The following is a 71,843-nucleotide window of genomic DNA, read 5'->3' on the forward strand; positions in this document are numbered from 1 at the left end:
TTCCGCACAACGAGCTGGTGAAGCTCCAAGCGGGGGGATATCTCCCTCCGGCCTTTATGGTTCCGGTTCGAGCCGGGCTGGCCACCTACAAAGGTGGGAAGCAAGCGGAGGTTACCCCAAGTCCCAACAAAGGGGAGCGGGGATGCTTCGTCCCTTATCTGATAAGGGGGCTCGGATTTCCTGTACATCCATTCCTCCGCGGGCTCCTGGAGTTCTACGGACTCCAGCTTCATCACCTCACGCCTGCCTCAATCCTGCACATTGCGGGTTACGTAGCTCTTTGCGAGCTATTCCTGGGCGTCGAGCCCCATTTCATGCTGTGGAAGAGGTTTGTTCTGCCTTGTACCCCGCTCTCACGAGGGGTCCATATATCAAGTGGGCGGCGCCGAAATATGGCGTATTGCCGGGACCGGATATCCATCCGGAACCCCTAAGAAGGCGTCCGAAGACTGGCTTTCAGGATGGTTTTATATAGAAGACGCTCCGCTGCCGGATCCTGTTCAGATCGGCCTCCCGGAGTTCGGCAATGCTCCTATGAAGAAACGCCTTAGTTGGCGTCCACGGAGCCCCCAACTGGAGGAAGACAAGAGCGTCCATTATTTGATGGGCCGAATAAGGTTACTGGCCCATTCCGGGTTGACCATGATCGGAGTCATGGCAACATGCATTATGCGGGGGGTGCAGCCACTACAATACAGGGGCCACCCCATGTGGGATTTCAACGGGGAGGACGATGCCACCCGTCATGGCCGTAAAGGGCCGGATTCGATCGAAGACCTGGTGACGATCCTGTCCGGCTTGTATAAAGGGGAGAAGGAGGATTTCCTTCGGATGAACCCGTTAAATGGGTTCTCCATGAATAATCCCATGCCTTGGGTAAGCGAAGACTCTGCGTGCCCGACCCATGCTTTTTGAAACTTAAGTTTCTTATACTGTGTTCTTCTTTCGACACAGGAACTGCGCCGGATTGTGGAGGACATGCTAAGTCCAGCTCCGCAACCCGAGGATCCAGAGAGATCCCGGGATCCGGCCTCCGAAGAGGATCCGGACATAAAGGTGGAGCTAATCGACGGGGTGTTCCACCAGCTCAGCATGGACAATGCCTTAGTCGCCATCACGGCCGACTATCCCGGACTATATCCGGCTTCCCAGGTGATTGCGACCGAAGTCCTAACACCGTCATTCCTTCCTTGCTTATTTTTGACCACCGTATATAATGGCGCCGTGCAGGAGGCGCCCCTAGGGCGAGAGGCCGAGCCCGCGGTGGCTGACCAACAAAGGCCAGTCTAGACCAGTAGGCGGAAGAGGAGCGCGGCGCGGACTGAAACGTCGCCACAAAGGTGTAGCTCACAATTCATCATTTAGAGCAACGTTCCTAGGAAGCGTTTGAGTGCTCATGACTTTTGTAGGGAAAAAAGCGTCCGCCGAACTGCGGGCGTGGAGGTTGCCAATCCAACCTCTACCAGCCAGGCTCCAGCACCTGGTCTGGAGGGGAGGCGTGCGCAAGGCGCGAGCCGGACGTTCCTTCGACAGAGGATGCCGATAGATTGTCCGCCACCAAGTCTGAGGTGGAGAGTGCCATGAATCACAGGCGCCGCCGGACAGTATTTCATGACGCGTGCTTCTCCCCCGAGGCATTGAATGCCTTTAACGCGGGGGACACGCACCTTCGTGCTGCTCAAGATGGTTTTACCAGAGCCACGGAGCAGTATGTAAAAGACATATGGGTAAGAGAATTTAATAGTTGTATATGCCAGTAGCCCCCGAGACTTAAAGTAGTTATATTAACTGATTTAAGGATCATATGAAACGTAGGATCTTACCGAGAAGAATACCCAACTGTCTTAGGAGCTGCAGGAGTGCAAGGCCCAACTTGAGGCCGCACTCTCTAGCGCAGGAGGAAACACAGGGACCTCTCCTGGTAACGCATTATTTTAGAAAGATAAGTAGCGTTTGGCCTTTGCGCAAGTCTAAAAAATGACGTTGCAGGTGCTGCCGGACAAGATCCGGACAGGCAAGAACTTCTGCGCCAACTGAAGGCCGGCGAGAGGGTGCTGCATAAGGTGCAGCATGAAAGGAACAAGCTCCAGGATGCCCATGCCCAGCTTGGAGAAGAGCTGAAAGGCGTTCGGGCCGAGCTGTCGGGCTCCGTTAAGGAGAATCAGCGGCTTCGTCGCGGCATCTATAGTAAGTGCTTGAGCGAACTCCTTTGAAAAGAAGAGTTCGGCGAGGAAGTCGATTTGACAGAATATGTCTGCAGGTATGCTCACAGGTCGCCCTGCGGAGGAGATGCCCGTATCAACGGGTGATCAACTTCCCGAATTGTTGCAACTGATCGAACGAGTTCGGCAGGCAATGAGCGGCGTCATCCAGGCTTTATGGCCAGCCTTCTCCTTACCCGAGGGTCTTGGGGAGCTTGCGGAGAAGCTTCAGGGAGTGCGGCAGCGCTTCCATTTATGGAAGATTTCGGCCTGCCGCCAAGGTGCCAGGGAGGCCTGGGCCATGGTAAAGACGCGGTACAAGAAGGCGGATCCCAACCACATGGCCGAAGTCGGACCTGTGGGGCCCGATGGGAAGGAGATCCCTGTGAGTTTAGTATACGGCCAAGTGGAGTTGGCCGCTAAATTTTCCCAACAGGACTGTAAATTAGACAACCTGTTAGACGGGATTGAGGAGGAATACAATCAGTCGATTTGACAATGTATTATAAAATGACATATAAAATGCCTTCTAGCCGGATTGTAGATCGTTTGTCTTTGCCGACCTTTTCGCTTCGACCTCGGGACCCTAGAGTCCGGAGTGTGTCCGAATACCCTCTCGGTTATGAAACAACCGGGGTATGCATGGAGACCAGGCGTAGGGGTCATTAGTGCTTTATCAGACAAGTGCCCAACTAGTTATGTTATATTACATGGGTAGTAAGAAACATCTTGCAAGGAGAATAGTTCCGTTAAGGGTTCCTTTCCTCTGGGGGTGGCATGCCCTAAAGTGCATGCCCGGACTGCGAAAAAAAAGCAGAAAAACATCTGGGGGCAGATAAATAAGTGGATAAAAAAATATTTTAAGTCACCGACCGAATATTCCCTTAAGAACGCTAGCTTTCGGCTTCACCCAGTCTGAGGTACACATCTGGCTGACCCGGCAGTAACAATCGCAGAGGTGCTCCCTTTACCTCCTAGCCGAACAATCGGGAACGTAGGGGTAAGCACAGGAGCCAGGCAACCCAGCTTGGCCAAAACTTAAGTCATATCGATGCATATAATGGTGAATAAAAGGTACATGTGGAGGCTTGACACATGTGCTGGGCATGAAGCCCTTATAATTAAGCTTCTGGTAAAGAAGCCCCCAGGTATGATGAGTGCGGATAGCACATCAATTGCGAACGATGCGCAAGTAGGCCTTTAAAGGCTTTGATGAATAGGGTTGAGAAGAAAAATATAAACAAAAGGCAGTTGAAGTAAAAAAAATTAGGACGGGGGGAAAGGGACGAACTCTTAGTCCGGCACTAGGCATAGAATCTTCGGAGGCGGGCTGCGTTCCATGGGTTCGGCTCGAGTCGGTTATCCGACGCATTTCATAGACGGTACGCTCCGCCGGTCAAGACTTTATCGATGATGAAGGGGCCTTCCCATTTGGGCTTGAGCTTGTCCTTTTTCTTGTCCGGCAGGCGTAGAACCAGTTCACCAACGTTGTAAGTCTTGGCCCGTACTTCTCTGCTTTGGTATCTTCGAGCCTGCTGCTGATAAAATGCGGAACGAGCCTTGGTGATGTCGCGTTCTTCCTCCAATGCGTCCAAGCTGTCCTGCCGATCCAGCTCGGCTTCTCTTTCTTCGTACATGCGCACTCGAGGTGAGTCATGAATTATGTCGCAGGGCAAAACTGCTTCTGCGCCTTATACCATAAAAATGGTGTGAATCCGGTAGTACGGTTAGGCATTGTCCACAGCCCCCAGAGTATGGAGTCGAGCTCCTCTACCCAGTGCGTGTCAGATTTCGTAAGGGACCGCAGTAGTCTGGGTTTGATGCCGCTCATTATTAGACCATTTGCTCGTTCCACTTGACCGTTGGTTTGAGGATGATAGACTGAAGTGTAATCGAGCTTGATGCCCCTATTTTTGCACCATGATTTAACCTCATCGGCCATGAAGTTCGTGCCGTTATCGGTGATGATGCTGTGGGGGACACCATAACGGTGTACTACCCTAGATATAAAGTCTATCACTGGTCCGGACTCTACCGTTTTAACTTGCTTGGCCTCTATCCATTTGGTGAATTTATCCACCATGACCAATAGGTACCTTTGCTTGTGGGTTCCCCCTTTAAGTGGTCCAACCATGTCAAGCCCCCAGACCGCAAACGGCCAGGTAATGGGTATAGTTTTGAGGGCGGTGGGTGGCATGTGGCTCTGATTAGCAAAGAGCTGACAACCGACGCATCTTCGGACTAAGTCCTGAGCATCTGCCTGGGCCGTCGGCCAATAAAATCCTGTACGGAATGCCTTTCCTACAAGGGCCCGGGCTGCGGCGTGGTGTCCGCCTAGTCCAGCGTGAATTTCAGCTAGAAGGTCTCACCCTTCCTCTTCGGATATACACCTTTGAAGGACTCTGGTTGTTCTTTTCTTATAGAGTTCTCCCTCATGGACCTTGTAGGCTTTAGATCGCCGGACTACGCAGTGGGCCTCATTATGGTCTTCGGGGAGTTCCTGTCTAAGCAAGTAGGCTAGGAACAGCTCTGTCCATGGGGCGATTACTGCCATTATGTCGTGAGCTGAGGGTGTTGTTTCGTCGGCTGGATCGCCGGTTATGTCAGATTGTTCTGCGGCTGCCTCTGGTTTGTTATTTCCGGACTCCTCTTCCCATAGTACGGATGGCTTGAACAACCGTTCCAGGAAGATATTTGGAGGGACAGCATCACGTTTTGCGCCGATGCGTGCCAATACGTCGGCCGCTTGGTTATTATATCTGGCTACGTGGTGGAATTCAAGTCCTTCGAACCGAGCTGACATTTTAAGGACGGCACTGCGATAGGCTGCCATTTTTGGATGCTTGGCGTCAAAATCTCCATTTACTTGGGATATTGCGAGGTTTGAGTCCCCGCGCACCTCTAGGCGTTGGATGCCCATGGAGATTGCCATCCGGAGGCCATGTAAGAGGGCCTCGTATTCAGCTGCGTTGTTGGAGTCCGTGTACATGATCTTGAGTACGTATTGGACTCTGTCCCCGGTTGGGGACGTTAGTACGATGCCAGCCCCCAATCCGGCCAACATTTTGGAGCCGTCGAAATGCATAATCCAATTGGAGTATGCGCCATACTCTTTAGGGAGTTCGGCTTTAGTCCACTCAGCGACAAAGTCAGCCAAAACTTGCGACTTTATAGCTCGCCGGGGTTTGTAAGTTATGTCGAATGGTAAGAGCTCAATGGCCCATTTTGCAATCCTGCCCATTGCATCGCGGTTATTTATAATGTCATTTAGGGGTACTTCGGAGGCCACTGTTATCGAACTCTCTTGAAAGTAGTGTCGGAGCTTCCGGGATGCCATGAACACCGCATACGCTATCTTTTGATAGTGCGGGTAACGGGACTTGCAGGGGGTTAAAACAGTGGATACGTAGTACACTGGTTTTTGAAGAGCGAATTTATGCCCTTCTGTCTCTCGTTCTATGACGAGCACCGCGCTTACTACTTGATGTGTTGCCACGATGTATAACAACATAGGTTCGCCCAGGTTGGGCGCAGCCAGGACCGGATTCGTTGCCAATATGGCCTTTATTTCCTCGAGTCCGGCGGTGGCAGCATCCGTCCACTCGAAGTGTTCGGTGTGCCTGAGGAGGCGATAGAGGGGCAATGCCTTTTCTCCTAGGCGGGAGATAAAGCGGCTGAGAGCCGCCATGCATCCAGTCAATTTATGGATCTGTTTGAGGTTTTTTGGAATATCCAACTGCGATAGGGCTCAGATCTTGGCCGGATTTGCTTCAATTCCTCTACCGGATACAATGAAGCCCAAGAGCTTTCCGGCTGGTACGCTGAAAACGCATTTTTCCGGATTCAGCTTGATGTCATATGCTCGGAGGTTGTCGAATGTGACCCTCAAGTTGTCTACTAGAGTTTCTACGTGTTTGGTTTTGACGACTACGTCGTCTACGTATGCCTCTACTGTTTTGCCGATCTGGGTAGCCAGACATGTCTGAATCATGCGCTGATATGTCGCGTCGGCATTTTTAAGTCCGAAGGGCATCGTGTTGAAGCAGAATGGTCCATATGGAGTAATGAACGCCGTTGCGGCTTGATCCGCTTCTGCCATCTTAATTTGATGATAGCCGGAGTATGCGTCCAGGAAGCACAATGAATCGTGCCCTGCAGTGGCATCGATGATTTGGTCGATGCAGGGGAGGGGGAAGGGGTCCTTTGGGCAGGATTTATTTAGGTCTTTGAAATCGACACATAGGCGCCAGGATCTGTCCTTCTTTGGTACCATTACCAGGTTTGCTAGCCAATCCGGATGTTTGATATCTCTGATGAATCCGGCTTCCAATAGTTTGGCTAGTTCTTCTCCCATTGCCTGTCTTTTGGGTTCGGAAAATCATCGCAGAGCCTGTTTGACTGGCTTGAACCCTTTTAGGATGTTTAGGCTATGCTCTGCCAGCCTGCGAGGGATTCCTGGCATATCTGAAGGATGCCAGGCGAAAATGTCCCAATTTTCCCGAAGGAATTCTCGCAGCGCGGCGTCTACATCAGGGTTCAACTGTGCCCCGATGGAGGCCGTCTTTGTCGGGTCCGTTGGGTGGACCTAGAATTTTATAATTTCGTCCGCTGGTTTAAAGGAGGTGGACTTGGATCTCTTATCGAGTATCACATCGTCTCTGTGCACCATAGCGCGCAGCGCGGTGAGTTCCTCTGCCGCTAGGGCTTCGGATAGTGCCTCCAGGGCTAATGCGGCTGTTTTGTTTTCGGCGCGGAGTGCTATGTCCGGATCACTAACGAGAGTGATTATCCCGCCGGGCCCAGGCATTTTGAGCTTCATGTACCCGTAATGGGGTACGGCTTGGAAAATCGTGAACGCCCCTCGTCCTAATATAGTGTGGTATCCGCTGCTGAGCGGGGCCACTTGGAACGTGATTTCTTCGGACATGTAATTGTCCGTGAGCCGAACACCACATCGAATGTGATTTTTCCGATGCAGCGTGCTTCCCGGCTAGGGATTATTCCTCTGAAGGTTGTGCTGCTTCGCTTAATGCGGCTCCAGTCTATTTCCATTTTTTGAAGAGTTTCCTCGTAAATGAGGTTCAATCCGCTGCCGCCATCCATGAGTACCTTCGTAAGTCGAAAGTCGTCCACTATTGGACTGAGGACCAATGCGGCTGGTGCTCGGGCTGTTCGGAATTTAGGTTCGTCGCTGGCGTTGAAGGTGATGGCCGCGTCGCTCCAAGGATTTGTTGTTGCTACTTAGTAGACTTCGGCAAGGCTATGGATCGTTCGTTTCCGCATATTGTTTGATGCGAGAGTCTCGAAGACGGTTGATACCGTACCGGTATTGTTGGTGTGGTTTCGCGGGGCTAGAAGCTCCTCGCCACTTTTGGCCACCTGCCGTAATATCCAACATGCACGAAGGCTATGTGTTGGGGTGGTGCCCTTGGTACTGTGAGTTGTACAGGGTTTGCTGAGCCATCCCTCCAGTACGGTTCCATTCCCTTTAAGGGGCTTCTGTTTTTTGGTTCTTGTACTTGGTGCCTGAGTGTAATGCACCCTTTTGTTGCGGACTGGGGCTATGTTCGGGGCCGGATTATCCTTAAACCTATCTTCGATTTTCCGGAAACTTTCCATGGCACGGTACTTCCGCACTATGGATGCCAAGTCGGCGAAACGCGTGATTTCACGATGGCTGACAGTGTTCCAGATTCCCCTGTCCGTGCAATTGTTGCAAAAGATCGAGATTGCGTTTTCCTCTCGGTAGTCCTTTATCCGGTCCATGACCAGGAGGAATCTAGCCCAGTAATGATGTACCGTTTTGGCTGGCTCTTGCTAGATTAGAGATAGATCGCATATATCTGGACGGGCGGGCCTAATTGAGCCCGGGACCTTGCCCATCTTGAGGCTCAAGGGCCGAGAAGTTTCTGAATTTGGAAGCTTGGAAAGTGGAACGTTGTCCAACGAGTCCGGTCCGATGCCTGACTTTATGTTCAGTGCTTGATCGGAATCCGCTCCTCCGCGGGAATCCAGCATGGAGGGTTCGGTAGCCCGGACACGACTAGTTTTCAATATGGGAGAAGGATCGTCGCGATGTTCCTCTACCACCGTGACGTGGTGGGTAACCTGGGGAGAGTTAATCTCTCTCAGATCGGTTTTAAGCCCGATCCGATTGTAGTCTGTAGCGACTCCCAGGGCGGCGATCCGATCCAAGAGTTCATTTACAGACGAGAACTCTGCTGGATCTAACTGCTCGGCGAATTCCGAGTTGACGTGAAGATTGCTCTCGATGACACGAGAGGTCATCGTTGAAGCGGTGGCCGGACAGGCGGTCATAAGAAAACCTCCTAGACGGATAGTTTGGCCGGCGGCCAAGGCTCCATCGGCGAAGATGTCGTCCTTGAAGACGGGAAGAGGCATCCTTCCTATCGGTGACGGCACAGAGGAACTCTCAATGAAAGCACCAATGTCGGTGTCAAAACCGGCGGATCTCGGGTAGGGGGTCCCGAACTGTGCGTCTAGGCGGATGGTAACAGGAGACAAGGGACACGACATTTTACCCAGGTTCGGGCCCTCTTGATGGACGTAAAACCCTACGTCCTGCTTGATTGATATTGATATTGTGGGTGTTTACAAGAGTGGATCTACCACGAGATCAAGGAGGCTAAACCCTAGAAGCTAGCCTATGGTATGATTGTAATGGTTGTTGTTGTTGTGTCCTACGGACTAGAGCCATCCGGTTTATATAGACACCGGAGAGGGCTAGGGTGACATAGAGTCGGTTACAATAGTAGGAGATCTACGTATCCGTATCGCCAAGCTTGCCTTCCACGCTAAGGAAAGTCCCATCCGGACACGGGACGAAGTCTTCAATCTTGTATCTTCATAGTCTTGAAGTCCGGTCGATGATGATGATAGTCCGGCCGATGATGATAGTTCGGCCGATGATGGTAGTCCGGCTATCCGGACACCCCCTAATCCGGGACTCCCTCATGCGGCAAGAGATCCAGGCTCTCGTGGAGAAACACGAGAGTTTGGAGCATGACTCAAAGGCTCGAGAGTCCGAGATCGCCTTGGCTCTTGAAAGTGCCAAAACCGCTAAGGCCGAAGCCTAGAAGGCCCTCCAGGAGATCGAGGCGATGAAGAAGATAGCGGCGGGTAAGGCATTCTTAATGCAAAGCAAGAATATAAAAGTAAATTATCTGTTACTTACCCGAATCTGGAGCTCTCCAGGAGTGTTCGCCGATCTGCCCTGTAGTGTGTCTGATGCCGCCGCATTCTACCGAGCCAAAGAGGGAAGCTCGACGGAAAAGGTGTTCTGGTCTCAGTATGCTGAGGCCGAACATCCGGTGCCCCTGAGCGACTAGCTGAAGCAGCTGGTCGAGCTCCACAAGGTGGCCGAACAGGCCATGAAGGGCCTCATAGTTCTGCTGTGGCCTAGAGAAGCCATGCCTGGGAGCTACTTCGGTCTGGTGCGGCGGCTGGTGGACGCATGTCCGTGGATTGAGGTCATCAAGTGCTCCGTCTATATCGAAGGTGCCCGTCGGGCCCTTGCCCGTGCTAAAGTGCATTGGGGCAAGCTGGACGCTGGTAAGCTTTTGACAGACGCGCCACCGCCGAGCAAGGAGTATCGCACGCCCGAGATGTATTATAAGGGCGTCCTGAAGGGTGCCCGCCTTATAGCAGACGAATGCTCCAAATATGTAATTTTTGAGTAGACTCGCATCTGTTATCCTGTACGCTGAAAACTTTGTTCATATGCGTTAAGCAACGCTTGTTAATTTAAAATATTACCTTCTGTGCGGCCGTTTATCAAATCTGAGAGATGCAAGTCGTCGGCTTCGACCCCCATGCCACGAGTGCTGGGGTGTTCGGGATAAACCTGAGCGCTCTTGTTCCCATTCTTGGGTCCATCTAGGGAGGCGCTCAGCACAATGAACCAGGCCGTCGGACTTATAATGCTTTATCACTCTCACTTAGCCATAGAATTCTATAATTTTAAATTTCGGCGAAGCCCCTAGTATTTGGAAGACTGAGTTCGGGGCGCTATCCACGCCTAGGCCGAATAAGTCCGGTTCCTCGCTCTAAGCGACATAAGTCTTTAAGGACTCGGAAAACCTCGCGAACAGCGATCGGTCTCTCGCACTATCATGATGGTCAGTTTTATGTTTCTCTACTGAGGTGTTAACCCAGCTCAACTAGGGCACAATCGCAGTAGTTCTCCCAGCGCTACCTTAGCCAACATTGTGGAACGTAAGGTACCAAAACATGGGAGCCGGGCAAACCCAACTATTGACCCAAGACATGATTCAGAGCCGATGCATATAGTGCTATAAGTTCGGGGTGCCTCACTTGTGAGAGTGTTCGGTCTTCTCACACCATGTTATGGGGTGCTTAAGCCCCTGGTGTATTGGCCGTACCAAAGTGTACGGTTGCATAATGTCATGACTGAGCATATTTGTATAAAAAATAGATGAGTACAATAATAGATAAGAGCTATGTATTGTTTATTAAAAAAGGGCTGCTATGAAAGCAGAACGATACAAATAGTGTGATAAGCAAGAGATGGGATTATTTGACATGTCCCCTTCCAGGGGCAAGCTGCGGGACTTTAAGTAAAACAGGTATTAAGCTCGTTATAGGGACCACCTGGACATTTGGCACGGCTTGTTCCCTCCCTGGCTGTTGCATCGTGTGTTCGGCGAGTGTATTGCCGGACAGGCCTTCTGAATAGTTGGGTCCTGAAAGTATATAAGAAAGGAACGGCAGAATAGGGAGCCCCTCAGTGCGGTTGAGCCGCATTCTGGGCGTGCCGTAGTTGTGCCCCTCCCCTTATGCCCATGGTATTTCTAAAGCGTAATTATGTACGTGTGGTACCGATATCGCCATCTGGCGAGGGCTGGGGTTGGGGCCGCACTGCTATGCTTGCTCGGAACGTGCCAGCCGGCTTTGTTGTAGGTTACTTTGGGCTCGCTTGACGTTGTCCGGACGTTTGACACCTGGATTGGAGAATTGCCTTGAGAGGCTACTCTGTACTTCCGCCGCCAGGGCCGCCGTGTGCTCCTCCATTCGGAGAGAGCGTTCGGTGTTTCCATTTACTGTGATGACTCCGCGAGGGCCTGGCATCTTGAGCTTGAGATATGCATAGTGCGGCACCTTATTGAATTTTGCAAATGCGATTCGTTCGAGCAGGGCATGATAGCCACTGCGGAATGGGACTATGTCGAAGATTAACTCTTTGCTTCGGAAATTATCCGGGGATCCGAAGACCACTTCGAGTGTGACCAAGCCTATACAGCTGGCTTCCACACCTGGTATGACGCCTTTAAAGGTTGTCTTTGTGGGTTTAATCCTCGAGGGATCTATGCCCATTTTTCGCATTGTATCCTGATAAAGCAGGTTCAGGCTGCTGCTGCCGTCCATTAGGACTCTAGTGAGGTGAAATCCGTCGATGATTGGGTCTAGGACCAATGCGGCGAATCCATCATGACAGATGCTAGTGGGGTGGTCCCTTCGATCAAAAGTGATCGTGCAGGAGGACCATGGGTTGAACTTTGGGGCGACTGGCTCCAACACATAGACGTCCTTGAGAGCACACTTCCGCTCCCTTTTGGGGATGTGGGTTGCATATATCATGTTCACCGTCCGCACTTGCGGGGGGAATCCCTTCTGTCCTTTGTTGTTCGGTGACCGGGGCTCCTCCTCGTCATCACTATGCAGCCCCTTGTCGCTGGTTTTGGCACTTAACTTGCCTGCCTGCTTGAACACCCAACAGTTCCTATTGGTGTGGTTGGCTGGTTGTTCGGGGGTGCCGTGTATCTGGCACGAGCGATCGAGTATCTGGTCTAGACTGGATGGGCCCGGAGGGTTTCTTTTGAATGGCTTCTTCCGCTGACCGAGTTTAGAGCCTCTGAATTCGGCATTGACTGTCGTATCCTCAGTATTGTCGCCATTAATGCGGCACTTATGCTTGTTGCGACGTGACCTGCCGTTGTTGTCCTTGGTATCCGAATTGCCAGGGCTCTTGGTTATGTTATTGCTACGAGCTAGCTAGCTGTCTTCGCCCGCGCAAAAGCGGGTCATGAGTGTCGTGAGGGCTGCCATAGATTTCGGCTTTTCCTGTCCAGGTGCCGGGCAAGCCATTCGTCTCGGATGTTGTGCCTGAAGGCTGCAAGGGCCTCGGCGTCCGGACAGTCGACTATTTGATTTTTCTTGGTTAGGAACCGTGTCCAGAATTGTCTGGCCGATTCTTCTGGCTGCTGGATTATGTGGCTTAGGTCATCGGCGTCTGGTGGTCGCACATAAGTGCCCTGGAAGTTGTCAAGGAATGTGGATTCCAGGTCTTCCTAGCAACTAATTGACTCTGCTGGCAGGCTGTTGAGCCAATGCTGGGCTGCTCCTTTAAGCTTAAGCGGGAGGTATTTGATGGCGTGTAGATCATCACCACGGGCCATGTGAATGTGAAGGAGATAGTCCTCTATCCATACCGCGGGATCTGTTGTGCCATCGTATGATTCGATGTTGACGGGTTTAAAACCCTCGGGGATTTGATGATCCATTACTTCATCTGTGAAGCATAGTGGGTGTGCGGCGCCCCTGTACTGGGCTATATCGCGACGCAGCTCGGATGAGCTTGGTCTGTTGTATTCGGCCTGGCCATATTTATCATATCCGGCGTGACGGTTATCATCACGTGAAGTGGGGTGCCCACGCGATCCGTAGATCGATGTTGTTTGCCTTGCCTTGTTCTCCAATATGTCTCGCAGGTCTGTTGCGTCTCCCCGCACTCTGGTATTTTTTGAGCGGTGCCGGGGTGCGGCTTGGATCGAGGGCCTGAAGGCCTCTCTATCGCGGCCACGGGGTGGCCGATCGGGCGCATCGTACGCTGGTGATGTAGGTTTAGTTGCTTCCTCCTCAAGTTGGAGTAGCAGCCTGCGCTTTGGGTAGCTCTTGGAGGGGCGTTCGAGTTTATACTCTTCGGCCGCCAGGACTTCGGTCCATCTGTCGTCTAGCAAATCTTGGTCAGCTCTAAGCTGCTGTTGTTTTTTCTTGAGGCTGCTTGCCGTGGCCATAAGCCTGCGTTTGAAACGCTCTTGTGCGACGGGATCCTCTGGCACGACGAATTCGTCGTCGTCGAGGCTTGCCTCGTCTTCGGAGGGAGGCATATAATTGTCGTCCTCGACCTCTCTGTCGGCCGCTCTCTCATGAGGGTTGGCTCCTTCGTCCTCCTGCACTAAGTCCTGCTGGAGGGGGATGTCTTCGGCACTGTCCGGCGTGTTGTTATCTCCAGTGCCGGACTCGCCGTTTTTACTTTGGCGGGGTTTAGAGCGGCGCCGTTGACGTCGGCGCTTGGGTTGCTTTTTGGAGGGGTCGTCCTCCATTTTTTCATCGCCATCCCCTGCTTTGGGGGTGTCCACCATGTATATGTCATATGACGAGGTGGCTTTCCAGTTCCCTATAGGTGCTGGTTCTTGGTCGTCTCCTTCATCGGCGTCCATACCGTCGATGTCTTCGGAGTCGAAGTCGAGCATGTCGGTTAAATCGTCGACAGTGGCTACGAAGTGGGTGGTGGGTGGGTTTTGAATTTCTTCATCGTCCGTATCCCAACCATTCTGACAGTAATCCGGCCAGGACTCTCCTGACAAAGAGAGATACTTTAGTGAATTCAGGATATCGCCAAAGGGCGAGTGCTGAAAGACGTCCGTGGCGGTGAACTCCATGATCAGAGCCCAATCGGGTTCGATCGGAAGGGGTGCGGGATATACGGAGTCCGGAGCAGAGTCCGGCACCTTGGAGTCACGGGCCTTGCAAAGGACTAGGCTGGTATTTGGCTCTATCGCCGTAGAGATTGCGGCACCCGGGGCGGCGTCCAACCGTCCATCCTCGACTATCACAGTCGGCTCTGAGCTCATGATCGGAGCGGACACCAGAGCGGCACTCTGGGCACTGTCCAGCGGCAGAGTTAGATCATGCCCATCGAGACAGTGTGGCACGCTCGGCCGTGGCTTGAATCCGTCGAAGATCAAGTCCCCGCGGATATCAGCCGTGTAATTCATGCTTACAAACCTGACCTGATGGCCAGGGGCGTAGCTTTTGATCTGCTCTAGATGGCCAAGCGAGTTGGCCTGCAATGCGAAGCCGCCGAATACGAAGATCTGTCCGGGGAGAAAGGTCTCACCCTGGACCGCGTCGTGGTTGATGATCGAAGAAGCCATCGGGCCTGAAGGTGACGACACAGAGGAACTCTCAATGAAAGCACCAATGTCGGTGTCAAAACCGGCGAATCTCGGGTAGGGGGTCCCAAACTGTGCGTCTAGGCGGATGGTTACAGGAGACAAGGGACACGATGTTTTTACCCAGGTTCGGGCCCTCTCGATGGAGGTAAAACCCTACTCATGCTTGATTAATATTGATGATATGGGTAGTACAAGAGTGGATCTACCACGAGATCAGAGAGGCTAAATCCTAGAAGCTAGCCTATGGTATGATTGTTGTTCGTCCTACGGACTAAAACTCTCCGGTTTATATAGACATCGAAGAGGGCTAGGGTTACACAGAGTCGGTTACAATGGGAGGAGATCTTCATATCGTATCGCCAAGCTTGCCTTCCACGCCAAGGAAAGTCTCATCCGAACACGGGACGGAGTCTTCAATCTTGTGTCTTCATAGTTCAGGAGTCCGGCCCTCCGGACACCCCCTAATCCAGGACTCCCTCAGGGGGAGTCCTACTCCCGGTGGGAGTAGGACTCATCCCGGTGCGCCTCTCCCCTTGGCCGGCCACACCCCCCTTGCTCCTTTATATACGGGGGCAGGGGGCACCCTAGAGACACAACAATTGATCGTTTGATCTTTTAGCCATGTGTGGTGCCCCCCTCCACCATAGTCCACCTCGATAATACTGTAGCGGTGCTTAGGCAAAGACCTGCGTCGGTAGAATATCATCATCGTCACCACGTCATCGTGCTGACAAAACTCTCCCTCAACACTCGGCTGAATCAGAGTTCGAGGGACGTCATCGGGCTGAACGTGTGCTGAACTCGGAGGTGTCGTACGTTCATACTTGATCGGTCGAATCGTGAAGACGTACGACTACATCAACCGCGTTGTGCTAACGCTTCCGCTTACGGTCTACAAGGGTATGTAGACAACACTCTCCCCTCTCGTTGTTATGCATCACCATGATCTTGCGTGTGCGCAGGAATTTTTTTTAAATTACTATGTTCCCCAACATTGCCCCCACTACCCACATTCATGTGGGTCCCCCATGCAGGTGGGCCCCACTCCAGAACCTTCTAGAACCTTCCCGATACAATACCGAAAAAGCCCGAACATTTTCAGGTGGCCAAAATAGGACTTCCCATATATAAATCTTTACCTCTGGACCATTCCGGAACTCCTTGTGACATCCGGGATCTCATCCGGGACCCGGAACAACATTCGGTAATTGCACACTAATTCCCATAACAACTCTAGCGTCACCGAACCTTAAGTGTGTAGACCCTATGGATTCGGGAATCATGCAGACATGACCGAGACAGCTCTCTCGCCAATAACCAACAGCGAGATCTGGATACCCATGTTGACTCCCACATGTTCCATGATGATCTCATCGGATGAACCACTATGTCGGGGATTCAATCAATCCCGTATACAATTCCCTTTGTCAATCGGTATGTTACTTGCCCGAGATTCGATCGTCGGTATCCCAATACCTCGTTCAATCTCGTTACTAGAAAGTCACTTTGCTCGTTCTGTAATGCATGATCCTGCGATTAACTACTTAGTCACATTGAGATCATTATGATGATGCATTACTGAGTGGGCCCAGAGATACCTCTCCGTCGTACGGAGTGACAAATCCCAGTCTCGATTCATGCCAACCCAATAGAAACTTTCGGAGATACCTGTAGTGTACCTTTATAGCCACCCAATTACGTTGTGATGTTTGGTACACCCAAAGCATTCCTACGGTATACGGGGGTTGCACAATCTCATGGTCTAAGGAAATGATACTTGACATTAGAAAAGCTTTTAGCAAACGAACTACACGATCTTGTGCTATGCTTAGGATTGGGTCTTGTCCATCACATCATTCTCCTAATGATGTGATCCTGTTATCAATGACATCCAATGTACATGGTCAGGAAACCATGACCATCTGTTGATCAATGAGCTAGTCAACTAGAGGCTCACTAGGGACATGTTGTGGTCTATGTATTCACACATGTATTACAGTTTCCAATTAATACAATTATAGCATGAACAATAGACAATTATCATGAACAAGGAAATACAATAATAACCATTTTATCATTGCCTCTAGGGCATATTTCCAACAGTCTCCTACTTGCACTAGAGTCAATAATCTAGTTCACATCATTATGTGATTGTAATGAATCCAACACCCATGGGGTTTGATCATATCTCGCTTGTGAGAGAGGCTATTAGTCAACGGGTCTGAACCTTTCAGATCCGTGTGTGCTTTACAAATCTATATGTCATCTTGTAGATGCAGCTACCACATGCTATTTGGAGCTATTCCAAATAACTGTTCTACTATACGAATCCGGTTTACTACTCAAAGTCATCCGGATTAGTGTCAAAACTTGCATCGACGTAACCCTTTACAACGAATTCTTTTACCACCTCCATAATCGAGAAAATTCCCTAGTCCACTAGTTACTAAGGATAAGTTTGACCGTTGTCATGTGATCCATTCATGTATCACTCTTGTACCCCTTTACTGACTCATGACAAGGCACACTCCAGGTGCGGTACACAGCATAGCATACTGTAGAGCCTACGTCTAAAGCATAGGGGACGACCTTCGTCCTTTCTCTCTCTTCTGCCGTGGTCAGGTCTTGAGTCTTACTCAATACTCATACCTTATAACACAGCCAAGAACTCCTTCTTTGCCGATCTATTTCGAACTCCTTCAAAATCTTGTCATGGTATGTATTCATTTGAAAGTACTATCAAGCGATTTTGATCTATCCTTATAGATCTTGATGCTCAATGTTCAAGTATCTTAATCCAGGTTTTCATTGAAAAACACCTTTCAAACAACCCTATATGCTTTCCAGAAATTCAACATCATTTCTGATCAACAATATGTCAACAACATATACTCATCAGAAATTCTATATTGCTCCCACTCGCTTATTTGGAAATACAAGTTTCTCATAAACTTTGTATAAGCCCAAAATCTTTGATCATCTCATCAAAGTGTATATTCCAACTCCGAGATGCTTACTCCAGTTCTTAGAAGGATTGCTGGAGCTTTGCATACTTTTTAGCATCTTATAGGATTGACAAAACCTTCCGGTTGTATCGTATACAACCTTTTCTCAAGAAAATCGTCAAGGAAACAATGTTTTGACATCCTATCTGCAAGATTTCATAAATAATGCAGTAACTGGTAATATAATTCCAACAGACTCTTAGCATTGCTATGAGTGAGAAAGTCTCATCGTAGTCAACTCCTTGAACTTGTCGGAAAACATCTTTGTGACAAGTTGAGCTTTCTTAATGGTGATACTTACCATCATTGTCCGTCTTCCTTTTAAAATCCATCTATACCCAATAGCCTTACAACCATCAAGTAGTTCTTCCAAAGTCTATACTTTGTTTTCATACATGGATCCTCTCGAATTTTATGGCCTCGAGCCATTCGTCGGAATCTGGGCCCACCATCGCTTCTCCATAGCTCGTAGGTTCATTGTTGTCTAGCAACATGACCTCTAAGACATGATTACATACCACTCTGAAGTAGTACACATCCTTGTCGACCTACGAGGTTTGGTAGTGACTTGATCTGAAGTTTCATGATCACTATCATCAGCTTCCACTTCAATTGCTGTAGGCGCCATAGGAACAACTTCCCGTGCCCTGCTACACACTAGTTGAAGTGATGTTTCAATAACCTCATCAAGTCTCCACCATCCTCCCACTAAATTGTTTCAAGAGAAACTTTTCCTCGGGAAAGGACCCGTTTCTGGAAACAATCACTTTTGCTTCCGGATCTTAATTAGGAGGTATACCCAACTGTTTTTGGGTGTCCTATGAAGATGCATTTTATCCGCTTTGGGTTCGAGCTTATCAGGCAAAACTTTTCACATAAGCGTCACAGCCCCAAACTTTTAAGAAATTACAGCTTAAGTTTCTCTAAACCATAGTTCATATGGTGTCATCTCAACGGAATTACGTGGTGCCCTATTTAAAGTGAATGTGGTTGTCTCTAATGCCTAACCCATAAACGATAGTGGTAATTCGATAAGAGACATCATGGTATGCACCATATCCAATAGGGTGCATTTATGATGTTTGGACACACCATCACACTATGGTGTTCCAGGCGGTATTAGTTATGAAACAATTTCCACAAGGTCTTAATTGTGTACCAAAATCGTAACTCAGATATTCATCTCTATGATCATACCATAGACATTTTATCCTCTTGCCACGATGATCTTCAACTTCACTCTGAAATTGCTTGAACCTTTCAATAATTCAAACTCGTGTTTCATCAAGTAAATATATTTAGAATCTACTCAAATCATCTGTGAAGTAAGAGCATAACGATATTCACTGCGTGCCTCAGCACTCATTGGATTGCACAGATCAAATGTATTACTTCCAATTGCTCTCTTGTTTCATCTCACTGAAAAACGAGGCCTTTCAGTCATCTTGCCCATGTGGTATGATTTGCATGTCTCAAGTGATTCAAAATCAAGTGAGTCCAAATGATCCATCTGTATGGAGTTTCTTCATGCATATATACTAATAGATATGGTTCACATGTCTCAATCTTTTCAAAAATGAGTGAGTCCAAAGATCCATCAACATGGAGCTTCTTCATGCGTTTTATACCAATATCACTCAAGTGGCAGTGACACAAGTATGTGGTACTATCATTACTATCTTATATCTTTTGACATGAACATGTGTATCACTATGATCGAGATTCAATAAACCATTCATTTTAGGTGCAAGACCGTTGAAGGTATTATTCATATAAACAGAGTAACCATTATTCTCCTTAAATGAATAACCGTATTGCAATAAACATAATCCAATCATGTCTATGCTCAACGCAAACACCAAATAACAATTATTTAGGTTTAACACCAATCTCGATGGTAGAGGGAGCATGCGATGCTTGATCACATCAACCTTGGAAACACTTCCAACACATATCGTCATCTCACCTTTAGCTAGTCTCCGTTTATTCCGTAGCTCTTTTATTTCGAGTTACTAACACTTAGCAACCGAACAGTATCTTAATACCCTGGTGCTACTAGGAGTACTAGTAAAATACACATTTAATATAATGTATATCCAATATACTTCTGTCAACCGTGCCAGCCTTCTCATCTACCAAGTATCTAGGGTAGTTCTGCTTCAGTGATCGTTCCCCTCATTTCAGAAGCACTTAGTCTCGGGTTTGGGTTCAACCTTGGGTTTCTTCACTAGAGCAGCAACTGATTTGTCGTTTCATGAAGTATCCCTTCTTGCCCTTGCCCTTCTTGAAACTAGTGGTTTCACTAACCATCAACAATTGATGCTCCTACTCGATTTCTACTTTCGCAGTGTCAAACATCGTGAATTGCTCAAGGATCATCATGTCTATCCCTGATATGTTATAGTTCATCACGAAGCTCTAATAGCTTGGTGGCAGTGACTATGGAGAACCATCACTATCTCATCTGGAAGATTAACTCCCACTCGATTCAAGTGATTGTAGTACTCAGACAATCTAAGCACATGCTCAATGATTGAGCTTTTCTCCCTTAGTTTGCAGGTTAAGAAACTTGTCAGAGGTCTCATACCTCTTGACGTGGGCATGAGCCTGAAATCCCAATTTCAGCTCTTGGAACATCTCATATGTTCTGCAATGTTTCAAAAATGTATTTGGTGCCTCGATTCTAAACCGTTTAACATTACGCACTGAACTATCACGTAGTCATCTAAACGTGTATGTCAGATGTTCGCAACATCCACAAATGATGCTCGAGGTTTAGCACACCGAGCGGTGTATTAAGGACATAAGCCTTCTGTGCAGCAATGAGGACAATCCTCAGTTTACGGACCCAGTCCGCATAATTGCTACTAACAACTTTCAACTAAATTTTTCTCTAGGAACATATCTAAAACAGTAGAACCAAAGCGTGAGCTGCGACATAATTTGCAAAGACCTTTTGACTATGTTCATGATAATTAAGTTCATCTAATCAAATTATTTAATGAACTCCCACTCAGATAGACATCCCTCTAGTCATCTAAGTGATACATGATCCAAGTTAACTAGGTCATGTCCGATCATCACGTGAGACGGACTAGTCATCATCGGTGAACATCTTCATGTTGATCGTATCTACTATACGACTCATGTTCGACCTTTCGGTCTCTTGTGTTCCGAGGTCATGTCTGTACATGCTAGGCTCGTCAAGTCAACCTAAGTGTTTTGCATGTGTAAATCTGGCTTGCACCCGTTGTATGCAAACGTTAGGATCTATCACACCTGATCATCACGTGGTGCTTCGAAACAACGAACTTTCGCAACGGTGCACAGTTAGGGAGAACGCTTTCTTGAAATTTTATGAGGGATCATCTTATTTATGCTACCGTCGTTCTAAGCAAATAAGATGTAAACATGACAAACATCACATGCAAATCATAAAGTGACATGATATGGCCAATATCATCTTGCGCCTTTGATCTCCATCTTGAGGCATGGCATGATCACCTTCGTCACCGGCATGACACTATGATCTCTATCATCATGATCTCCATCATCGTGTCTTCATGAAGTTGTCTTGCCAACTATTACTTCTACTACTATGGCTAACGGTTTAGCAATAAAGTAAAGTAATTACATGGCGTTATTCAATGACACGCAGGTCATACAATAAATAAGACAACTCCTATGGCTCCTGCCGGTTGTCATACTCATCGACATGCAAGTCGTGATTCCTATTACAAGAACATGATCAATATCATACATCACACATATCATTCATTACATTCTTTTGGCCATAACACATCACATAGCATACCCTGCAAAAACAAGTTAGACGTCCTCTAGTTGTTGTTGCATGTTTTACGTGGCTGCTATGGGTTTCTAGCAAAAACGTTTCTTACCTACGCAAAAGCCACAACGGTGATATGTCAATTGTTATTTACCCTTCATAAGGACCCTTTTCATCGAATCTGATCCGAGTAAAGTGGGAGAGATGGTCACCCGCTAGCCACCGTTATGCAACAAGTGCATGTCAGTCTGTGGGACCTGTCTCATGTAAGCGTACGTGTAATGTCGGTCCGGGCCGCTTCATCCCACGATGCCGCCAAATCAAGATAAGACTAGTAACCGTAAGCATATTGAACAAACCAACGCCCACAACTACTTGTGTCCTACTTATGCATAGAATCTACGCAACAGACCTAGCTCTGATACCATTGTTGGGGAACATAGCAATAATTCAAAATTTTCTATGCATCACCAAGATCAATCTATGGATATTCTAGCAACAAGAGAGGGAGAGGATGAGCATCTTCATACCTTTTAAGATCGCTAAGCGGAAGCGTCACTAGAATGCGGATGAGGGAGTCGTACTCGCGACGATCCAAATCGTGGAAGATCCGATCTAACGTCGAACGGACGTCGCCTCCGCGTTTAACACACATATAGCCCGGGGACATCTCCTCCTTCTTGATCCAACAAGGAGAGAGGAGAAGTTGAGGGAGAGCTCCAGCAGCATGACGGCGTGGTGGTGGAGCTTGCAGTTCTCCGGCAAGGCTTCGCCAAGCACTACAGAGGAGGAGGTGGTGTTAGAGAGGGGGAGGGCTGCACCAGGGGCAAGGGTGCAGCTCCCATGCGCCTCCCCACTATATATAGGGGTGGAGGGGGCTGGTTTCTTGCCCTCCAAGTACATTGGGGCGTTGGCAAATGTGGGAGGAAAGAAATCCCATCATTTCCCTTCCCCACCGATTGTTATCCCCCTTTTTTAGGGATCTTGATCTTATCCCTTCGGGATATGATCTTATTCCTTCTAAGGGGGGGTCTTGGTGCTCCTTGACCAGGGGTGTGGGGCCTTGACCCCACTACCCACGTTCATGTGGGTCCTCCATGCAGGTGGGCCCCACTCCGGAACCTTCTAGAACCTTCCCGGTAGAATACCGAAAAATCACGAACATTTTCTGGTGGCCAAAATAGGACTTCCCATATATAAATATTTACCTCTGGACCATTCCGGAACTCCTCGTGAAGTCCGGGATCTCATCCGGGACTCCGAACAACATTCGGTAAGTGCACACTAATTCCCATAACAACTCTAGCGTCACCGATCCTTAAGTGTGTAGACCCTACGGGTTCGGGAATCATGCAGACATGACCGAGACAGCTCACTGGCCAATAACCAACAGCGGGATCTGGATACCCATGTTGGCTCCCATATGTTCCACGATGATATCATCGGATGAACCACTATGTCGGGGACTCAATCAATCCCGTACACAATTCCCTTTGTCAATCGGTACGTTACTTGCCCGAGATTTGATTGTCGGTATCCCAATACCTCGTTCAATCTCGTTACCGGCAAGTCACTTTACTCGTTTCGTAATGCATGATCCCGCGACTAACTACTTAGTCACATTGAGCTCATTATTATGATGCATTACTAAGTGGGCCCAGAGATACCTCTCCGTCATATGGAGTGACAAATCCCAGTCTCGATTCGTGCCAACCCAACAGAAACTTTCGGAGATACCTATAGTGTACCTTTAGAGCTACCCAGTTACGTTGTGACATTTGGTACACCCAAAACATTCCTACGGTATCCAAGAGTTGCACAATCTCATGGTCTAAGGAAATGATACTTGACATTAGAAAAGCTTTTAGCAAATGAACTACACAATCTTGTGCTATGCTTAGGATTGGGTCTTGTCCATCACATCATTCTCCTAATGATGTGATCCCGTTATCAATGACATCCAATGTCCATGGTCAGGAAACCATGACCATCTGTTGATCAACGAGCTAGTCAATTAGAGGCTCACTAGGGACATGTTGTGGTCTATGTATTCACACATGTATTACGGTTTCCAGTTAATACAATTATAGCATGAACAATAGACAATTATCATGAACAAGGAAATACAATAATAACCATTTAATCATTGCCTCTAGGGCATATTTCCAACACCAAGCAAAACACATATCATGTGGTGAATAAAAATATAGCTCCAAGTAAAGTTACCGATGAACGAAGACGAAGAGGGGATGCCTTCCGGGGCATCCCCAAGCTTGGGCTCTTGGTTGTCCTTGAATATTACCTTGGTGTGCCTTGGGCATCCCCAAGCTTAGGCTCTTACCACTCCTTATTCCATAGTCCATCGAATCTTTGCCCAAAACTTGAAAACTTCACAACACAAAACTCAACAGAAAACTCGTAAGCTCCGTTAGTATAAGAAAATAAATCACCACTTCGGTACTGTTATGAACTCATTCTAAATTCATATTGGTTTAATATCTACTGTATTCCAATTTCTCTATGGTTCATAACCTCCGATCCTACTCATAGATACATCAAAATAAGCAAACAACGCAATGAAAACAGAATCTTTCAAAAACAGAACAGTCTGTAGTAATCTGTATCAAAAGCATACTTATGTAACTTCAAAAATTATGAAATAAATTGGTGGACGTGAGGAATTTGTCTCTTAATCATCTGCAAAAATAATCAACCTAAAAGCACTCTCCAGTAAAACAAGGCAGCTAATCTCGTGATAGCAAAATTTTCTGTTTTTTACAGCAAGATCGCATAGACTTCACCCAAGTCTTCCCAAAGGTTCTACTTGGCACAAACACTAACTAAAACACAAAACCACATCTAAACATAGGCTAGATGAATTATTATTACTATACAGGAGCAAAAAGAAAAAAAGAAAAATAAAATTGGGTTGCCTCCCAACAAGCGTTATCGTTTAATGCCCCTAGCTAGGCATGATGATTTCAATGATGCTCACATAAAAGATAAGAATTGAAAAATAAAGAGAGCATCATGAAGAATATGACTAGAACATTTAAGTCTAACCCACTTCCTATGCATAGGGATTTTGTGAGCAAACAACTTATGGGAACAATAATCAACTAGCATAGGAAGGCAAAACAAGCACAACTTCAAGATTTTAAGCACATAGAGAGGAAACTTGATATTATTACAATTCCTACAAGCATATGTTCCTCCCTCATAATAATTTTCAGTAGCATAATGAATGAATTCAACAATATAACCATCACATAAAGCATCCTTTTCATGATCTACAAGCATAGAAATTTTATTACTCTTCACATAAGCAAAATTCTTCTCATTCGGAATAGTGGGAGTATAATAAGAGACTCGAATACTATAAATTGTTTCAATATTAAAAGTGTAATGTTCAGAAAAAGGGTGATCATAATCATGACAAGTTTTATAAATATAATCGTCACTACTTGTTATAACATAAGTTTCATCACAATAATCATCATAAGTAGCAACTTTGTTCTCATCATAATCAATTGAAACCTCTTTCAAAATAGTGGATTCATCACTAAATAAAGTCATGACCTCTCCAAATTCACTTTTATCAATATAATCATCATAAATAGGAGGCATGCTTTCATCATAATAAATATTCTCATCAAAACTTGGGGGACAAAAAATATCATATTCATCAAACATAGCATCCCCAAGCTTGTGGCTTTGCATATCATTAACATCATGGGTATTCAAAGAACTCATACTAATAACATTGCAATCATGTTGTTCATTCAAAGATTTAGTGCCAAACATTTTATAGACTTCTTCTTCTAGCACTTGAGCACAATTTTCCTTACCATCATTCTCACGAAAGATATTAAAAAGATGAAGCGTATGAGGCAAACTCAATTCAATTCCATTTTTTTGTAGTTTTATTTTATAGACTAAACTAGTGATAAAACAAGAAACTAAAAGTTTCGATTGCAAGATCTAAGGATATACCTTCAAGCACTCACCTCCCCGGCAACGGCGCCAGAAAAGAGCTTGATGTCTACTACACAACCTTCTTCTTGTAGACGTTGTTGGGCCTCCAAGTGCAGAGGTTTGTAGGATAGTAGAAAATTTCCCTCAAGTGGATGACCTAAGGTTTATCAATCCGTGGGAGGCGTAGGATGAAGATGGTCTCTCTCAAGCAACCCTGCAACCAAATAACAAATAGTCTCTTGTGTCCCCAACACATCCAATACAATGGTAAATTATATAGGTGCACTAGTTTGGCGAAGAGATGGTGATGCAAGTGTAATATGGATGGTAGATATAGGTTTTTGTAATCTGAAAATATAAAAACAGCAAGGTAACTAATGATAAAAGTGATCGTAAACGGTATTGCAATGCTTCGAAACAAGGCCTAGGGATCATACTTTCACTAGTGCAAGTTCTCTCAACAATAATAACATAATTGGATCATATAACTATCCCTCAACTGCAACAAAGAGTCACTCCAAAGTCACTAATAGCGGAGAACAAACGAAGAGATTATTGTAGGGTACGAAACCACCTCAAAGTTATCCTTTCTGATCGATCTATTCAAGAGTCCGTAGTAAAATAACACGATGCTATTCTTTCCGTTCGATCTATCATTGAGTTCGTACTAGAATAACACCTTAAGACACAAAATCAACCAAAACCCTAATGTCACCTAGATACTCCAATGTCACCTCAAGTATCCGTGGGCATGATTATACGATATGCATCACACAATCTCAGATTCATCTATTCAACCAACACAAAGTACTTCAAAGAGTGCCCCAAAGTTTCTACCGAAGAGTCAAGACGAAAACGTGTGCCAACCCCTATGCATAAGTTTAACAAGGTCACTGAACCCGCAAGTTGATCACCAAAACGTACATCAAGTAGATCACGTGAATATCCCATTGTCACCACATATAAGCACATACAAGACATAGATCAAGTGTTCTCAAATCCTTAAAGACTCAATCCGATAAGATAACTTCAAAGGGAAAACTCAATCCATTATAAGAGAGTAGAAGGGGAGAAACATCATAAGATCCAACTATAATAGCAAAGCTCACGATAAGATCGTGCCAAATCAAGAACACGAGGGAGAGAGATCAAACACATAGCTACTGGTACATACCCTCAGCCCCGAGGGTGAACTACTCCCTCCTCGTCATGGAGAGCGCCGGGATGATGAAGATGGCCACCGGTGAGGGATCCCCTCCTCCGGCAGGGTGCTGGGACGGGCTCCCGAGAGGTTTTTGGTTGCTACAGAGGCTTGCGGCGGCGGAACTTCCGATCTATTGTGCTCCTCGATGTTTTCAGGGTATATGGATATATACAGGCGAAAGAATTTGGTCAGGGGAGCCACGAGGGGCCCACAAGGGTGGGGGCGCGCCCAGGGGGTGGGGCGCGCACTGGACCCTCGCGGCCACCTCGTTGCTTCCCTGATGTCTACTCCAAGTATCCTGGATTGCGTTTGTTCCAAAAATAACTCTCCCGAAGGTTTCATTCCGTTTGGACTCCGTTTGATAATCTTTTTCTGCGAAACACTAAAATAGGCAAAAAAACAACAACTTGGACTGGACCTCCGGTTAATAGGCTAGTCCCAAAAATAATATAAAAGTGTATAATAAAGCTCATTAAACATCCAAAACAGATAATATAATGGTATGAATACTTCATAAATCATAGATACATGATGCTGGCAACGACATTATCATATTCCCACTTTGGATGTGTTTGGCTACAGAAATGGTAATGACACTGTTAACGTAATCAGATCACGGTGTTTAAGGAGATGTAATGTTTTTTTTAGTTTGTTTAGTTCACATCTGGTAAAGGAATTGATTACTCGTCGCTCTCTTGCTTCGCCCAAGATCTCTAGCATCGCCGGCCATCTCCAAAATCAAGCGGCTCCGGCCATCTCCGAAATCAAGCCGGCCATCTCTGAAACCAAGCGCCGCCGGCGGTCGAATCTTGTGCACCACCGGTCGTCCCCGGGCATGTGCACTTTCAGCCGCCTCTGGTCTCAAGCACCGCCGACCCTTCCCGAACACCGCCGTCGGCTGCTCCGATCTCCGCAGGGATTCAAAGGGAGTAGGGGACGCACCGGCACCGGACTCAAAGAGGATCATGGAGGCGGCGGCGGAGGAGGGGTTCGTGCGGGGGCCATGGCCTCATGGGCTCGGTAACGTAACCTTTACCGGTGGGTTGTGAGCGGTATCAATCAATAACTGAGCTGGACCTGTTTACGGCAGGACGTGTTTACGGAGTTGAGTTTCCAAACACAGGTAGCGGTTTTCCTTTACGGTGTAAACAGGTGCTGGGCAAAAATCTCTGAAACAAACACCTCCTTTGTGTAATCAGCTGGTATAACTCTTGCTAGATTGTGGCGTGCATCCACGTTATGCTGCAGTCAATTGATCAAAACTGTTTTCACCAATAGTTGTATCATCTACTCCCTCCTTCCCATAATTCCCATAATATAAGACTTTTTTGACATTACATTATGGGACAGAGGGAGTAGTAGAAAGATAAGTCCTTCACAGTCACACTAGCACAAAATTCTGAAAAGCCATGCTATACAAAGCACACAACTTAAGTGTACCTCTACATAATAAAATACCTTGTACTACTAGTTAGGACCTAATGCAACATGACTTGAAATAGACTACTGGTGATGACAGCACACATGGAAATTGGCCTGGTGGACTTCAACGAATGCCCAAACTTGCATCAACCACCCGCGTGAGCTTCAGATCAACCTTTTTCCCTTTTGACATGAGCTTCAGATCAACTAGCGACACAGGGGAGGTCACAAGCATGGCCATGCACCATCAACTGAGAGAGCAGAATTACCCCAAGTCTATATCTACATCTGAATTTTCTGGCAAACTAATTAAGCCTCATATCTGCAGGTCCTGGGCCCAGGATCCCTTTCTGATCAGGGTCTATTGGCATCACCTCTGCCTGTGGCCGTCTCAAATCATCCGCTGCCGCCTGCTGCCTCCAGAGCCTCTCCTGCTGTTTCAATCAGGGGTTAACTAATACTCACCACTGAAACAGTAAACAAAAATCTAGTGCTGCTTGGCAAGGAAGAGCAGACCTCTTCATCTGGGTCAGGTGTTACAACAGGTGGTATTGCATCTGGATCAGGCTTCTGGAACACAAAAGTCGAATACAGGCCTGCACAAATCAGATTAAGCACTGAGCGAATTGGAATATTTGGATGAACCCAATGCAGGAAAAGGGTACATCACCTAAAATATCATAGGAACGAGCAATGAGCTTTCCACGAGGGTCAACCAAATTGGCACCACAACTACCAAGCATTGGAGCAAACTGAGTTCTGGAAGTCAGTCAGAACCAAAATAAACCATCAGATATATCCACCATTGATTAGTATATAATCACATTACATTTCTTTGGAAAAGAGGAGGAAAATTTAAGTAACTTATGCAAATAAATTTTACTATGACGCATTATGTATTAAATGACTTCATGGGAATAACATAGGCGTTCAATAAGATACGGGCACCTGTTGTCATCATAAAACTCAGTTAAGTTCTGGATCTCCACATATTCAAGTCCAGCCTCCCTTGCTAATCTGCTCCAACATATTATAATATTGTGAAAACCTTGTGACCCAAGTTGTTGGTTTACATGAACGGAAGACTACAGCAAAATGTTGGAAATGAATGAGAAAATTGTAACCTCATAAGGCTGGGAAAGTGAACGAGGCAATGATTCTCAAACATTGCTTCATTTGCAAATTTGAGTTGGTACTTCTTTCCGAAGAAGGGAAACCTGCACCATTTGGATGTAATGCATGAACCTAAAGATAGAAAACCTTTTCGAATGTAAATAGATACAGAAGTTGAGCTCATACTTTTCTTCCTCGATTTCGAAGGTAATTGTATAGTTGTCAGAGCGGATGCTATTTGGAACAACCTTCAGACCCTTATTATGTGAAGCCTCAACATTCTTTTGATATTTAGTCCTACAACATCAAAATGCCGTTAAGCTCACAAAGATCCAGAATAGTGGTGTTCAAACTAAATTTGATATTGGAGAATATATATTAAAGATTAGATGGTAACTAATCTTTAAATATTGAAGAATATATGGTATGAGGGGCCATACCATAATGTAGATGAATCAGGAATTATGCCAAAGAAATAGCCTCCAGGTTTGAGCAATGATGACACGTTATTGAGAAGCTTCTTTGCGTGTTCCTCACTTTCAAAGCATAACTATCTTTCAACATGGATAAACTTTGAAGATTAGCAAAGCTTAACAGTATGCCATATTCCGGAGGTGGAGAAAACCCAACTTGCCTGTAAATTCTGCATGCAGCAAACTATATCTGCTTGGATGCCCTTTTCTTGCAACTGAGCTTCAAAGTCATCCTGTCATAGAGACCACCATACATGCCATCAGCTCTTAAGACTTTAAATTTCGTGCAAGTAAGAAGGGGTGGGGGAGAGGAGATTACAGCGGAAGGATTCAACTCGATGAACTCAGTGGTGAAAGGTTTCCATTTGTTCTCCCACAGTTCACGGTCGTCACTACTGACAGCCGACGCAGAAGCGTCTATCACGGAAAGCAATGAGTTCACTATAGGCAAAAGATTTCATGTACTCTGAACAAAGTAACCAAGTAGGGGCTCAGGTTATAGTGAGTCGACCTACCAATTCCTATGTAGCGACCAGCTTGGGCATCAGCCCACTTTTCTGTATCAGCTCCGCCGTTGCAGTACATGTCGCAGACCTTCAACATTTCCCAACGGGTAAAAGCAAGCCAGCATCAGGTTTCTGCTGCTCAGTTCTTCGCTAACCAGAACGAATTGGATATCGGAAAAGAGAGGAGCGTAGAACAGACCGTGGCATAAGGAAATGCAAATATCTTGATGAGTGCAGCCTTCGCGAATTCATACAGCAGGTGATGTGGCGCCGCCGCCATGCACTGTCTCTGCTGCAGCTGCAGATAAACACGTAGACGATGGTTGGGGGTTCAAGGGCGGATCTAGACGGCGTGCCGGTGCACGCTCAAAATTTCTCGAGGTTCAGCGGGGTTTAACAAATCATGGATGAAGAAAGTGCTCATACCTTAGAAACCAATCAACAAAACTGCGGACGGGGTCGAGGCAGCAGGGATGCGATGGGGTTGGACGGAAACGGCGGTGCCAGCGATGCGGAGAGGTAGCGCACCGAGCGCCGACGGTACCGCGCCGGTATGGGGCGGCGGAGAAGAAGCCGTGTAGGGACTTTGGGTGTTATCGTACCCGCGCCTAGGGGACGCGCCCGGGCTCTCCGGCGGCGCGTACAGAAGCTCCGGCGGCGGGCAAGAACGGCGAGGGGCTGCTGAAGACGACGCTCTCGATGTGATTCTCGCAACTGGGCCAACCAACGAGCCACGGACTAGACTCCATCTGGGCCGCAGCAGGCCAGAGGGAGTTGTTGAGCCGCAGGACAGAGCCCGCTTTGCTCCACGTAGCCTGCTAGCCTCGCGTGACAGTTTTGAGGCCTCGTTCGGTGCGGAGGATTTTCGTGGGAAAAACATAGAAATAAAAATTTCGGATGAAAAAATTTCTATATATGCATTCGGTTTGTAGAAAATGTATACAGAAATTTCGTAAGAAAACTACTCACTTCCTGTGTTTTTGATGAAACTGCACATCCACCCAAAGCTTATTTTGCGCGTAGGAACGAGGCAAGTCAATCCAGACAGTCACTCCCGCGCCTCCTCAGAGCTCAGTGGATTCTGGCCGCCCGATCCGTTTTCCTGATGCGATTCTAGCCGTCGGATCAAGCCTCTGGACGATCTGGGCCGCCGGATCAAAAAACGGCGCTGTAGCAATGAATAGTTATTCTTCCCCCGCGATCTCGCTCACTCCGTGGTTCCCGACTGGGTCTCGCTGACTTGTGGGGTAGCGCGCCCGGTGGGACCCGAGTGTCATTCTGTGTGTGTGACGCGTCTCGTGCATCCCGTCCGCGCTCCCCAGCGGTAAAGATCTCGTTGCCACCGTCGAAATTCTCGTCGCCCGCCGAGGGCATTTTCGACTTTTCGCATACCCGACGCCAGATGGCTTTCCCTGGTTGGCAGACTCATCCCCAATCGAGTGAGACGGCTAGGGTTTTCTCACGCTCCCTCACTTCTCTCTCTCCCTCGCATCTCTCGCGCAGCCGTCGCTCTCGCTCCCCTCCTTCTCTCCGGCCCGAGCCGCCGCTGCTCCTCTGCGCCTCCATCCTCCTCCTGGCCGTCCCTTCTGCTAGCCCCTCGCGACCATGAAGGGCGGCGGAGCCATCAGTAGCAGCGACGGTCGGGCTCCTGGGTGTGAGGCTAGAGAAGGCCAAGCAGAGCACGCCGTCGCCGTCGCAACCAGCTGCGCCTTGGGCGATGCCGACGAGCTCCAATGGCTTGACGCCACCAACGCGCTTCAGTGGATCGATCCGACACCAGGAACCGTGAGCACCAGGCCCACCTACCCCGCCGCCGGCGCCGCCTCCTTGCAAGATCCCGACCATGGTGAGCTCCCCCGCCCTCCCCTCCCCTCCCTGCTGCTCCTCCCAAGATCCTATTCTTTTTCAAGTTAAATAGGGATGAGGATGGGGATGTACCTCATTCTGGCATTGGGCGATCTAGGAGAATGTAAGCCCACGATCTGTAGTTTCTCTTCAAATCCTTTGAAATGATCTGAATTGTAGGAGTATATCCTTTGAAACCGAATCAGTTGAAGCCCCTTCCAACACTAACGCATTGCGTGCTTGCACAATTTGAACAGTTTAATCTGGTGATTGTGTTTCATCTAGATGTTTATTGTCCGCTAGCACTATATGTGGAAGATAGACATAGCTTTTCAGGTGATGTCACTTCGATGTGGAAAATGGGGGAGTCATTTGTTTGTTGTGGTCATAAAATCATAGATTGTAGAATCACACACCGAATCGTGATCTGATAACCTAGGATGTTATCATGAAAGGATTATAACTGTAATTGGTAATTCCGTGTAATTATACATGTGGGGTTAGGTACATCACCAACTTGCGAGTACATATTCTTGTGATCAAAATAACTGACCTTTTGTATAACACTGCAGATTGGACAAGGCAAAGTTTCATGTTATTGGGGCAATCTTATTTACAGCCCAGCAAGGTGTTCTGCATCCAACAGCTGTTGTGAAGACTAGAATGCAGGTTGCTGAAGGAGGACTTTCACATATGTCTGGCTTTGTCGTTTTTAGAAAGATATTAAGGAGTGATGGCATCCCTGGTGTTTTCAGAGGATTTGGCACCAATGCAGTTGGAGCTCTGCTCACCGTCTACTGGGTGAACCGGGGCCTCTGCCACTTCCGCCACAAGGAATGGGCCAGGGTCGAGGAGGACAGCAGGAGGGCACTCGTGCTTGACGACACCTCCGTCAAGGTGACTGACACAGATTATTATTCCCCAATTTTCAGTTCATGTCTGTTCTTGCTTCAGAGGAAGAGGGCCGTATATTTGTAATGTGCAGAGGTTTCAGAGCTTCATCTGTTCTTGCTTCTGTTTGATGCAGGGACACTATTTGCTAGGATGCGCACTGCTCTTGAAGGGGAACTGCGCTCTCACCGTCAAGGAATTCGACAAGGTCTGTCATTCATGAATCGTCTTATACATTCTGAACCAGTCTCTGTATCCGCAAATACAACTGTAGTCTTACATGTAGTATCTAATGCCCTGCTTCCCTGTTTATTTGTTAAGCTTATCTTTTTCCTCCGCATGTAGCCCTTCTTGTCCTCCCTTTTTCTCGTTCTTCTGAACTTCTCGACAACCCGTGTGTGTGAGTTGTAGTCTAGCACATCAATTGGGCGATGCTATCTGCGTGTTCCTGAATGTCTGTATAGGTGGAATTGAACTGAATCCATTGACCTTCACTTTGACATCAGTAATTATCATCAGATGAAATGGTTTCACTATTAATTATCATCAGAAAGATGGTGATAACCGAGCTCTTCTTTGATTACCTATGGGTTTAAATGACAAGTGTAACTATAGTTCATCAGTGAACTCGGGTGATTATGTAATTTTGATGATTGTGTTTACTTGACATATTGATTTGGAAACAGGCGTCTGATCTCTTGAAGTCCTCAAATTCAAGGGACAAAATGGCAGAGGACATTTGACAGTTTCTTGCAAGGCAAAGTACCAGGACTGGGAAAAGCACTCTACTCAGCGAGTTTGGAAGATGCAAAGTTGTACACTGTGTGTTGAAATTGTTGTCATCACTGTGCTGCAGATCAATCCTACTGCATATGTATTTAGCATTGGGGTTCAATTCGGCAAAACTTTAACAGTCACGTTGGTGCCTTACATTCAAGATACTGGTTTTTCTAACACTGTTGTAACATGAACATGTAGGGAAGCATGTGAAAATGCTCTGCCACGCCTCCACCTTCTCCTTCGCCCTTCACCACCGAGCCCCCTGACCCATCACGCTTGTCGCGCCCTTTGCGCAAGGGCTTCCAACCCAATGTGCCGATTGTGGCTGTTCTTGAGGCTGCTAACCTACAGGTTTGTCTCCCTCCTCTGTGTGTGCTTGCATTTGTTGTGTATGCTGACAGTCCATTTCTTGCAGCTGTTGACCCCACTGCTCCCCAGTGCAGAGGATTTCCATGGTGTCGCAGCTCCAAGGCACACCTGACCTCCTCCTTTTGGTGATGTTTATCAGTTAGTGAGATTTCTGCACCTAGACACTATGACGCAGATTGTCGGGGGTTGGGTGCGACATATGCCAAAGGATGGCTTAGCATGGTGGGAGCTAGTAGAACGTCACCGATGCCTGGAAGTGGGATAAGGCGTAGACACGTATGCCGGCGAACTTTACCCAGGTTGGGGGCTCTCTGTGGAGATAATACCCCTACTCCTGCTCTGCGGGGTCTCCGCATGATCACTAAGGCATTAATGATACAAAGTGCTCCTTGAGCTGTGTCTAGAGGTAGGAGAAGGCAAGGCTAGCTCTTCCCCTGCCCTAGGTATCTGACTAGTTTTATCTGGGTTGGAACCCTTTGCATGGGTGCCCTGGGGGGTTTATATAGGTCTACCCCCAGGGGTACAATGGTAATCCAGCCGGGTGCTCGGCCCGGCTGTCAGTGTCTCCGGCCTCTGGCTTCTCCGCCGACGTTGGGGCCTGCCGCCTGGTGGGCCCTGCCGACTGGTTGGTGACTGCTTACTATAGCCGTGTCGTCGGTGGAGAGAGCTTGGTCATCCTCAGCGTGGCTACAGTCTCGCCGCCTAGTAGGAGATCACTGTAGCCACACCTGGTCTCATCAGCTTAATGGCATGCTTGCCTCGGGGCAAGGGTGTTGGGGATCGTAGCAGAAATTCAAAATTTTCCTACGTGTCATCAAGATCTATTTATGGAGAAACCAGCAACGAGGGGAAGGAGAGTGCATCTACATACCCTTGTAGATCGCTAAGCGAAAGCGTTCAAGAGAACGGGGTTGAAGGAGTCGTACTCGTCGTGATCCAAATCACCGGAGATCCTAGTGCCGAACGGACGGCACCTCCGTGTTCAACACACGTACAGCCAGGTGACGTCTCCCATGCCTTGATCCAGCAAGATGAGAGGAAGAGGTTGAGGAAGACTCCATCCAGCAGCAGCACAACGGCGTGGTGGTGATGGAGGAGCGTGGTAGTCCAGCAGGGCTTTGCCAAGCACCGCAAGATATGAGGAGGAAGAGAGGTAGGGTTGCGCCAACAGGAGAGGAAACTCATGTGTTGGCAGCCCCAAAACCCTCAAGTATATATAGGGGAGAGGGAGGGGGTGTGCCCCCTCTAGGGTTTCCACCCCAAGGGGTGCGGCTGCCCCAATCCCATCTAAGGGTGGCTGCCAAGGGGGGAGAGGGGGAAACTTGCCCCCCAAGTTAGGTGGAAGCACCCCCTCCCCAAACCCTAGGCGCCTTGGGCCCTTGTGGGGGGGGGGCGCACCAGCCCACCTGGGGCTGGTCCCCTCCCACACTTGGCCCATGCAGCCCTTCGGGGCCGGTGGCCCCACTTGGTGGACCCCCGGGACCCTCCCGGTGGTCTCGGTACGTTACCGATAAAACCCGAAACTTTTTCGGTGACCAAAACAAGACTTCCCATATATAAATCTTTACCTTCGGACCATTCCGGAACTCCTCGTGATGTCCGGGATCTCATCCGGGACTTCGAACAACATTCGGTAACCACATACAAACTTCCTTTATAACCCTAGCGTCATCCAACCTTAAGTGTGTAGACCCTACGGGTTCGGGAACCATGCAGACATGACCGAGACGTTCTCCGGTCAATAACCAACAGCGGGATCTGGATACCCATGTCGGCTCCCACATGTTCCATGATGATCTCATCGGATGAACCACGATGTCAACGACTCAATTGATCCCGTATACAATTCCCTTTGTCTAGCGGTATTGTACTTGCCCGAGATTCGATCGTTGGTATAGCGATACCTTGTTCAGTCTCGTTACCGGCAAGTCTCTTTACTCGTTCCGTAACACATCATCCCATGATCAACTCCTTGGTCACATTGTGCACATTATGATGATGTCCTACCGAGTGGGCCCAGAGATACCTCTCCGTTAACCGGAGTGACAAATCCCAGTCTCGATTCGTGCCAACCCAACAGACACTTTCGGAGATACTTGTAGTGCACCTTTATAGCCACCCAGTTACGTTGTGACGTTTGGTACACCCAAAGCATTCGTACGGTATCCGGGAGTTGCACAATCTCATGGTCTAAGGAAATGATAGTTGACATTAGAAAAGCTTTAGCATACGAACTACGATCTTTGTGCTAAGCTTAGGATTGGGTCTTGTCCATCACATCATTCTCCTAATGATGTGATCCCGTTATCAATGACATCCAATGTCCATGGTCAGGAAACCGTAACCATCTTTTGATCAACGAGCTAGTCAACTAGAGGCTTACTAGGGACATGGTGTTGTCTATGTATCCACACATGTATCTAAGTTTCCTATCAATACAATTACAGTATGGATAATAAACGATTATCATGAACAAAGAAATATAATAATAACTTATTTATTATTGCCTCTAGGGCATATTTCCAACAGTCTCCCACTTGCACTAGAGTCAATAATCTAGTTCACATCGCCATGTGATTAACACTCACAGGTCACATCGCCATGTGACCAACATCCAAAGAGTTTATTAGTGTCATTAAACTAGTTCACATCATCATGTGATTAAGACTCAATGAGTTCTGGGGTTTGATCATGTTTTGCTTGAGAGAAAAGTTTTAGTCAACGGGTCTGCAACATTCAGATCCGTATGTACTTCGCAAATCTCTATGTCATATTGTGAATGCTGCTTCCACGCTCCACTTGGAGCTATTCCAAATGGTTGTTCCATTATACGTATCCGGTTTGCTACTCAGAGTCATCCGGATAAGTGTTAAAGCGTGTATCGTTGTAACCCTTTACGTCTAACTCTTTATCACCTCCATAATCGAGAAACAAATCCTTATTCCTCTAAGGATAATTTTGATCGCTATCTGGTGATCCACTCCTTGGTCACCTTGGTACTTAGCATAGCATACTGTAGAGCCTACGTCTAAAGCATAGGGGACGACCTTTGTCCTTTCTCTCTTTTCTGCCGTGGTCGAGCTTTAAGTCTTAACTTCGTACCTTACAACTCAGGCAAGAACTTCTTCTTTGACTGATCCATCTTGAACACTTTCAAGATCATGTCAAGGTACGTGCTCATTTGAAAGTATTATTAAGCATTTTGATCTATCCTTATAGATCTCGATGCTCAATGTTCAAGTAGCTTAATCCAGGTTTTCTATTGAAAAACACTTTTCAAATAACCCTATATGCTTTCCAGAAATTCTACATCATTTCTGATCAACAATATGTCAACAACATATACTTATCAGAAATTCTATAGTGCTCCCACTCACTTCTTTGGAAATACAAATTTCTCACAAACTTTGTATAAACCCAAAATCTTTGATCATTTCATCAAAGCGTATATTCCAACTCCGAGATGCTTACTCCAGTCCTTAGAAGGATCGCTGGAGCCAGCATACCTTTTTAGCATCCTTAGGATCGACAAAAACTTTTTGATTGTATCACATACAACCTTTCCTTACGAAAACCGGTAAGGAAACTCGTTTTGACATCCGTCTGCCAGATTTCATAAATGCAGCTAATGCTAACATGATTTCGACGGACTTAAGCATCGCTACAGATGAGAAAATCTCATCGTAGTCGATTCCCTGAACTTGTGAAAAACTCTTCGCCACAAGTCGAGCTTCATAGACGGTGACATTACCGTCCACGTCCGTCTTCTTCTTAAAGACCCATTTATCTCAATGGCTTGCCGATCATTGGGCAAGTCCACCAAAGTCCATGCTTTGTTCTGATACATGGATCCTATCTCGGATTTCATGGCTCCAAACCATTTGTCGAAATTTGGGCCCACCATCGCTTCTCCATAGCTTGTAGGTTCATTGTTGTCTAGCAACATGACCTTCAAGACAGGATCACCATACCACTCCGAAGCAGTACGCGTCCTTGTCGTCCTACGAGGTTCGGTAGTGACTTGATCCGAAGCTTCATGATCAATATCATAAGCTTCCACTTCAATTGGTGTAGGTGCCACGGGAACAACTTCCTGTGCCCTGCTACACACTGGTTGAAGTGATGGTTCAATAACCTCATCAAGTCTCACTATCCTCCCACTCAATTCTCGAGACAAACCTTTCCTCGAGAAAGGACCCGATTCGAGAAACAATCCCTATTGCTTTCGGATCTGAATTAGGGGGTATACCCAACTGTTTTGGGTGTCCTATGAAGATGCATTTTATCCGCTTTGGGTTCGAGCTTATCACGATGAAACTTTTCACATAAGCGTCGCAGCCCCAAACTTTTAAGAAACGACAACTTAGGTTTCTCCAAACCATAGTTCAAACGGTGTCGTCTCAACGGAATTACGGGGTGCCCTATTAAAGTGAGTGCGGTTGTCTCTAATGCCTAACCCATGAACGATAGTGGTAATTCGATAAGAGACATCATGGTACGCACCATATCCAATAGGGTGCAACTATGATGTTCGGACACACCATCACACTATGGTGTTCCAGGCGGTATTAATTGTGAAACAATTTTCATAATGTCTTAATTGCGTGCCAAAGCTCGTAACTCAGACACTCATCTCTATGATCATATCATAGACATTTTATCCTCTTGTCACGATGATCTTCAACTTCACTCTGAAATTACTTGAACCATTCAATAATTCAGACTTGTGCTTCATCAAGTAAATATACTTAGTATCTACTCAAATCATCTGTGAAGTAAGAACATAACGATATTCGCTGCGTGCCTTAGCACTTGTTGGACTGCACACATCAAAATGTATTACTTCCAACAAGTTGCTATCTTGTTCCATCTTACTGAAAACGAGGCTTTTCAATCATCTTGCCCATGTGGTATGATTTGCATATCTCAAGTGATTCAAAATCAAGTGAGTCCAAACGATCCATCTGCATGGAGTTTATTCATGCGTATACACCAATAGACATAGTTCGCATGTCTCAAACTTTTCAAAAACGAGTGAGTCCAAAGATCCATCAACATGGAGCTTCTTCATGCATGTTACATCAATATGACTTACATGGCAGTGCCACAAGTAAGTGGTACTATCATTACTATCTTATATCTTTTGGCATGAAAATGTGTATCACTACGATCGAGATTCAATAAACCATTCCTTTTAGGTGCTAGACCATTGAAGGTATTATTCAAATAAACAGAGTAACCATTATTCTCCTTAAATGAATAACCGTATTGCGACAGACATAATCCAATCATGTCTATGCTCAACGCAAACACCAAATAACAATTATTTAGGTTTAACACCAATCTCTATGGTAGAGGGAGCGTGCGATGCTTGATCATATCAACCTTGGAAACACTTCCAACACGTATTGTCAGCTCACCTTTAGCTAGTCTCCGTTTATTCCGTAGCTTTTATTTCGAGTTACTAACACTTAGCAACCGAACCGGTATCTAATACCATGGTGCTACTAGGAGTACTAGTAAAGTACACATCATAATGTATATCCAATATACTTCTATCGACCTTGCCAGCCTTCTTATCTACCAAGTATCTAGGGTAATTCTGCTCCAGTGGTTGTTCCCCTTATTACAGAAGCACTTAGTCTCGGGTTTGGGTTCAACCTTGGGTCTCTTCACTGGAGCAGCAACTGATTTGCCGTTTCATGAAGTGTCCCTTCTTGCCCTTGCCCTTCTTGAAACTAGTGGTTTCACCAACCATCAACAATTGATGCTCCTTCTTGATTTCTACTTTCGCGGTGTCAAACATCGTGAATACCTCAAGGATCATCATGCCTATCCCTGATATGTTATAGTTCATCACGAAGCTCTAGCAGCTTGGTGGCAATGACTTTGGAGAAACATCACTATCTCATTTGGAAGATCAACTCCCACTCGATTCAAGTGATTGTTGCACTTAGACAATCTGAGCACAAGCTCAACGATTGAGCTTTTCTCCCTTAGTTTGCAGGCTAAGAAAATCGTCGGAGGTCTTATACCTCTTGACGTGGGCACGAGCCTGAAATCCCAATTTCAGTCCTCGAAACATCTCATATGTTCCTCGATGTTTCGAAAACGTCTTTGGTGCCTCAACTCTAAACCGTTTGACTGAACTATCACGTAGTTATCAAAACATGTATGTCCGATGTTCGCAACATCCACAGACGATGTTTGGGGTTTAGCACACTGAGCGGTGCATCAAGTACATAAGCTTTCTACTGTCTGCATAATCGCTACTGTCAACTTTCAACTATATTTTCTCTAGGAACATATCTAAACAATGGAACTAAAGCGCGAGCTTACGACATAATTTACAAAGATCTTTTGACTATGTTCAGGATAATTAAGTTCATCTTATGAACTCCCACTCAGATAGACATCCCTCTAGTCATCTAAGTGATTACATGATCCGAGTCAACTAGGCCGTGTCCGATCATCACGTGAGACGGACTAGTCATCATCGGTGAACATCTTTATGTTGATCGTATCTACTATACAACTCATGCTCGACCTTTCGGTCTCTTGTGTTCCGAGGCCATGTCTGTACATGCTAGGCTCGTCAAGTTAACCTAAGTGTTTCGCGTGTGTAAATCTGGCTTACACTCGTTGTATGTGAACGTAAGAATCTATCACACCCGATCATCACGTGGTGCTTCGAAACGATGAACTTTCGCAACGGTGCACAGTTAGGGAGAACACTTTCTTGAAATTTTAATAAGGGATCATCTTATTTACTACCGTCATTCTAAGCAAATAAGATGCACAAACATGATAAACATCACATGCAATCAAATAGTGACATGATATGGCCAATATCATTTTGCTCCTTTTGATCTCCATCTTCGGGGCTCCATGATCATCATCGTCACCGGCATGACACCATGATCTCCATCATCATGATCTTCATGAAGTTGTCTCGCCAACTATTACTTCTACTACTATGGCTACCGGTTAGCAATAAAGTAAAGTAATTACATGGCGTTATATAATGACACGCATGTCATACAATAAATAAAGACAACTCCTATGGCTCCTGCCGGTTGTCATACTCATCGACATGCAAGTCGTGATTACTATTACAAGAACATGATCAATCTCATACATCACATATATTCATCACATTCTTCTTGGCCATATCACATCACAAAGCATACCCTGCAAAAACAAGTTAGACGACCTCTAATTGTTGTTTGCATGTTTTACGTGGCTGCTATGGGTTACTAGCAAGAACGTTTCTTACCAACGCAAAACCACAACGTGATATGTCAATTACTATTTACCCTTCATAAGGACCATTTTCATCGAATCCGTTCCGACTAAAGTGGGAGAGACTGGCACCCGTTAGCCACCTTATGCACCAAGTGCATGTCAGTCGGTGGAACCTGTCTCACGTAAGTGTACGTGTAAGGTCGGTCCAGGCCGCTTCATCCCACAATACCGTCGAAACAAGATTGGACTAGTAACGATAAGCATATTGAACAAAATCAACGCCCACAACTACTTTGTGTTCTACTCGTGCAAAGAATCTACGCAATAAACCTGGCTCTAATACCACTGTTGGGGATCGTAGCAGAAATTCAAAATTTTCCTACGTGTCACCAAGATCTATCTATGAAGAAACCAGCAACGAGGGGAAGGAGAGTGCATCTACATACCCTTGTAGATCGCTAAGCGGAAGCGTTCAAGAGAACGGGGTTGAAGGAGTCGTACCCGTCGTGATCCAAATCACCGGAGATCCTAGTGCCGAACGGACGGCACCTCCGTGTTCAACACACGTACAGCCCGGTGACGTCTCCCATGCCTTGATCCAGCAAGGTGAGAGGGAGAGGTTGAGGAAGACTCCATCCAGCAGCAGCACAACGGCGTGGTGGTGATGGAGGAGCGTGGTAGTCCAGCAGGGCTTCGCCAAGCACCGCAAGATATGAGCAGGAAGAGAGGTAGGGCTGCGCCAACAGGAGAGGAAACTCATGTGTTGACAGCCCCAAAACCCTCAAGTATATATAAGGGAGAGGGAGGGGGGGTGCACCCCCTCTAGGGTTTCCACCCCAAGGGGTGCGGCTGCCCCAATCCCATCTAAGGGTGGCGGCCAAGGGGGGACAGGGGGGAAACTTGCCCCCCAAGTTAGGTGGAAGCACCCCTCCCCAAACCCTAGGCGCCTTGGGCCCTTGTGGGGGGGGCACCAGCCCACCTGGGGCTGGTCCCCTCCCACACTTGGCCCATGCAGCCCTCCGGGGCCGGTGGCCCCACTTGGTGGACCCCTGGGACCCTCCCGGTGATCCCGGTACGTTACCGATAAAACCCGAAACTTTTTCGGTGACCAAAACAGGACTTTCCATATATAAATCTTTACCTCCGGACCATTCCAGAACTCCTCGTGATGTCCGGGATCTCATCCTGGACTCCGAACAACATTCGGTAACCACATACAAACTTTCTTCATAACCCTAGCGTCATCGAACCTTAAGTGTGTAGACCCTACGGGTTCGGCAACCATGCAGACATGACCGAGACGTTCTCCGGTCAATAACCAACAGCGGGATCTGGATACCCATGTCGGCTCTCACATGTTCCACGATGATCTCATCGGATGTACCACGATGTCAAGGACTCAATTGATCCCGTATACAATTCCCTTTGTCTAGCGGTATTGTACTTGCCCGAGATTCGATCGTTGGTATAGCGATACCTTGTTCAGTCTCGTTACCGGCAAGTCTCTTTACTCGTTCCGTAACACATCATCCCGTGATCAACTCCTTGGTCACATTGTGCACATTATGATGATGTCCTACCGAGTGGGCCCAGAGATACCTCTCCGTTAACCGGAGTGACAAATCCCAGTCTTGATTCGTGCCAACCCAACAGACACTTTCGGAGATACCTGTAGTGCACCTTTATAGCCACCCAGTTACGTTGTGACGTTTGGTACACCCAAAGCATTCCTACGGTATCCGGGAGTTGCACAATCTCATGGTTTAAGGAAATGATACTTGACATTAGAAAAGCTTTAGCATACGAACTACGATCTTTGTGCTAGGCTTAGGATTGGGTCTTGTCCATCACATCATTCTCCTAATGATGTGATCCCGTTATCAATGACATCCAATGTCCATGGTCAGGAAACCGTAACCATCTATTGATCAACGAGCTAGTCAACTAGAGGCTTACTAGGGACATGGTGTTGTCTATGTATCCACACATGTATCTAAGTTTCCTATCAATACAATTAAAGCATGGATAATAAACGATTATCATGAACAAAGAAATATAATAATAACTTATTTATTATTGCCTCTAGGGCATATTTCCAACAGTCTCCCACTTGCACTAGAGTCAATAATCTAGTTCACATTGCCATGTGATTAACACTCACAGGTCACATCGCCATGTGACCAACATCCAAAGAGTTTACTAGTGTCATTAAACTAGTTCACATCATCATGTGATTAAGACTCAATGAGTTCTGGGGTTTGATCATGTTTTGCTTGAGAGAGAAGTTTTAGTCAACGGGTCTGCAACATTCAGATCCGTATGTACTTCGCAAATCTTTATGTCATATTGTGAATGCTGCTTCCACGCTCCACTTGGAGCTATTCCAAATGGTTGTTGCACTATACGTATCCGGTTTGCTACTCAGAGTCATACGGATAAGTGTTAAAGCTTGTATCGTCGTAACCCTTTACGCCGAACTCTTTATCACCTCCATAATCGAGAAACAAATCCTTATTCCTCTAAGAATAATTTTGACCACTATCTGGTGATCCACTCCTTGGTCACCTTTGTACCCTCTTGCCAGACATGTGGCAAGGCACACATCAGGTGCGGTACTTAGCATAGCATACTCTACAGCCTACGTCTAAAGCATAGGGGACGACCTTCATCCTTTCTCTCTTCCGCCGCGCCTTGCCTCCCGCCGGCGCCGCCCGAGGCCGCGCCTCCCCGGTCGCCCTCCGCCGCCGCTGTCCGGCTCCTCCGTCACCGCCGGCCGGCACGCCGCGCGCCCGAGCTCCCGGATCTGCTCGCGCCCTTCGCCGGCCGCCGCCGTTCGTGCCGGCCGCGCCCCGCCGCCCTTTGCCGGCGCCGCCCTCCGCCATCCCGCCAGCGAGCTCGCCGCCCCTCTGCTCCGGCCACCGCGACCCTCTTCTTCTCCGGCGAGCCCGATCCAGATCCGAGGTTGACTTTCCCCTTCCCCAAAAATTCGTCTGTCCCGAATATTTTACATAATCATGCCATGTTCATCGCAATGTATCTCTTCATCCGTAACACCGTTTCGTGCGTGTAATATGTCAAATTGTTCGCCTCAACGAGTACATCATTTCATTCCATTGCATCATGTTCATTTGAGTCCATCTTGATGCCTGAATCATCATTGCAAGAGTGCTTCATAATGTTAGTTCCTGTTTCTTAACAGAACATGCCCTTTTGTCATTTTTGCCATGATTGATGTGTGCATCCTATGAGGTTGATGTCTACATGTGTTTTGATCTATGCTATGTCTTATTTGCAGAGGTGCTTACAATGTATTTTTGTGATCAATGTGGTGACTAGCAAGCATGCAAACTAGGCATCGTGATGTTGCTGATTTTAGTCCCTATTCTGCTGTTATTTTGATGCCATGTAAACATGATGCTACAGAGAGATCCATGCCTATTTTGAGATACTTCAGTAAGGGTGTTTTGAACATGTGGTTATGATCTATCCATCCCTGCCCTTGGTTGCAATTATGGAGTAGTCTAGCATGTCATTTTCGTGCTCTACTTTTGCTACAAAATGTTTCCTGGCAGATTGTTTACATGTTATTCAATTTTGCCAAGGTTGTTGTAGTTGATCCTTGCATGCTATGAACTTGTTCTTGCCATACTTAGCTTCACAAACATGCCTTCTTACTGTTGGTTGCCTTGTCATGCCATGTAATGCTCTGTAGTGAGTTGCACAAGCTCATCTACATGCCTTCATAATTCTGTTTCTGCCATGTTTGAATCTGTATTATAACTTGCTATGTTTACATGGGTGCCATCATATTTTCTGATCCTTTTTGGCTTATGGTCAGTAAAGGACTTTTGATCTATGCATTTAGTAGTATCATGCCATGCCTTTGTTTGCCATGATAAGTTCCTGTAACATGTTGTTTGATAGCTCTAAACATTGCAACCTGATGTTATTTTTTGCAAAGTCTGAATTGTTATTATTTGCAATCTTTTCATGTGTGTTTGAGCATGTTCTAGTGATTTCCGGAGATAGCTCAGTGTTCATGTTTTGTAATGCTTTACCTGTACATCATGTCTATGTCTTTTGTTTTCATGTTGAGATGATGTAGCATGTTGTTTTGGTGCTTGCAATATGCCTAGTTGCTATTTTGGACAAATTGTTGCTATAACTTGTTTCATGTGTGTGTGTTGAACCGTTGCTCCGTTTTGAGTGTGCTCTATATGAAACTTGCTTATTTTTGCATGTAGATTCATATTATCATGTTGCATCCATGTTTTGAGGTGTTTGCTTGATGTTTGGGGTGCATTTTGCATCAATGTCATGTTTAACTTGTTTTGCTCATATCTTCTAGGCCGTAGCTCCGAACTAAATGAACTTTATATGTAACTTGACTAGAATCTCGTGTAGATCATCTTTGTGCATCTTAACTTGCTGTTTAACAACTTGAACATAAGGTTTATTCAGATTTGGACCAACTTCGAAATTTGCATACGAGGACTTACCGGAATTGTTATATGTTGTTCCCGGCCTCATTTAAACTTGCCTTGATGTGTTGTTCTTGTTTGCATCATCTCTTGCCATGAGTAGCTTCATGTAGTCTTGTCTTGCATCATGCTTGTTCGTGCATCATGCCTTGTTCATGTGTGGTGTGTTTACTATGTTGTGTGCTTCTTTTCGATAGTTTCTGTTTCGTTGCGATCGTGAGGATTCATTCGTCTACACTTGGTACTTCTTCGTGACTTCATCTTCTTCATGGACTCGTTCTTCTTCCTTGCGGGATTTCAGGCAATATGACCGCTACCCTGGATCTCACTACTATCATTGCTATGCTAGTTGCTTCGTTCTATCGCTTTGCTGCGCTACCTATCACCTGTTTATCAAGCCTCCCATATTGCCATGAACCTCTAACCTTTGACACCTTTCCTATGCAAACCATTGCCTGGCTATGTTACCGCTTTGCTCAGCCCCTCTTATAGCGTTGTTAGTTGCAGGGGAAGTTGAAGATTTCTCCATAGTGGACAGGATTTTGGTTGGGATATCACAATATCTCTTATATTATTAATGCATCTATATACTTGGTAATGGGTGGAAGACTTGGCCTTTTGCCTGGTGTTTTGTTCCACTCTTGCCGCCCTAGTTTCCGTCATACCGGTGTTATGTTCCCGGATTTTGCGTTCCTTACGCGGTTGGGTGATTTATGGGACCCCCTTGACAGTTCGCTTTGAATAAAACTCCTCCAGCAAGGCCCAACCTTGGTTTTACCATTTGCCTCACCACCACCTATACCCTTCCCTTGGGTTGGCCAACCCGAGGGTCATCTTTATTTTAGCCCCCCGGGCCAGTGCTTGTCTAAGTGTTGGTCCGAACCGAGCCGCCTGCGGGGCCCCCTCGGGGCAACTTGAGGTCTAGTTTTACTCGTAGCCTGTCTCATCCGGTGTTGCCCTGAGAATGAGATATGTGCAGCTCCTATCGGGATTGTCGGCACATCGGGCGGTCTTACTGGACTTGTTTTACCATTGTTGCAATGTCTTGTAAACCGGGATTTCGAGTCTGATCGGGTCTTCCTGGAAGAAGGTATATCCTTCGTTGATCGCGAGAGCTTATCATGGGCTAAGTTGGGACACCCCTGCAGGGTATAATCTTTTGAAAGCCGTGCCCGCGGTTATAGGCAGATGGGAATTTGTTAATGTCCGGTTGTAGATAACTTGACACCAGATCCAAATTAAAATGCATCAACCGCGTGTGTAGCCGTGATGGTCTCTTTTCGGCGGAGTCTGGGAAGTGAACATGGTTTTGGGTTATGTTTGACGTAAGTAGGAGTTCAGGGTCACTTCTTGATCATTACTAGTTGACGACCATTCCGCTTGCTCTCTTCTCGCTCTTATTTGCGTATGTTAGCCACCATATATGCTTAGTCGCTGCTACAACTCACCACTTTACCCCTTCCTTTCCCTTTAAGCTTTGCTAGTCTTGATACCCATGGTAATGGGATTGCTGAGTCCTCGTGGCTCACAGATTACTACAACAACAGTTACAGGTGCAGGTTTATGCGATGATCATGAGGCGGGAGCGATGTTACTTGTTTGGAGTGCTTCTTCTGCTTCTTCTTCGATCAGGGATAGGTTCCAGGTCGGCAGCCTGGGCTAGCAGGGTGGATGTCGTTTGAGTTTCTGTTTGCGTTTCATCCGTAGTCGGATGTTGATCTTATGTATTGTGATGTTGTATTCGTGTGGCATTGTATGCCTCTTGTATGTATCCCCATTTATTATGTAATGTTGATGTAATGATATCCACCTTGCAAAAGCGTTTCAATATGCGGGTCTATCCTTGGTGGGACCTTTGAGTTCCTTTTGGATAGGGTCGCATATTGGGCGTGACAAGTTGGTATCAGAGCCTCGACCGACCCTAGGAGCCCCCTTGATTGATCGTGTAGTTTGGCCATTATTGAGTCTAGAAGAAAACTATTTTCGGAGTCTAGTTATATCGGAGAGTAGGAATTTTTTTTACTCCTCAGCCCCTTCGTCGCTCTAGTAAGGAATCTTGACGTAGGTGTTTTGAATTACTCCTCTTCCCTTTCAAATTTTTCTTTAGGTTCACGTAGTTGCTTTTCCGATCGTTGGTTCTTAGCTCTTTTCATCCGGTGCATTTCTCGTCAAGTCGACTCGAGCCTCTTCATCTTTGAGTTCAATCCTCAGTTGTTTTCTTTTCCCACCCGCCCACCCTTCTTCTTCTCGAAACCGGAGTCCGTAATCGAGTATCCATCCTACTCGTGCGAAGTCTTTGCTTTCTCTCCTCAATGATTTCAACCGGTGTTTTCTCTTCAAGTTATTCGTCGTTTCTCCTTCCAAGTTGCTTTTGTTTTCCCGCCCTCCCACCCTTTTCTTCCCGGAGTCTGACTCTCTCTTGACTATCTATCTAATTCGTGCGGAACCTCTTCAGTCTTTCGTCAATTATTTCAACCGGTGAATTCTCGTCTCGTTCGTCATTCTCCATCCCTTTTCCTTTTGGTGGATTCAATTCCATTTTTGGTAGTGATTTCATTCTTTTCCTTGGCTCAAGTGTTTTCCCTGCTCGTTCGCATCTCGCTAGTTTATCCTTCCGGAGTGCTCAAGACATCTCAGGAGATTCGTCTGTGTTCCAATTAATTCGAGGTTGTCACCTCATTCAAATATTTCAATCATTCCAGTGCATCATCTATCTTTCCAACAATCCTTTTCAACGGTGTTTTCTGTTAGTGGGCCCTAACCCACAGGTCTTTTCCCAGGATCTTACCTGACTCTTCTAATTTCCCCGGAGTTATTCTCAATTCTTTTCAAGTATGACGTAAGTATGAATTTCATCAGTCAGATGCCTTTTTCCAAGATCAATTTCAAATCATTTTCATTGTTGGCTCAACCTCTTCGCTTTTCATTCTCCCGGAGAATCTCAGTAATTTTGGTGGTGTTTTTCCCGTCATCAGTTGAAGATTGAAGAAGAGTTTTCCTCTAAATCTTGTCGGTTCTCTTCAAGTTTCATGGTTCTAACTTCATGTTACCCTCTCAAATTATACCATTCGTCAGATATTCTTGTCTTAACCATCCAGAGTATTTCAAGAGTAGTTTTTCTTGTTCCTTTTCACCGGAGGCCATCGTTCCAGAAGAATTCTTCGTCCTCACATTTCAGCTACCGTTATCTAGTTATCCCGGTGCTTCGTTCAGGTGTTCTTTAATCAGCTCATGATCTCTTTGTTCTTTTCCATCTAAATCCCCTCGAGCATATTGGTTCTTCTAATTCTTCCCGGTGATTAAGTCTCTTGCATCAGTCATTTTCGAATTCTTACAGTGGTTCGACCAAGATTCTTTTCCTTGATTATCATATCAATTTCATTCGTTCTTTCCAATCCTACCGGTGGGTCATGAAGACTTTCTCAAGTTTTGCGCCATATTCTTCTCAATCCTTTTCAAGAAGAATAAGTAGTATGCCAAATTCATTGTTGGTCATCAATTTAATTGGATGAAGGATAAGCATACAATAAATCTTATTCTTATTTCATCCAAGTGAGTAATCCCTTCCTTCAGAGTTTGTTCTTGAGGAATAAATTCTAGTTCCAAGTCTTTTCATCTTTTCTTTTCCGGAGTTCAAATTTCCTCGGTCATTTCGTCGGAACCTCTATCTAAATCATCGCAAACCTCATCTTATTCTTTCATCCTTCATTTTGTCTCGTCATTCTTTTGTTACCAGAGTTCTTCATGGTGGCTCTGCATGATTTAATTCATTCTTTCAAGTGTTCATCAAGATTTTGTTGGTGGAGTTCAAGTATCTTTTCTTCTCGCATCTTGAAGTGTAATTAATTCTCTGTATTCTTTTGAAGTGGAGTTTTGCATTTCTTCGTTATTCCCAGATATTCAAGCATTTTTTGTGGCATAATTTCACCTCAAGTTTTGAGTGGTTTTTATAAGTTCCACATCAAGCTTATTCTTTTCGTTGTTGATTTTTCTCAACAACTCCATTCAATCCTTCCTTCTAAGTTCTTTTCATTCCATTCTTTCAATTCTTCCGGAAGCATTGCATTGTTCATCTCGTCAAGTATCATTCCATCCTCTCAAGTTCATCTTCTATTCTTTCCATGTTCAGTCAGATTTCTGCCTAAATCCTTTCAGTCTTATTCCTTTTTCTTATCTCGTTTTAACCGGAGTGGTTTCATAGTCTATCTGATTCCGTGAACTTTCGATTCTCGTCATTCTCATTGTTCCTCTCTTATTATCGAGTGCTCTCGATTCTTTGCTTCTTCTCTTGAGTTCTTGTTTCACCTCATCCCTTTTCCCTTCCATCTCGGTCCTAAGATCTCGGCACGAGATCTCTTGTTAGTGGAGGAGTGTTGTAACGCCCCGGGTTCGATGCGCCAGGTGTCTGCCAGTTATTCGCCATTGTTGCCATGTCATTTGCTTGCGTGTTACATTTTGTCATGTCATCATGTGCATTACATTTTGCATATGTGTTCGTCTCATGCATCCGAGCATTTTCCCCGTTGTCCGTTTTGCAATCCGGCACTCCTATGCCCTCCGTCGTTCCCCTTTTGTCTCCTGTTGTGAGCGGGTGTTAAACTTTCTCGGAATGTCCCGAGGTTTGCCAAGCGGCCTTGGTATAGCACCGGTAGACCGCCTGTCAAGTTTCGTGCCATTTGGAGGTCGTTTGGTACTCCAACGGTTAACTGCGTAGCCCGAAACCTCCCTTTCTCTTTGCAGCCCAACACCCTTCCAAAGTGGCCCAAAACCCATCTAACTCCCCTCCATGCTCTCCGCCGTTCGATCACGATCGCGTGGCCGAAAACCGCTCCTCATCTGGACTCTCCTAGCTCTCTATGCCTATATAAATGTCCTCCCCGTCCATTTTCGCAGACGAAACCCTAGCCCCGCTCCCCTCGCGTGCCGGACATGTCCAACCCCGCCGGGCATGTCCAGCCTCCACCTCACCCCGACCAATCCCCACGCGCCACGTCACCCCGCCGTCGCCCGCAGCCAACCAGCCACCGCCACCTCACCCGGCCCGCGCCCTCTCTCTCTCCCCACCGCGCCGCGGCCCGCGAGGCCCGTGTCAGGCCCGCGGGGCCCGGATCCACCGCCGCCGCCGCCCGGGGTCGCCCTTGCGCTCGCCTCGGCCAACGCCGCTTGCCGGCCGAATCTCTGCCGCCGCGCCTCGCCTCCCGCCGGCGCCGCCCGAGGCCGCGCCTCCCCGGTCGCCCTCCGCCGCCGCCGTCCGGCTCCTCCGTCGCCGCCGGCCGGCACGCCGCGCGCTCGAGCTCCCGGATCCGGCCGCGCCCATCGCCGGCCGCCGCCGTTCGTGCCCGGCCGCGCCCCGCCGCCCTTTGCCGGCGCCGCCCTCCGCCATCCCGCCAGTGAGCTCGTTGCCCCTCTGCTCCGGCCACCGCGACCCTCTTCTTCTCCGGCGAGCCCGATCCAGATCCGAGGTTGACTTTCCCCTTCCCCAAAAATTCGTTTGTCCCGAATATTTTACATAATCATGCCATGTTCATCGCATTGTATCTCTGCATCCGTAACTCCGTTTCGTGCGTGTAATATGTCAAATTGTTCGCCTCAACGAGTACATCATTTCATTCCATTGCATCATGTTCATTTGAGTCCGTCTTGATGCCTGAATTATCGTTGCAAGAGTGCTTCATAATGTTAGTTCCTGTTTCTTAACAGAACATGCTCTTTTGTCATTTTTGCCATGATTGATGTGTGCATCCTATGAGGTTGATATCTACATGTGTTTTGATCTATGCTATGTCTTATTTGCAGAGGTGCTTACCATGTATTTTTGTGATCAATGTGGTGACTAGCACAAGCATGCAAACTAGGCATCGTGATGTTGCTGATTTTAGTTCCTGTTCTGCTGTTATTTTGATGCCATGTAAACATGATGCTACAGAGAGATCCATGCATATTTTGAGATACTTCAGTAAGGGTGTTTTGAACATGTGGTTATGATCTATCCATTCCTGCCCTTGGTTGCAATTATGGAGTAGTCTAGCATGTCATTTTCGTGCTCTACTTTTGCTACAAAATGTTTCCTGGCAGATTATTTACATGTTATTCAATTTTGCCAAGGTTGTTGTAGTTGATCCTTGCATGCTATGAACTTGTTCTTGCCATGCTTAGCTTCACAAACATGCCTTCTTACTGTTGGTTGCCTTGTCATGCCATGTAATGCTCTGTAATGAGTTGCACAAGCTCATCTACATGCCTTCATAATTCTGTTTCTGCCATGTTTTGAATCTGTATTATAACTTGCTATGTTTACATGGGTGCCATCATATTTTCTGATCATTTTTGGCTTATGGTCAGTAAAGGAATTTTGATCTATGCATTTAGTAGTATCATGCCATGCCTTTGTTTGCCATGATAAATTCGTGTAACATGTTGTTTGATAGCTCTAAACATTGCAACCTGATGTTATTTTCTGCAAAGTCTGAATTGTTATTATTTGCAATCTTTCCATGTGTGTTTGAGCATGTTCTAGTGATTTCCGGAGATAGCTCAGTGTTCATGTTTTGTAATGCTTTACCTGTACATCATGTCCATGTCTTTTGTTTTCATGTTGAGATGATGTAGCATGTTGTTTTGGTGCTTGCAATATGCCTAGTTGCTGTTTTGGACAGATTGTTGCTATAACTTGTTTCATGTGTGTGTGTTGAACCGTTGCTCCGTTTTGAGTGTGCTCTATATGAAACTTGCTTATTTTTGCATGTAGATTCATATTATCATGTTGCATCCATGTTTTGAGGTGTTTGCTTGATGTTTGGGGTGCATTTTGCATCAATGCCATGTTTAACTTGTTTTGCTCATATCTTCTAGGCCGTAGCTCCAAACTAAATGAACTTTATATGTAACTTGACTAGAATCTCGTGTAGATCATCTTTGTGCATCTTAACTTGCTGTTTAACAACTTGAACATAAGGTTTATTCAGATCTGGACCAACTTCGAAATTTGCATATGAGGACTTACCGGAATTGTTAAATGTTGTTCCCGGCCTCATTTAAACTTGCCTTGATGTGTTGTTCTTGTTTGTATCATCTCTTGCCATGAGTAGCTTCATGTAGTCTTGTATTGCATCATGCTTGTTCATGCATCATGCCTTGTTCATGTGTGGTGTGTTACTATGTTGTGTGCTTCTTTTCGATAGTTCCTGTTTCGTTGCGATCGTGAGGATTTGTTCGTCTACGCTTGGTACTTCTTCGTGACTTCATCTTCTTCATGGACTCGTTCTTCTTCCTTACGGGATTTCAGGCAAGATGACCGCTACCCTGGATCTCACTACTATCATTGCTATGCTAGTTGCTTCGTTCTATCGCTTTGCTGCGCTACCTATCACCTGTTTATCAAGCCTCCCATATTGCCATGAACCTCTAACCTTTGACAGCTTTCCTATGCAAACCATTGCCTGGCTATGTTACTGCTTTGCTCAGCCCCTCTTATAGCGTTGTTAGTTGCAGGTGAAGTTGAAGATTTCTCCATGATGGATAGGATTTTGGTTGGGATATCACAATATCTCTTATATTATTAATGCATCTATATACTTGGTAAAGGGTGGAAGACTTGGCCTTTTGCCTGGTGTTTTATTCGACTCTTGCCGCCCTAGTTTCCATCATACCGGTGTTATGATCCCGGATTTTGCGTTCCTTACGCGGTTGGGTGATTTATGGGACTCCCTTGACAGTTCGCTTTGAATGAAACTCCTCCAGCAAGGCCCAACCTTGGTTTTACCATTTGCCTCACCACCACCTATACCCTTCCCTTGGGTCGGCCAACCCGTGGGTCATCTTTATTTTAGCCCCCCCGGGGCCAGTGCTTGTCTAAGTGTTGGTCCGAACTGAGCCGCCTGCGGGGCCCCCTCGGGGCAACTCGAGGTCTGGTTTTACTCGTAGCCTGTCTCATCCGGTGTTGCCCTGAGAACGAGATATGTGCAACTCTTATCGGGATTGTCGGCACATCGGGCGGTCTTGCTGGACTTGTTTTACCATTGTTGAAATGTCTTGTAAACCGGGATTCCGAGTCTGCTCAGGTCTTCCTGGGAGAAGGTATATCCTTCATTTATCGCGAGAGCTTATCATGGGCTAAGTTGGGACACCCCTGCAGGGTATAATCTTTCGAAAGCCGTGCCCACGGTTATAGGCAGATGGGAATTTGTTAATGTCCGGTCGTAGCTAACTTGACACCAGATCCAAATTAAAACGGATCAACCGCGTGTGTAGCCGTGATGGTCTCTTTTCGGCGGAGTCCGGGAAGTGAACACGGTTTTGGGTTATGGTTGACGCAAGTAGGAGTTCAGGGTCACTTCTTGATCATTACTAGTTGACGACCGTTCCGCTTGCTCTCTTCTCGCTCTTATTTGCGTATGTTAGCCATCATATATGCTTAGTCGCTGCTGCAACCTCACCACTTTACCCCTTCCTTTCCCTTTAAGCTTTGCTAGTCTTGATACCCATGGTAATGGGATTGCTGAGTCCTCGTGGCTCACATATTACTACAACAACAGTTGCAGGTGCAGGTTTATGCGATGATCATGACGCGAGAGCGATGTTACTTGTTTGGAGTGCTTCTTCTGCTTCTTCTTCGATCAGGGATAGGTTCCAGGTCGGCAGCCTGGGCTAGCAGGGTGGATGTCGTTTGAGTTTCTGTTTGTGTTTCATCCGTAGTCGGATGTTGATCTTATGTATTGTGATGTTGTATTCGTGTGGCATTGTATGCCTCTTGTATGTATCCCCATTTATTATGTAATGTTGATGTAATGATATCCACCTTGCAAAAGCGTTTCAATATGCAGGTCTATCCTTGGTGGGACCTTCGAGTTCCTTTTGGATAGGGTTGCATATTGGGCGTGACAACGGAGCAATGTAGCCAGGCCTGTCCCAGGCGTCGGGAGCGACGTGCATCACTGTAGCCATGCGCTAACTTGTACTCTTGATGGGGGCTCGGTTGTACCGAGGCCGCGAGGTGGCCGCCTGCTTGATGTCGTCCTCTCTAGAGGCTGGTGGGCTGGAGCCGGCCACTCGTAGTGCTGTTGGCTGGGGTTGGCCGCCCTCTAGCAGCCGGCCGTATAGCCAGCCGGCCACCAGAGGGCGGAGCTTCAGCCTGGGGCCCAGCTAGGCGGAGCTGGCCCAAAGTCTTGATAAGTCCTGGGACCTGGATGAGGCTACCCATGGCCCATTACTCCGACAGTAGTCCCCGAAGCCGGCGAGGCGTCACGGTCGAGGGGCCGTGAAGACTCAGCGGCTTCCCCCCTCATCGAGCTTCAGAGAGTGCTATGATCCGCTTTGCGGTGTTCCGTCACCTTGGTCCGACTTGCGGCGCGCCGGCCTCTGAGGCCGGCTTCGACAAGGCGGGGTTGTCGGCCAATTTCGAACTTCACGGCGGGAAAAATAGGTGGCGTGCCTGCTAAGCTTCCCATGCGGCCGCCCGTCGTGTGAACGCGACGCGGCGCACGCCAGCCTGGCCAGCCTGCCACCCCACGCTCCCGATGGGACGTGACAGTGGGCCAGGCCCGCCACCACTGGACCTCGGCACGCGCGGCAGATCCGCTGCACCGAGCCAGGCGGTTGCGATTCCCGCGGGCATTCATGGCGCAGTAAGTCTATGTGGTGATCGTGGGGACGTGGGGGCGTGGGCGTAGTTAATCCCACGTCCCACGCCCTGCCCCCTCGGCTTCATAGCCTAGGGGCTATAAGTAGGGGGAGGGAGGGGTGCGGCGAGGAACACACGCCCCCTCCCACTTCTTGTTCCTCCTCTTGCACTCTCCACCATAGCTACTATCGCCGCTCCTTGCCGGCCGTAGTACTGCCGCCGCCGTTGCGCTCTCGCCCCTCCCGCCGCTCCGCCCGCAGCCATGGCGCATGAGAAGGGCGGCGACTGGGACGGCTCGACGGTCATTGAGGACCATATCACCTTCCTCCGCGACACGCGCCGGATGCCGAGCGCGGCATTCGTCAAGGCGCGGGTGCCGCCAGAGACAGAGATCTCACCGGCGCCACAGGGGGACGAGCAGGTCATTTTCTGCTCGCACTTCCTTCGTGGCTTCGGCCTCCCGGTGAGTGGCTTATTCCGCTCATTCCTCGACTTCAACCATCTCCAACCTCATCATCTGACGCCCAACTCCGTGACCTTGCTCTCCGCCCTGGTCACGGTGTGCGAGGGCTACATCGGCATCCTCCCCACGATCGAGCTGTGGGGAGCGTTCTTCTACGGGAAGCTTGGCACCTCCGCCAAGGACACACCAGCCGAGTGCGGGGGCTACGTCGCCATGCGCCGGCCGATGAAAAGGAACGCCTTCCCCGTCATCAAGCTGGCCAAGTCGGTGAAGATGTGGCAGCAGTCCTACTTCTATGTCGAGAACGTAGATCCGGCTGCCGACTTCCTCAACCTGTCGTCCTACGAGGCCGGCCCCCCCACCGAGCTCCGGCCCAACTAGGGGTACAGGCCGAAGCCGGTGTCGGCGGACGCGGCGGCCGCCATCAGCCAACTCCGGGTGATCCAGGATTCGGAGGGCCTCGTGGTCTCCGACCTCCTTGTCGCCTTCGTCGAGCACCGGATCCTCCCGCTCCAAAGCCGTCCTCATCCGATCTTCAGGATGGGCGGACACCGCGACCCATGCCGGCTGTGCACGAAAGGCATGCCGCCCACCGAGGTGGCGCGGATGGTGAATGAGATCTCCGACCTCAAGGTGTCGGAGAAAAACTAGCGGTACGGGAAGCGGCCATACTCCCGCCATAATCCGCCACCTGCCATAAGTCCCTTGATTTCTCTCTTTAGTTTTGTCTTTGTGTCTTGCTCTTCTTATGATTTGACTCCTCTCTTGAGCGCAGATTTACATGTCTGCGGCAGCGGCCGCCATCGTGGGGCCGGGTGGTGACTACCACCCGGACAGAGCGGTGAGCGACAAGGATGACCCCGACTTGGGGGCGGCCGCCCTGGCGGACGATGCAATAGGTGGCGGCAGAGCAGGCGGCATCGAGGAAGGCGGCGGCGTGGAGACTTGGCCCGACGACGGTGATGACGAGGACGAGCCGCGCCCCACTCGGAGCACGGCCAACACCGGCGCCGACCCCTCCACTGGGCCGCCCGCCCACGGCGGCAAGCGTAAACGGAAGCAAGGTGTTGCCCTGTTCGGCAGCGCGCCGAAGAAGCCCAAGAACCCGGCTCGCAGCGACTAGCCGATAAGAGGCCGCAGCCAAGGCGGCCAAGTATCAGAGGCAGCCGAAGGTGCCCGTCATGCTATCGACGTAAGTGTCTTTCTCTGTCCTTCACTCCTTCTGTTGATCCGGCCTAAGAGTAAATTCCTTGTTGTGTCTTCATATCTCAGGGCCCCTCTCACCCTCGAGAAGTCGGGCACTGCCTCGGTTATCAGGTCGGCGACGACCTCTTCCACCAGCCGGCGGATCGATCCGGCTGCCGACCTCCGGGAGGCGACAGAGCGGAACGCGCGGGAGGCGCGTGATGAAGAGGCCGACCGCCCGACGAAGGCAGAGGCGGACAAGGCCGCAGGCTCTGCGGCGAGGAGGCTGGCGCAGGCGGAGGCCGAAGCCCCGGAGAGGGAGCGGCTCGTGGAGGCCACGCGGCGCCAGGAGCTGATACGTCTCCAACGTATCTATAATTTTTGATTGCTCCACGCTACTTTATCTACTGTTTTGGACTATATTGGGCTTTATTTACCACTTTTATATTATTTTTGGGACTAACCTATTAACCGGAGGCCCAGCCCAGAATTGCTGTTTTTTTGCCAATTTTAGCGTTTCGAAGAAACGGAATATCAAACGGAGTCCAAACAGAATGAAACCTTCGGGAACAAGATTTTCTCACCGGACGTGATCCAGGAGACTTGAACCCTACTCCAAGAAGTGCCAGAGGCGGTCACGAGGGTGGAGCCCCCCCCCCCCCCCCCGTGGGCGCGCCCCCTACCTCGTGGGCCCCCTGTTGCTCCACCGATGTACTCCTTCCTCCTATATATACCTATGTACCCGTGTCAGATCAAATATGGAGACAAAAACCTAATTCCACCGCCGCAACTTTCTGTATCCGCGAGATCCCATCTTGGGGCCTGTTCCGGAGCTCCGCCGGAGGGGGCATCTACCATGGAGGGCTTCTACATCAACACCATAGCCTCTCCGATGAAGTGTGAGTAGTTTACTTCAGACCTTCGGGTCCATAGCTAGTAGCTAGATGGCTTCTTCTCTCTTTTTGGATCTCAATACAATGTTCTCCCCCTCTCTTGTGGAGATCTATTCGATGTAATCTTCTTTTTGCGGTGTGTTTGTTGAGACCGATGAATTGTGGGTTTATGATCCAGCTTATCTATGAATAATATTTGAATCTTCTCTGAATTATTTTATGTATGATTGAGTTATCTTTGCAAGTCTCTTCGAATTATCCTTTTGGTTTGGCCAACTAGATTGGTAGTTCTTGCAATGGGAGAAGTGTTTAGCTTTGGGTTCAATCTTGCGGTGTCCTTACCAAGTGACAGAAAGGGTTGCAAGGCACGTATTGTATTGTTGCCATCGAGGATAACAAGATGGGGTTTTTATCATATTGCATGAATTTATCCCTCTACATCATGTCATCTTGCTTAAGGTGTTACTCTGTTTTTAACTTAATACTCTAGATACATGCTGGATAGCGGTCGATGAGTGGAGTAATAGTAGTAGATGCAGAATCGTTTCGATATACTTGTCTCGGACGTGATGCCTATACACATGATCATACCTAGATAACATCCTAATTATTCGGTTTTCTATCAATTGCTCAACAGTAATTTGTTCACCCACCGTAGAATACTTATGCTCTTGAGAGAAGCCACTAGTGAAACCTATGGCCCCCAGGTCTATTCTCATCATATCAATCTCCATTACTTTATTACTTGCTTTGTTGTTACTTTGCCTTTTACTTTTTTACTTTGCATCTCTATATCAAAAATACCAAAAATATTATTTATCATCTCTATCAGATCTCACCCTCGTAAGTGACCGTGAAGGGATTGACAACCCCTAATCGCGTTGGTTGCGAGTAGCTATCGTTTTGTGTAGGTACGAGGGACTCGTGCGTGATCTCCTACTGGATTGATACCTTGGTTCTCAAAAACCGAGGGAAATACTTACGCTACTTTACTGCATCATCCTCTCCTCTTCGAGGAAATCCAACGCAGTGCTCAAGAGGTAGCAAGAAGAATTTCTGGCGCCGTTGCCGGGGAGTTTGCGCAAAAGTCAACTATACCAAGTACCCATCACAATCCCTATCTCTCGCATTACATTATTTGCCTCTCGTTTTCCTCTCCCCCACTTCACCCTTGCCGTTTTATTTGCCCTCTCTTTCCCAATCTCCTCCTCTCTTTCCCTTTCGCCTTTTTCGCGTTTTCTTTTTTGTTTGCTTGTGTGTTGGATTACTTTTTTCCATGGCACAAGATAATACCAAATTGTGTGACTTCTCGAATACCAATAACAATGATTTCCTTAGTACTCCGATTGCTCCTCTTAATAATGATGAGTCTTGTGAAATCAATACCGCTTTGCTGAATCTTGTTATGAAAGATCAATTCGCCGGCCTTCCTAGTGAAGATGCCACTACTCTTCTAAACAATTTTGTTGATTTGTGTGATATGCAAAAGAAGAAAGACACGGATAATAATATTGTCAAATTTAAGTTATTTCCGTTTTCACTTAGAGATCGTGCTAAAGTTAGGTTTTCGTCTTTGCCTAAAAATAGTATTGATTCTTGGAACAAGTGCAAAGATGCTTTTATCTCTAAGTATTTTCCTCCCGCTAAGATCATCACTCTTAGAAATGATATTATGAATTTTAAACAACTTGATCATGAGCATGTTGCCCAATCTTGGGAAAGAATGAAATTGAGCTTCGCAATTGCCCTACTCATGGTTTGAATTTATGGATGATCATGCAAAATTTTTATGCCGGATTGAATTTTGCTTCTAGAAATCTTTTAGATTCGGCCGCGGGAGGCACGTTTATGGAAATTACATTAGGATATGCTACAAAATTGCTTGATAATATTATGGCTAATTATTCTCAATGGCACACCGAAAGATCTTCTAGCAAAAAACTGCATGCTATAGAAGAAATCAATGTTTTGAGTGAAAAGATTGATGAACTTATGAAGATGTTTGCTACTAAAAATACTTCTCTTGATCCCAATGATATGCCTTTATCTAGTTTCATTGAGAATAATAATGAATCTATGGATGTGAATTTTGTTGGTAGGAATAGTTTTGGAAATAACGCGTATAGAGGGAATTTTAATCCTAGGCCTTATCCTAGTAATCCTTCTAAGAATTATGGAAATTCCTACAACAACTCTTATGGAAATTTTAATAAGATGTCCTGTGAATTTGAGAGTAGTGTTAAAGAGTTTAGGAATTCACAAAAGAATTTTAATGCTTTGCTTGAAGAAAAAATGCTTAAAGTTGATGATTTGGCTAGGAACGTTGATCGAATTTCTCTTTAAATTGATTATTTAAAGCTTAGATCTATTCCTCCTAAGCATGATATCAATGAGTCCCTCAAAGCCATGAGAATTTCCATTGATGAGTGCAAAGAAAGAACCGCTAGGATGCGTGCTTCCAAAGATGCCTTTATTAAAGCGTGTTCTTTAAATTCCTATGAAAATCAAGATGAAGATCTAAAAGTTATTGATGTGTCCCCTATTAAATCTCTGTTTTGCAATATGAATCTTGATGAAACTGAATATGATCTTCCTTTACCTAGAAGGCGTTCTAAGAATTCGGAGTTTCTAGATCTTGATGATGAAATTAATGAAAGTGGGATTGAAAGAAATAAAAATTTAGATGTTGCTAAACCCACTATTTTGGATCTCAAGGAATTTAATTATGAAAATTGCTCTTTGATTGGTTGTATTTCCTTGTTGCAATCTTATGAAGAAAAACTTGAGTTGAAAGTTTCTATCCCTAGAAAACTCTATGATGAGTGGGAACCTACTACTAAAATTAAAATTAAAGATTATGAGTTTCATGCTTTATGTGATTTGGGTGCTAGTGTCTCCACTATTCCCAAAACATTGTGTGATTTGCTAGATTTCCGTGATTTTGAAGATTGCTCTCTAATCTTGCATCTTGCGGATTCCGCTATTAAAAATCCTATGGGAAGAATTAATGATGTTATTATTGTTGCAAATAGGAATTATGTGCCCGTATATTTTATCGTTCTTGATATAGATTGCAATCCTTCATGTCCTATTATTCTTGGTAGACCTTTCCTTAGAACGATTGGTGCAATTATTGATATGAAGGAAGGGAATATTAGATTCCAATTTCCCTTGAGAAAGGGTATGGAACACTTACCTAGAAAGAAAATAAAATTACCATATGAATCTATAATGAGAGCCACTTATGGATTGCCTACCAAAGATGGCAAAACCTAGATCTATCCTTGCTTTTATGCCTAGCTAGGGGCGTTAAACGATAGCGCTTGTTGGGAGGCAACCCAATTTTATTTTTTATTCTTTGTTTTTGTTCCTGTTTAGTGTTAAATTTTGTTTCTACTTTCTGTTTAGATGTGTTTTTATCTTTTAATTAGTGTTTGTTCCAAGTAGAACCTATAGGATAAACTATGATGATAGTTGATTTGATTCTGCTGAAAAACAGAAACTTTGCGCTCACGAGAATTTTTTTAATAAATCACAGAAACGTGATTTTGCATTGATTCTTTTTGCTGCTGATCAATAAACAAATTTTCCAGTACGTCCTATTTGGTAGAATTTTTAGAGTTCCAGAAGTTTGCGTTAGTTACAGATTTCTACAGACTGTTCTGTTTTTGACAGATTCTGTTTTTCGTGTGTTGTTTGCTTATTTCAATGCATCTATGGCTAATAAATTAGTTTATAAACCATAAGGAAGTTGGAATACAGTAGGTTTAACACCAATATAAATAAAGAATGAGTTCATTACTGTACCTTAAAGTTGTCTTTTGTTTTCTTTCACTAACGGAGCTCACGAGATTTCTATTGAGTTTTGTGTTGTGAAGTTTTCAAGTTTTGGGTGAATTCTTTTGATGGATTATGGAACAAAGAGTGGCAAGAGCCTAATCTTGGGGATTCCCATGGCACCCCCAAGATAATCCAAGGACACCAAAAATTCAAAGCTTGGGGATGCCCCGGAAGGCATCCCCTCTTTCGTCTACTTCCATCGGTAATTTACTTGGAGCTATATTTTTATTCACCATATGTTATGTGTTTTGCTTGGAGCATCTTGTATTATTTGCGTCTTTTCTTGTTAGTTTACCACAATCATCCTTGCTATACACACCTTTTGAGAGAGCCATACATGATTTGGAATTTGCTACAATGCTCATAGCGCTTCACTTATATCTTTTGAGCTTGATAGTTATGCTCATAGCGTTTCACTTATATCTTTTGAGCTTGATAGTTTTGCTCATAGTGCTTCACTTATATCTTTCGAGCGTGATAATTTTTGCTCCAGTGCTTCACTTAGATCTTTTAGAGCACGGTGGTGGATTTGTTTTAAAGAAACTATTGATCTCTCATGCTTCACTCAGATTATTTTGAGAGTTGTTAATAGCATGGTAATTTGCTTAAAGATAGTATACTTGGTATTCAAGATATGTGAAACTTTCTTTTGAGTGCGTTGAATACTAAGATAATTTTGATGCTTGATAATTGTTTTGAGATATGGAGGTGATAATATCAAAGCAATGCTAGTTGGGGTGATTATGAATTTAAAGAATGCTTGTGTTGAAGTTTGTGATTCCCGTAGCATGCACGTATGGTGAACCTCTTTGTGATGAAGTCAGAGCACAATTTTATTTATTGACTGTCTTCCTTATGAGTGGCAGTCGGGGATGAGCGATGGTCTTTTCCTACCAATCTATCCCCCTAGGAGTATGCGTTTAGTGCTTTGGTTTTTTGATGACTTCTAAATTTTTGCAACAAGTGCATGAGTTCTTTTGACTAATGTTGAGTCCATGGATTATACGCACTCTCACCCTTCCGCCATTGCTAGCCTCTCTAATACCGCGCACTTTTCATCGGTATCATACACCCACCATATACCTTCCTCAAAACAGCCACCATACCTACCTATCATGGCATTTCCATAGCCATTCCGAGATATATTGCCATGCAACTTTCCACCGCTCCGTTCATATGACACACATTACTTTTGTCATATTGCTTTTTGCATGAACATGTAGTTGACACTGTATTTGTGGCAATGCCACCTTCATAATTTTCATACATGTCACTCTTGATTCATTGCATATCCCGGTACACCGCCGGAGGCATTCATATAGAGTCATATTTTGTTCTAAGTATCGAGTTGTAATTGTTGAGTTGTAAGAAAAAATAAAAGTGTGATGATCATCATTATTGGAGCATTGTCCCAGCGAGGAAAGGATGATGGAGACTATAATTCCCCCATAAGTCAGGATGAGACTCCGGACTTTATGAAAAATAAAAGAGACCAAAGAAGCCCAAATAAAAAGGAGAGGCCAAAGAAGCCCACCAAAATAAAAAATATATAAAGAAAAAATGAGAGAAAAAGAGAGAAGGGACAATGCTACTATCCTTTTACCACACTTGTGCTTCAAAGTAGCACCATGATCTTCATGATAGAGAGTCTCATATGTTGTCACTTTCATATACTAGTGTGAATTTTTCATTATAGAACTTGGCTTGTATATTCCAATGATGGGCTTCCTCAAAAAGTGCCCTAGGTCTTCGTGAGCAAGCAAGTTGGATGCACACCCACTTAGTTTCTTTTGTTGAGATTTCATATACTTATAGCTCTAGTGCATCCGTTGCATGGCAATCCCTACTCACTTACAATGATATATATCAATGGGCATCTCCATAGCCCGTTGATACGCCTAGTTGATGTCAGACTATCTTCTCCTTTTTTGTCTTCTCCACAACCACCATTCTATTCCACCTATAGTGCTATGTCCATGGCTCACGCTCATGTATTACGTGAAAGTTGAAAAAGTTTGAGATTACTAAAGTATGAAACAATTGCTTGGCTCATCATCGGGGTTGTGCATGATTAAATACTTTGTGTGATGAAGATAGAGCATAGCCAGACTATATGATTTTGTAGGAATAACTTTCTCTTGGCCAAGTTATTTTGAGAAGACATGATACTTTGATTTGTATGCTTGAAGTATTATTACTTTTATGTCAATATGAAATTTTGTCTTGAATCTTTCGAATCTGAATATTCATACCACAATTAAGAAGGTTTACATTGAAATTATGCCAAAGTATCACTCCGCGTCAAAAATTCTTTTTTATCATTTACCTATTCGAGGACGAGCAGGAATTAAGCTTGGGGATGCTTGATACGTCTCCAACGTATCTATAATTTTTGATTGCTCCATGCTACTTTATGTACTGTTTTGGACTATATTTGGCTTTATTTACCACTTTTATATTATTTTTGGGACTAACCTATTAACCGGAGGCCCAGCCCAGAATTGCTGTTTTTTTGCCTATTTCAGTGTTTCGAAGAAACGGAATATCAAACGGAGTCCAAATGGAATGAAACCTTCGGGAACGTGATTTTCTCACTGAACGTGATCTAGGAGACTTGGACCCTACTCCAAGAAGTGCCAGAGGCGGTCACGAGGGTGGAGGGCGCCCCCCTGGGCGCGCCCCCTACCTCATGGGCCCCCTGTTGCTCCACCGATGTACTCCTTCCTCCTATATATACCTACGTACCCCCGTCAGATCAAATACGGAGCCAAAAACCTAATTCCATCGCCGCAACTTTCTGTATCCGCGAGATCCCATCTTGGGGCCTGTTCCGGAGCTCTGCCGGAGGGGGCATCTACCACGGAGGGCTTCTACATCAACACCATAGCCTCTCCGATGAAGTGTGAGTAGTTTACTTCAGACCTTCGGGTCCATAGCTAGTAGCTAGATGGCTTCTTCTCTCTTTTTGGATCTCAATACAATGTTCTCCCCCTCTCTTGTGGAGATCTATTCAATGTAATCTTCTTTTTGCGGTGTGTTTGTTGAGACCGATGAATTGTGGGTTTATGATCCAGCTTATCTATGAATAATATTTGAATCTTCTCTGAATTCTTTTATGCATGATTGAGTTATCTTTGCAAGTCTCTTTGAATTATCCTTTTGGTTTGGCCAACTAGATTGGTAGTTCTTGCAATGGGAGAAGTGTTTAGCTTTGGGTTCAATCTTGCGGTGTCCTTACCCAGTGACACAAAGGGTTGCAAGGCACGTATTGTATTGTTGCCATCGAGGATAACAAGATGGTTTTTTTTATCATATTGCATGAATTTATCCCTCTACATCATGTCATCTTGCTTAAGGCGTTACTCTATTTCTAACTTAATACTCTAGATGTATGTTGGATAGCGGTCGATGAGTGGAGTAATAGTAGTAGATGCAGAATCGTTTGGATCTACTTGTCTCAGACGTGATGCCTATACACATGATCATACCTAGATAACATCATAACTATTCGCTTTTCTATCAATTGCTCAACAGTAATTTGTTCACCCACTGTAGAATACTTATGCTCTTGAGAGAAGCCACTAGTGAAACCTATGGCCCCCGGGTCTATTCTCATTGTATCAATCTCCATTACTTTATTACTTGCTTTGTTTTTACTTTGCCTTGTACTTTTTACTTTGCATCTCTATATCAAAAATACCAAAAATATTATTTATCATCTCTATCAGATCTCACCCTCGTAAGTGACCGTGAAGGGATTGACAACCCCTAATCGTGTTGGTTGCGAGTAGCTATCGTTTTGTATAGGTACGAGGGACTCGTGCGTGATCTCCTACTGGATTGATACCTTGGTTCTCAAAAACTGAGGGAAATACTTACGCTACTTTACTACATCAGCCTCTCCTCTGCGGGGAAATCCAATGCAGTGCTCAAGAGGTAGCAGGAGCCGCTGCTTGTGATGCCGCTGAACACCGCGCCACCTCCGCTGGAGTTCGAGGCGATAACCGGGGAAGCCGGCGATGAGCACACGATCATGGAGAGGGAGGGCAGCGACATGGCCATGCCTGACGTCTTCGTGCCACCGCTGCCACCAACTAGCGAACCGCGGGTCGAGCAACCAGCCGAGCCGCCAGTGCCACCGGCTGAGAACGTGGTGGTGACGGACCTGACTCCTCAGGTCCGCACACCCGTGCACCGCCATCTTGAGAAGGCGGCCTAAGCATCGCGACCGTTGGAGACCGGAGCCGCGAGTTCATCGGTCCCCGACACTGAGGCATCCAGCACCGCACCGACCGGCTGGGTGCGTGGAGGCGGGACGGGTGCCTTGAACCAGACGTCCCTCGACGTCCAGGCCAAGCTCCGGGCCAAAGCCGAAGCCCTCAGGCGCTGCAACGAGGCATTCCTGGAATCGCGAGCTCCTATCCGCGTAAGCTTCCTGCTTCTTTTTTCCTTTGATCTTCTTTCAACCTTCGTGGGGGCGCGCCAGCGCACCCACTGGGTGTAGCCCCCAAGTTTCGGGCCGGCTGCTGAGCAGGCGGTCCGGAACTTCATCTTGTGTTGGAGCTAAGCATTGATCTCATCCGGCATCCCCTTCCGCAGGACTACCATAACCTCCGCGCGGTCGCCTACAACTCCAGGGTTCAGGAGTTGGAGACGTAGACCGGCCATCTATCTGAGAGCCGGAGTGAGCTTTTGTTCCTTTATTCTGCGGGGGCGCGCCAGCGCACCTGCGGGGTGTAGTCCCCGAGGTTTGGGCCGACTGCTGAGCAGTCAGGCCGAATCTACCCGGTTAGCTACACCTGTTTTGTTACTTAATTGATGTTCTTCCTTCTCTTTCTTTCTTCAGGGGCCAACGCCGCCTTGTAGCAGCAGCTGGGCGAAGCCAACACCGCCCTGCGTGGCAAGGAGGCGGAGTGCAACAAGCTGGCCGAAGAGCGGGACCGGCTGGTCACTCAGCTTGCTGAACAGGCTGATGCCCTCAAGGCGGCCCAGTCGAAGGTGAAGACGAAGGAGGACGACCTCCTCGTCGAGTTTGAGGTCGAGCGCTCCGCCTGGGCAAACAAGGAAGCTTAGATGACGGCTTGCTTCAGCAGTATCGAAGACTTGGTCGATGGTAAGCCTTATTCTCTTGGTTTCTTGTTAAAACTGTTGGCCTTTATCCAGGCCGATCCCTTGCTTATAACCTTGGCCTTTCTCTTCTTTTGTCCAAACAGACTTCTTCCTGGGCCACTCTATCGCCGCGATCCAGATGATTGAGGCTCAGCACGAAGAGCGGAGGGCGGAGGGCGTGCAGATCGCTGCTGACGCCCCCCGGACTCTCAACGAGCCGATCCTCAGCATCCAAGCCTGCCTTCAGCCTGCTCATCAAATGTTGCGCCGGCTTCAGCGTATCGGTGCCCAGGCGGTCTCCGCCCTCTGGCCAGGCTTGCCGGCTCTGCACACCCCAAGTCGGACTGCCGACTGGCTGGAGGTGGCGGCCGGCCACCTGGAAGCCTGGAAAGGCTCAGCAGCCTAGGCAGGAGCGCGCCGGGCCTTGGAGTTTGTCAAGGCATGGTACCCTGGGCTAGATCTAGCCCAATTGACCATGTTCCGGCTGGAGGCATAGGAGGAGCTGGCGGTGGTGGAAGCTGAACTCATCAATAGGGCGGCGGCGACCGCCGACGTCACCGATACCAGCGTCTTCATGCCGGAGGTGGTCAAGGAGGGCGCCGAGGCGCCGCAGGAGTGGCTTGGGCTAAACCCGGAGGACAACGAGGATTCCGCTGAGGTCATCGACTCCAGCGATGAAGGAGAAGAAGGGGAGGAGGAGGAGGAGGAGGAGGAGGAGAGCGACGTCGACCTGCTGGAGGTCGGGGTGGACAGTCAGCCCCAGCCTGACCGGGCCTCCAGCAACGAGCCACGCGCCAAGGCGCCGACTTGTATTGGAGACGGCCAGGAGGAGATCGACCAGCTGCCCGTTCCTCCGACGGACGCCACCGGCTCCGTCATCAAGCCCTCCGCCGTCCCGACTGCCGCTGCCGACTCTTCCGCCCAGGCGAAGCCGCCTGCCGCGTCAGGCGGCACAGCCGACTCCAGCATTCAGCCGGAGCCTTCTGTTGCGCCAACCGACAGCGCCCAGCCGGAACCTTCTGCTGCACCCACCGGCGTCGCCCAGCCGGAGCCTTCTGCTGCCCCTTGGGATTTTCTCTTTTCCCTTGTTTTACTAGAGTCTTGGACAACTTGGTTAAATTCAGTTCCACCCGCGGGATGTATGCCGGAACTTTGTTTGAATGCCGACCGTTAGGCCTTTATCCTTGTAAATATTCTATCACTGCTTATGCTTGCTGTGTCGACCTCTACCTTTTATTTTCTTTTGCTCCTTGGTTTTTTTCCTTTGCCGCCCTCCCTTGGCTATCCTCTTGCCAGCCAAGCAGCCGCTCTGCGGACTGTGGCTGGGTTGACTACTTAGCTATTTTGTGGGAGGGCTAGTACTTAGCCATTTGGAGCGTTGGAAATAAAAACAGAGGCCGGCTGACCGGCTGCTCGGCAGCCGGACGACTAGGTGCGATGCCGGCCTCTAATATATGTGTTTCTTCCTTAGTTGTTTTTCATGCGGGGCACCGTTTGGCAACCTTTGCCCGCCATCCAGTCGCTCTGCGAGCTGTGGCTTCTGACAAAGGAAGTTTTTGGTGCCAACGCACTACTTGTCCGGCTACAGGAGGCGGCATATAGTAGAAGGCGGCGAGCCTCCGGGCCAACTGGTCGAACCCGGTGTCAGGCGGAGAAAATAAAACTACACATTCTCATAGGCATAACACTTATCATATGGATAACAAAGGGTAGTCGCCGAGCTCTTCTCGGGGGACCCAGAATCTTTGTACATAGTACAAAAGGTAGCATGATACATGCTGCTTTCAACTTTAAAACCTTCGGAGGAGGTTTGCATTCCATGGCCTCTCCGTTTCTTTGCCTGAATCATCTCTCTTGTGTGCTCTGGGCTTCTATGCATCGATCATATAGTAGGAATCATTGCCCAACACCTTACTGATGATGAAAGGGCCTTCCCAAGGTGCTGAGAGCTTGTGTTGTCCGGCTGTTCGCTGGATCAGCCGAAGCACAAGGTCTCCCTCCAGGAAGGATCTTGGCTTCACTTTGTGGTTGTAGTATCGGCGCAGACTCTGCTGGTAGATGGCCGACCGGCTAAGTGCCAATAGCCGGCCTTCCTCCAGCAAGTCAACACCGTCTTCTCGCGCCTCCTTGGTGTCCGCCTTGGTGTACATGGTCACTCTTGGGGAGTCGAACTCGATGTCTGTCGGGATGACGGCTTCAGCACCGTAGACGAGGAAGAAGGGCGTGAAGCCGGTTGACTTGTTCAGTGTTGTGCGCAAGCTCTAGAGGACGGCCGGCAGCTCGTCGAGCCAGCAGCTGGCCGAACGCTGCTACCTCTTGAGCACTGCGTTGGATTTCCCCGAAGAGGAGAGGATGATGCAGTAAAGTAGCGTAAGTATTTCCCTTAGTTTTTGAGAACCAAGGTATCAATCCAGTAGGAGATCACGCACGAGTCCCTCGTACCTACACAAAAACGATAGCTACTCGCAACCAACGCGATTAGGGGTTGTCAATCCCTTCACGGTCACTTACGAGGGTGAGATCTGATAGAGATGATAAATAATATTTTTGGTATTTTTGATATAGAGATGCAAAGTAAAAGTTAAAAGGCAAAGTAAAAGCAAAGCAAGTAATAAAGTAATGGAGATTGATACGATGAGAATAGACTCGGGGGCCATAGGTTTCACTAGTGGCTCCTCTCAAGAGCATAAGTATTCTACGGTGGGTGAACAAATTACTGTTGAGCAATTGATAGAAAAGCGAATAATTATGATGTTATCTAGGTATGATCATGTGTATAGGTATCAGGTCCGAGACAAGTAGATCAAAACGATTCTGCATCTACTACTATTACTCCACTCATCGACCGCTATCCAACATGCATCTAGAGTATTAAGTTGAAAACAGAGTAACACCTTAAGCAAGATGACATGATGTAGAGGGATAAATTCATGCAATATGATAAAAAACCCATCTTGTTATCCTCGATGGCAACAATACAATACATGCCTTGCAACCCTTTCTGTCACTGGGTAAGGACACCGCAAGATTGAACCCAAAGCTAAACACTTCTCCCATTGCAAGAACTACCAATCTAGTTGGCCAAACCAAAAGGATAATTCAAAGAGACTTGCAAAGATAACTCAATCATACATAAAAGAATTCAGAGAAGATTCAAATATTATTCATAGATAAGCTAGATCATAAACCCACAATTCATCGGTCTCAGCAAACACATCGCAACAAGAAGATTACATCAAATAGATCTCCACAAGAGAGGGGGAGAACATTGTATTGAGATCCAAAAAGAGAGAAGAAGCCATCTAGCTACTAGCTATGGACCCGAAGGTCTGAAGTAAACTACTCACACTTCATCGAAGAGGCTATGGTGTTACTGTAGAAGCCCTCCATGGTAGATGCCCCCTCCGGTGGAGCTCTGGAACAGGCCCCAAGATGGGATCTCGCAGATACAGAAAGTTGCGGTAGTGGAATTAGGTTTTTGGCTCCGTATTTGATCTGACGGTGGTACATAGGTATATATAGGAGGAAGGAGTACGTCGGTGGAGCAATAGGGGGCCCACGAGGTAGGGGGCGCGCCCAGGGGGGGCGCCCTCCACCCTCGTGACCGCCTCTGGCACTTCTTGGAGTAGGGTCCAAGTCTCCTGGATTACGTTTGGTGAGAAAATCACGTTCCCAAAGGTTTCATTCCGTTTGGACTCCGTTTGATATTCCGTTTCTTCGAAACACTGAAATAGGCAAAAAAAACAACAATTCTGGGCTGGGCCTCCGGTTAATAGGTTAGTCCCAAAAATAATATAAAAGTGGTAAATAAAGCACAATATAGTCCAAAACAGTAGATAAAGTAGCATGGAGCAATCAAAAATTATAGATAAGTTGGAGACGTATCAAGCATCTCCAAGCTTAATTCCTGCTCGTCCTCGAGTAGGTAAATGATAAAAAGGAATTTTTGATGCGGAGTGATACTTTGGCATAATTTCAATGTAAATCTTCTTAATTGTGGTATGAATATTCAGATTTGAAAGATTCAAGACAAAAGTTCATATTGACATAAAGGTAATAATACTTCAAGCATACAAATCAAAGTAATCATGTCTTCTCAAAATAACTTGGCCAAAATAAAGTTATCCCTACAAAATCATATAGTCTGGCTATGCTCTATCTTCATCACACAAAGTATTTAATCATGCACAACCCCGATGACGAGCCAAGCAATTGTTTCATACTTTAGTAATCTCAAACTTTTTCAACTTTCACGCAATACATGAGCATGAGCCATGGACATAGCACTATAGGTGCAATAGAATGGTGGTTGTGGAGAAGACAAAAAAGGAGAAGATAGTCTCACATCAACTAGGCGTATCAATGGGCTATGGAGATGCCGATTAATAGATATGAATGTGAGTGAGTAGGGATTGCCATGCAACGGATGCACTAGAGCTATAAGTATATGAAATCTCAACAAAAGAAACTAAGTGGGTGTGCATCCAACTTGCTTGCTCACGAAGACCTAGGGAACTTTTTGAGGAAGCCCATCATTGGAATATACAAGCCAAGTTCTATAATGAAAAATTCCCACTAGTATATGAAAGTGACAACATATGAGACTCTCTATCATGAAGATCATGGTGCTACTTTGAAGCACAAGTGTGGTAAAAGGATAGTAGCATTGTCCCTTCTCTCTTTTTCTCTCATTGTTTATTTATTTTGGTGGGCTTCTTTGGCCTCTTTTTTTTATTTGGGCTTCTTTGGCCTCTTTTATTTTTCATAAAGTCCGGAGTCTCATCCCGACTTATGGGGGAATCAAAGTCTCCATCATCCTTTCCTCACTGGGACAATGCTCTAATAATGATGATCATCACACTTTTATTTTCTCTTACAAGTCAACAATTACAACTCGATACTTAGAACAAAATATGACTCTATATGAATGCCTCCGGTGGTATACCGGGATATGCAATGAATCAAGAGCAACATGTATGAAAATTATGAAGGTGGCCTTGCCACAAATAAAATGTCAACTATAGGTTCATGCAAAAAGCAATATGACAAAAGTAATGTGTGTCATATGAACGGAACGGTGGAAAGTTGCATGGCAATATATCTCAGAATGGCTATGGAAATGCCATGATAGGTAGGTATGGTGGCTGTTTTGAGGAAGGTATATGGTGGGTGTATGATACCGGCGAAAAGTGCGCGGTATTAGAGAGGCTAGCAATGGC

General features: G+C 46.7%; 2 protein-coding genes across 4 annotated transcripts; one reads left to right on the forward strand and one right to left on the reverse strand.

Moving 5' to 3' along the window:
- Positions 1-27,642: 27,642 nt before the first annotated feature.
- Positions 27,643-30,687, reverse strand: LOC123046063 (mRNA cap guanine-N7 methyltransferase 2). 2 transcript variants are annotated; one of them, XM_044469351.1, is made up of 12 exons: positions 30,331-30,687; positions 30,104-30,202; positions 29,914-29,992; positions 29,718-29,815; positions 29,560-29,631; positions 29,366-29,475; positions 29,112-29,222; positions 28,937-29,029; positions 28,761-28,829; positions 28,483-28,571; positions 28,329-28,408; positions 27,643-28,246 (listed from the first exon to the last, which is right to left on the reverse strand). In XM_044469351.1, exons 2-12 carry the CDS (start codon positions 30,182-30,184, stop codon positions 28,118-28,120), a joined length of 1,011 nt encoding a protein of 336 aa, XP_044325286.1. In that variant the 5' UTR covers positions 30,185-30,202; positions 30,331-30,687; the 3' UTR covers positions 27,643-28,117. The 2 variants fall into 2 exon arrangements, with proteins under 2 accessions (XP_044325286.1, XP_044325287.1); XM_044469352.1 differs by having other exon boundaries at positions 27,643-28,243; positions 30,331-30,682.
- A 668-nt stretch (positions 30,688-31,355) lies between these two features.
- Positions 31,356-34,621, forward strand: LOC123041667 (E3 ubiquitin-protein ligase CHIP). 2 transcript variants are annotated; one of them, XR_006418585.1, is made up of 6 exons: positions 31,356-31,750; positions 32,322-32,418; positions 32,505-32,646; positions 32,777-32,848; positions 33,327-33,771; positions 33,836-34,621. XR_006418585.1 is itself a non-coding variant. In XM_044464250.1 (4 exons), the coding sequence occupies exons 2-4, from the start codon at positions 32,413-32,415 to the stop codon at positions 33,381-33,383; spliced, it is 363 nt and encodes a 120-aa protein (XP_044320185.1). In that variant the 5' UTR covers positions 31,356-31,750; positions 32,322-32,412; the 3' UTR covers positions 33,384-33,548. The 2 variants fall into 2 exon arrangements, 1 of the variants encoding a protein (XP_044320185.1); XM_044464250.1 differs by lacking the exon at positions 33,836-34,621 and having other exon boundaries at positions 32,322-32,646; positions 33,327-33,548.
- The last annotated feature ends 37,222 nt before the right edge of the window (positions 34,622-71,843 follow it).

Source organism: Triticum aestivum, chromosome 2B, assembly GCF_018294505.1.
Source record: "Triticum aestivum cultivar Chinese Spring chromosome 2B, IWGSC CS RefSeq v2.1, whole genome shotgun sequence".
Taxonomy (NCBI): Eukaryota; Viridiplantae; Streptophyta; class Magnoliopsida; order Poales; family Poaceae; genus Triticum; species Triticum aestivum.

What these genes read in the sequence shown, in the direction of transcription:
- LOC123046063 (XM_044469351.1), bottom strand. Translation starts at nt 30,184, where the DNA reads ATGGCGGCGGCGCCACATCACCTGCTGTATGAATTCGCGAAGGCTGCA. An exon ending in TCGTTCCTATGATATTTTAG is followed by an intron (nt 28,409 to 28,482) that starts GTGATGTACCCT and finishes TGATTTGTGCAG; the next exon opens with GCCTGTATTCGACTTTTGTG. An exon ending in CACCTGACCCAGATGAAGAG is followed by an intron (nt 28,247 to 28,328) that starts GTCTGCTCTTCC and finishes TGATTGAAACAG; the next exon opens with CAGGAGAGGCTCTGGAGGCA.
- LOC123041667 (XM_044464250.1), top strand. Translation starts at nt 32,413, where the DNA reads ATGCAGGTTGCTGAAGGAGGACTTTCACATATGTCTGGCTTTGTCGTT. An exon ending in TTGACGACACCTCCGTCAAG is followed by an intron (nt 32,647 to 32,776) that starts GTGACTGACACA and finishes TGTTTGATGCAG; the next exon opens with GGACACTATTTGCTAGGATG. An exon ending in CCGTCAAGGAATTCGACAAG is followed by an intron (nt 32,849 to 33,326) that starts GTCTGTCATTCA and finishes ATTTGGAAACAG; the next exon opens with GCGTCTGATCTCTTGAAGTC.